A 72,089-nucleotide genomic window follows, 5' to 3' on the forward strand; every position below is an offset into this window, starting at 1 on the left:
TTCATAGAAGTAAAAATCTCCAAACGACGTCGGGTGCGGCGCCGATAGGCGCCGCCCCGACGTCGGAACCGAAGCAAAGGAGATATCGGGGACGGCGCCGCCAGAGGACGGCGCCGGAGGTGACACTACACGGACCGACGCCGGGGGGGTCGTAAGGTCCACCGGTGACGATCCAGAGCCCGAGGAAGGCCCAGCGGCGCCCTGCGGCGCCGGGCCCGAAGGCGCCGGCGGCGCCGGTGCCGCTGTTCCCTGCGGCGCCGGGGCCGAGGGCACTGGCGGTGTTGGGATCGTGGGGCCCTGCGGCGCCGGGCCCGAAGGCGCCCGCAGCGTCGAAGCACCCAACGGCGTTGGGGTCGAAGCCCCCGACCCACTAGGGCCCCCAGACGGGTCCGCTGGGCCCGGAGGCGCCGCGGAGCCCGTCGGAGGAGAAAGGGACCTCATGGCCATGAGGAAACGCTCAATCTCCTCCGGTGTCGCGTTCAGCCCAGGGACCGGAGGGTATGGGGCCAGACGTGGCGCCCGTGACTCCCGAGGAGCCACGTGGGCGGTGTCACCCGAACCCCCGGCCGCATTGCACGAGCGTCGGGGGGGAAGTCAGGAGAGTGATGATGCCTCTTCGACTTCTTGTGTTTCTTACCTGACGACTTGGACCCGGAGGAGTGGTGCCGACTCCCGGAGCTGTGACGGCTCGGTCCCCGCGACCTGTCCCTCGACCTCCCGTGGGACCGGGACCTCACGTGGGGCGGGGCCGACTGCCGGAGTTCGAGCCGCCTGCGGGACCGCTCCCGCCTGGCTTTCCTCGAAAGGGCCCCACAGTCGGGGCAGGCCTCGTCGTCGTGGTCGACGCCCAAACACGTCAGGCACAGGCGGTGAGGATCCGTGACCGACATGGTACGGTCGCACTCCTCGCAATGCTTGAAGCCGGGTATCCCTACAGCACCGTCGGAGTCGTACACGACTTCTAAATGGATCAAAAAGATCACCAAAAACGTAGTCAAAAATTGACTAGGGAACTGCTCTTTCCAGATCTGCGCTGGCTGGCGCGGAAAAAAGAAGAACTGACGTCAGCACGCGGAGGTGGCGTATAAGTACTCCGACGACGTCATCACGGCGCCCACGACGCCGACGACGGACGCGGAGCCGCAGACGACGCCTACCGACGCGCAAGGGTACTGCTACGCAAAAGTTTCCGGATCCAGTCTGACGCCTGGGGATATTCTAAGGTAAGGAATCTATCACTAACGTGTCTCTTTCAGATAAATTGTAAATTCCACATACCATGGCGCATCTTTTGCACCACCGTTGCCTCAGACAAGTGAGGCAACGGCGGTGTGATAGAGGTACAAGGGGGTCGTAAATCTGCTCCTAACACTTACAAATTCACTCAGGCAGTTTCACCAGCAGTGCAAAGGGAAGCATAGACTTGTAACATATTTATGCACATATAGTATACTGTAGTACTTCCGAAGCACTTGAATGTAACATAAGTAAACACCTTATAGATTTATGCTGTAGCACTTCCTTATAGTTCTGCACTTTCACTTTCACCATACACTACTAATGTATTCATTCATTCATTTATGCACTACACATTCATTCAAACAAAGTTTTACACAGTATCATAAAAATATAGCTCTTTTTTTTTTACCAGTGAAGGTAGTTGTGATAAGAACAGTTTTTTTTGTCTTTTTTGAAGTTTTTTGGGGGGGGGGGATTTTTGAAAACATTTTTTTGAACAGCAAAAAAAGGGAACTGGAGAAACAAAACAGTCAAAAACTGGAACAAATAAACAAAAAGAAATTATAGGTGGGAGCAATTGTGATTCTGTTTCCGTCTGCAAATTAAGTCTATTGATTGTTCACCATAACAAAGAGTTTCTTTGCAGAATTTACACAAAATAATAAGATCAGCAAAGTCAAGGCGAATATCTGGATGCAGACGTGTTTCTCCAGCAGATGATGTAGTTGCTTGAGATGTTGAAGTCTGCTCACGTAATGTACAATGTATGCCACTCCAGCGTAGGAGTATGAATAAATAGGCCAGGTCCTGGGCATAGTTTACTTGTGGGAAGACCAACTACTCTGCCAGAGTGGTGGCCCTCACCCCTGCACATGGCTGCCGCCATGACCGCTGGTCTCTTCGACACAGACCCCCTGCAAACCCAGCAGCAAAGCTCTGCAGACTTATGTCTGTACCAACTACTGCCTTCGATCTACACTGTGGACAGCAGGGCTCAAAATTCAGAAGCAGTGGCGATTGCAGATGAAGTACTCCAGTAGGCAAGACACGTTGCTCCTAGTGCGGGCTGCACAGACCACGCTTGTTCACAGGCTGCGCACACGCTGGGTGCTTCTGGTGCTACTAACTCACTGTGCCACAAGTACTTGCCACGTGGCCTTATTAAGGCAGAATTCATTAGACAAAAGACATTGCTCCTCGTGTGACCTGTCTGGACCACGTACCATCGCAGGCTGCACGCACGCTGTGTGATTCATGTACTAACTCACTACGCCACAAGTCTCCGCCATGTGTCCTTATTAAGGCAGAATTTATTTGGCAAAATATATTGTTCCAAGTGCGGCCCGCCGGGACCACGTATCAGCACAGGGTGTGCACATGCTGAGTGCTCCAGGTACCACTAACTGTGCAGCTCAACGTGGCTGTGCGCTCATCGTGACCGCTGCCTCCGGCCTACACTGGAGTTACCATGGTTCATAATTCAAGATTAGTAGCAATGCAAATTGTGGCTGAGACTATAATGGGTTAAGAAGACCAAGTGCTCCCAATATGTGCAGCTCAAGTCATCGTCATGTGCCTGTGGGCCTTTGCTGACCGCTGCTTCTGGCCTGCACTGTGGAAGGCCGGCGACACATGGTGCCAACTAACCCTGTTCAACACAAGCTGATCCCACATGTGTAACTGGTTCCTGAGTCCTGGATGGCAGTGATCCTAACTTCGTGGCAGCAACCATAGCACGAGACTCCCTTCAATCAGCGAGTGATATTTGCATATAGAAGGCAAGCAACACGTTGTGCCACTAACCCTGTACTACGCAGGCCGGTGGGGCCACCAACTTATGCACGTGGCTGTGGGCCCTTGCTCACCTCTTCCTCTGGCCTACACTGTGGAAGACCGGTGACACATGGTGCCACTAACCGTTTTCAACATAAGTCAATTCCACATGTGTTACTGTGTCCTGAGTCCTGAATGGCAGTGACCCCAAATCCATGAGACAACCACAGCAGCAGACTCCTTTCAATCAGTGAGGCATTTTTCCATATGTAACAGCAGCTACACGTGGTGCCACTAACCCTCTTTAACACAAGCCAATCCCACATGTGTAACTGAGTCCTGAATAGCAGTGACCCCAAGTCCGTGGCAGCGACCACAGCACCAGACTCCCTTCGATCAGTGAGGCTTATTTCGATATGAAAGACCGGCGACACGTGGTGCTACTAACTCTGTTCAACTCAAGCCGATCCCACATGTGTAACTGTTGTATTGCTTGACTGTTGAGCACTTCCTGAGGCGGAAGTCGGGAGGCTGTTGTATGATTTTGCGCGGTGTTACTTTTTAATCCTGTTTTTTAAATTGTACCTGCAGCTAAAATCGGCGTTTTACCCATTGCACTGTAATTGTAGCAAAATAGCTTGACTGAATAAGCGTTAGCCGACTACCTTGCTCCCCCTCTTTACCGCAGCCCAGGACCACTCCCAGCCAAGTATTGATGCTGTGGAGCCGGTCCCGAGCATTAAATTAGCGGCGGCCATCTTGTGTGTGGGGTAGGATCGACTGCGCTCTAGTCGCGCATAAAAGGGGATGGTCATGCCTTTGCGCAGCGAACGCGCACAGCGGACGCGCCTGACTCGCGCCGGAGTCGAGCCAGAGTCAGGCCCGTCTACGCCCGTCCACGTCCGGCCGGGTCCAGGGGCCACAATCCCTGGCCCAGGTCCTCATTATTCCAGGGAAACCTTGCTCGCACTAAATAATAAAACCAGTCTTTTATGCCTGTGCATATTGGATACACTGAAGCAGGAAAGACTGCTGAAATATACAGCTAAGCCACCTACAAACAAGACTAACTTGAGGATGGAATTTGGAAAAGTAACATCACAGAGCATTGCTCTGCTTAATACACGTTCCCTCCAAAAACACAATCTGGAAGTGTTCTCCCTGCTCCAAGAAGATAACCTAGATGTCTTGGGGGGTTACGGAAACCTGGCTAGAAGACTCGCCCATGCCCGACTTGGTAGCAGCACTACCCCCCAACTTCAGTGCCACTATTCATATTTGGAAAGATGGTAGAAAGGGGGGGGGGGAGTTGCCCTTCTATATAAAAAATCATTCAAATCCGAGATCATCTGTGCAGAAAGTCTGGAAGGTGCGGATATTCTGGGAGTCAAGCTCAGCTCCACTACCAACTGCTTGGCGATACTCCTTGTTTACCGCCAACCAAGGACTTCCCCAGCTTTCATGGAGCCTTTTCTGGGACTGGTACATGACCTACGAACTAGGTATTAGGGTCTCATGGTCATGGGAGATTTTAACCTCCATTGGGAGGAATCCCCTAAAGACGCTTTGTCAAAACAGCTAGATGAGGCCTTGACTTCGTTAGACCTAATCCAGAGGGTGACTGGTCCGACTCATGAGAAAGGTCTCACACTGGACCTGATCTGGACGTCAGTCCCGATGCTAGGCCCAATTACTATATCGCCCTGCATATGGTCGGATCACCACCTGTTGTAGGGTAGAATAGTATTTCCAGGGCAAAGCGTACCGCACTCCGCTGAGTGGCAGGTCGTGAGAAGGTGGAACATAATAAACACTGATACACTTATCTCCACTCTAGAGAGACTACCACCTCACCTTAATAGACAACCAGAGGATGACACTGAGACAGCCAGTCTCAAACTATCACGACAACTAGAAAGCGTCATTGAGGTGGTGGCACCTGCACGAAGGGTCAAAATTGGAGATAAGGAGAAAAGTGCACCATGGTTCAATGAGGCACTAAGGCTCTTGAAACGCTCCCTGCGTCGGACAGAGAGAGCCTGGCGCAAGGGGTATGATTCCGACAGTCAAACCTTATATGCCAAAGAGCTAACTATATATAAACAAGCAATTAGGGCTAGGAAAGCTGAGTTTTATGAAGACAGAATTGCAACCTCTCCCAATCCCCAGAAAGAAATCTTTACGGTTCTGTTGGAATTGAGAAAAAAGAAGGAACAGCCCCCCTCCTTCTCACAAGAAGACTGCCAAAAATTTCAGTCTTTTTTTACCACTAAGATAGCTGATCTTCTGTCCGAAATTAGGACGACCCCCAGACTGGACTGTCCCGATACTCCGACCAAAACTACCCCAACAGTCACCCAGCCCCTTACCTCAATACCCTTACTCACTAAGGAAACTGTTATAACAGAGATGGGCCGAGTTAAATCAGGTTCACCGGCGGACCCGTGTCCTCCAAGGGTTTTTAAATAAGCATGGTTAGGGCTGGAGGACGACATACTATCACTCCTGAATAGTTCACTTACAACTGGACAGGTTCCATCCAACTTCAAGGAGGCCCGCCTGATCCCCCTTTTGAAAAAGGCAGGGGCTGATACCAAGATCTTAAAAAACTACAGGCCCATTTCACAACTACCGTTCCTAGCAAAAATCTTGGAACAACACGTACTGCCCACCCTCTCTCAACATTTAGAAAATAATTCTCTATTAGAGTCCAACCAGGCTGGTTTCAGGGCCCACCATAGCACGGAATTGGTCATGCTTTCCGTGCTGGACGACCTGAGACTTAGAGCGGATAGGAAAAACCCATGTGCCCTGGTGCTGTTAGACCTCTCCGCGGCATTCGATACGGTCAAGCATGACCTATTGTTGTCGCGGATGTGGGATCTCGGTATTCAGGGCACCGCCCATGCCTGGCTGACATCCTTCCTTGAGTCACGGGTCCAGAGAGTGCAATTGGCTAACCTGGTATTGGAGGCAGCAGGTATCACATGCGGAGCCCCTCAGGACTCGGCATTATCACCTTTACTGTTCAATGCCTACCTGCAACCCCTCATCTCAACATTAAATCAGATGGACTGCAGTATATACAACTATGCCGATGATACGCAGATTATTATTCAAATTGACAATTGTCCAATGGCATACCAGAGAATGCAGAATATCCTAAAATTCACCGTGAACTGGATGACAACCAACTCATTAAAAATAAATCCCGATAAGACCGAGGTGTTGGCGATCACAACGGCATCCAGCCCCTAGAACGATCTCCTCTGGCCTACCGAATTAGGGCCATCCACAATACCAGCTGAAGCAGTAAAAAGCTTGGGCCTGATCATTGATGCCAGCCTCACTATGTCTGCCCAGGTCTCAGCCGTAGTGGGCACATGTGTGGGGCTAATGAGACAACTGCGCAAACTATCCCCTATCCTGACGGTAGACACGCTCAGAAGAGCAGTATCAGCACTGATCCTGGCACGTCTGGATTACGGCAACGTCTTGTATGACAATATCCCTCAAAAATTGTTGAGCAGACTTCAGATAGTCATGAACGACGCCGCCAGACTGATCTTCAACAAACCTAGAAGGACTCAGCCTACCCCCCTCCTCCATAAACTCCATTGGCTACCGGTGAAACAGCGGGCCAAATTCAAGGGCCTATGCATTACGCATAAAGCCCTGTAAGGACAAGCTCCAAATTATATCAAGAAATGTTTAGTTCCATACGCCCCAAGCAGGAATTTACGATCAGCAGAGGCTCTGCTGATTTGTCCGCGTTTTAAACTACCAAAAAATACAAAATGAAGAGGGTCAAAAAGGCCTATGTTTACCGACCCCGAAATTCAAAGGCCTAAATTTCAACTGTATACAACAATGCGGAATATCTGGGTCATAGGATGAGAGTATATAAGTATGTCTCAAGACAGAGCGAATGGCAAACTAAGAACTCAGGAAGAAAGCTAACCTGAGAGAATAATCGGTGGGTGAGAGATTCTCATCAGACCACCCAAGATGGCGGAGTGTCCTCATGTGAGATGGGATATGGATCCGGGCAACATCCTGACCATCATATGACGGTATAGTTGCGGATACCAGTAGTTTTCTCCATCCAAAGCTTATTCTCAATAGGTTGCTGATGAAGTGCAGTGTTGGTGAAAAGATGTGAGTTAAAATTGATTACCAGGGCAAAAAATATGTTTAATAAGTATTGATCTGGTATCAACCATAAAAATTACGCCTAGTAGTCTGACAATATGACTACTGAGTAAGGCTGTGCAAGACGGTCGACATGTTTCAGCCAAAGGAATTTTATCCGGCTTTCTTCAGGACCATAAATAAGATGAAAATACTACTGCACAGGGAGTTACATGTGAAAAGTGATTATATGTAACAAGGAAAAAGAACATCCTACCCGGACCTTGGAGCCCCAATGTTTCCAGGGATGTTAGGATAATGCGATCCTTACCTATAAAGAAACATAGTAGAGAACCACATACAAATTATAGTAAATATAGATCTATATGTTTGCCAAACAACATGTGCCCAGAACACACAAGGAGTGATACTAACTCTTTAATAAACCCCACAGTGAATACTACATTTTGGGGTATATATAAACTCTTTGCTAGCCCATTTGCTTAAGTGTTGCTAGTGGTTTATAGAGTAAAAACATTTTTTTAGAATTTTTTTTAAAATAATACTTACCCAACTTTGTGTGGGTAGTAAACCTCACCTCGCCCGGCGTCCTGCTCGAGAAAATTGAGGCACCGCTCTATTGTGCAAATTAAAAATACAAAGAAGGGACGAATAGAAACCTCGTCCCTACTTGGTTTACCAGTTTTAAATCTTGCACAATATATGTAAAAAACCTGACTGTTAAGCAGTGGGAAATTGACTGTATGCCAAAACATGAGGCTGACAATGCAGAGAACTGACACTGAAAACGAGCTATGTGCTTTCCGTTTAGATGTCTAACAAAAGGTGTTAAAGTTGTCAAAATACACCATGAAGGGGTTTCAGAATAGAGTTTATCGAAACCTAGTCAAGAAAGGGAGCTGTGAAACCTGCGACCTACCTCTCCGTCGGTTACCCCTCTCTGGTGTCCGAGAGGAAGTGGAGGTAAGACGGAGGGCGGCCGCAGGTAATTTATACCCGTATTGATTGAATAATTGGATTGTTTGATGTTTAATTTAAGCGTGTTGCAATCGTGTGGAAGGAGGCACTGATCCTCTGCACATGCGCATCCATCTGACTGTTAATTGAGCGCGCATGTGCGGGTAAAAGCCACTGCTCGCGGCCGGCTAGCGTAAACTGAGCTGTGCATGCGCAATACAGAGAAGCGGCTGCATCGCGCTTTGATGTAAACATATGCGCGACGCGGTGTACTGATGATTTATTTCTAATTTTGGCCTGGTGTGTTGTATACTTATTTAGCGGACATACTAGCTGGGCTGTACATGCGCAATACATAGCAGCGGCTGCATCGCACTTTGGTGTAAACATACGCGCGAAGCTGTGTACTAATGATTTTTTGATTTTAGCCTGATGTTATGTATACTTATTTAGCTCACATAGAGGAAGCGTGTTAGTTATTAATTGAATATTTGGACACATTATCTAAGGGAGTATGTGAAACCCTGATATTTCTTATGTATTCCTTTACTGAGTCCTCAAATAAAGGTGCTCTAAGCCAAATAATTGGTGTGCCAAAAATAATAAACACAAATACAGTGTGTCGTGTAGTGTTCACTTTCTGTTGCTTATCAGTCGAATTAGCGTGGTATTGAGTCTATGCTATCTTGGTAGTCACAGGAGCTTCAGAGGGAAGACCATGGAATGTCATCGTTTAATCCCTGCACATCACTTTTGACTCTAAAAATCAATTTTTGCTCTTTAATGAAGAGAAATCTTGACACATCACTGATATGCGGGGTAATAAATGGATGTTCAAGTATCACCCATCTCAATTCATCAGCTTTGTGTTTAAGGTTCAAAAAGTGTGTGGCCAAGCGAGTTGATTGTTTCTGGCACCGAATCGTGCTTTTGTGTTCACTTATTCTTATTTTGATTTTTCGAGTGGTATGTCCAATGTAACGTAGTGAACATGGACAGGTTATCATGTAGATAACCTGCTCGGTGTTGCAGTTAGTATGCTTTCTCCAAGCCCATGGTTTGCCTGTGCCTATGTCAACGCTGTTGGTTTGTAGGTCTGAGGACAGACGCTACAGGTGCCACAGGGAAAGTGGCCCTGTACTGCTGGTAAGTCCCATAGAGTGTTGGTTGTGACTGTTGGTAGTGTTTTGGGTCTTGAATGTACGAGACTGTCCCTGATGGATGGTGCCCTCTTGAATGAAAATAGAGGGGTGGAACAGAGGTTTGTGCAATATTCAAAATCTTCCAGTGTCTACGCACTATTTTGTGAACTTGATTAGACAGCACACTAAATGTGCTTACAAACGTGAGTCTATCCAGTGGTGCCTTGTCTACTCGGGGTTCTAACAATGCCTCCCGATCGTTGTTGGAGGCACGTTTCCAGGCTTGCCTGACCAAATACCCTGGGTATTGTCGTTTCTTTAACTGGGTAGCCAAAATCCTGGCATGTTTGTCAAACATGGGTTTAGATGAGCAATTCCTTCGAACTTGGAGGAATTGTCCCACTGGGAGGTTATTGCGTAGAGATCGTGGGTGATGGCTGTTGTAGACCAACAGAGAGTTTCTTGACATAGGCTTCTTGTATAATTCACATTCAAGTTTGCCATCCTTGGGGTAAATAGAGATGTCAAGGAATGAAAGTCGTTCTTTACTTGTTTCCATAGTAAATTTGAGAAACTGATTTTGTAGATTGAGCCATTCATGAAATGTTTCTACCTCTGATGGAGTACCTCGCCAGACCATGAGGATGTCATCTATGTACCGTTTCCATAGCAACACCTTTCCAAGAAAAGGGTTGCCATGGTCGAGTACACAGATCTGTTCAAAAAGGTGAACATAGAGGTTCGCGAGGCTGGGGGCAAAGACACTCCCCATCGATGTTCCGGAGGTCTGGAGATATATCTGATCCTCAAATTTAAAGAAATTCTGCATCATGGCAAGTCTGGCACATTCCATGATGAAATTCACAGGAGTGCAGCTGTTTAATTCTCTACTGGAAAGGAGTAGTCTTATCGCCTCAAGGGTCTCCTCCTGAGGGATGCAAGTGTAAAGGGACTCTATATCAAAGCTCACCAGAAGATCGGTAGAGACATTGAATTCTATTGTAGGTAGCAGTCTTAGTACATCTGCAGTATCTTTCAAAAATGTGGGCATTTCTTTCACCATTGGGCGTAAGAAGAAATCCACAAAAGTGGATAAAGGTTCGAGTAGTAAAGCTATACCCGAAATGATGGGCGTCCTGGGGGTATACAAAATCCGGGCATCACAGGATTAGTGATGACTAGAAATTTTGCCTCCTCTGTAGTAACCCATCCTTCGGCTAGGCCTTCGTCAACCATTGTTTTTATTTCGATGACTAGACGATTAGTCGGGTCACCAGAAAGTGGCTGGTATGCATTTCTATTGTTTATCTGTCTCAGGCATTCTACTCGGTAACTTGATGTATCAAGAATGACTGTGGCTCCCCCTTTATCCGCTGGTTTGATGGTTATGGATTGATCTTTAGAGAGAGTGATCAGTGCTTGTTTTTCTTCTTTACGAAGATTTTGAAAACTGCGGTGTTTTGTATCATGTAGAGACATAATGTCGTATGTCACTGCCTTTTCGAAAGTCGCTACCTGAGTTGGAACCTGGTTAGAGAAGGGGGTGAATGTGGATTTAACCCGTAGACCGGTGTTGTCCAAACGATCTTTTTCAAGGTTGGGTTCTTCTGATTTATCCTTAAAAAAAGAAGTGCAACCTGACCTTTCTGAAAAACTTTTCAAGCTCACATCTAGTTTCGAAAGGGTTCCCTTCGTTGGTAGGGACAAAACCCAATCCTTTTTCAAGGACGTTTTCTTCGATAACTGTAAGATGGCGGGAGCTTAAGTTAACTGTTAGTTGTTGGTCGTCCCTGAGCTCGTTGATGGCTGAGCTGCTTTCCTGCTCCGAGTATTGGGGAAAGTAGGGTCTGATTCCCAATGCACTGACTGTTGTCCTCTTCTCCTGGCGTTGCCACGGCCTCGACCTCTTCCTAAAAAAGACAGGTCTGAGAAAAAGTGCGGTTGGGGAGGGAACATGGGTTGTCCATATGGTAGTTGATGGTATCCCCATGGACCAGGAGGCCACCACTGGCCTTGATTTTGGTATTGTCCTTGTGTACCTTTTCTTCTATTAAATCTGCGTGGAGGCTCAGTTCCCCTTTGTGGAGTCGGAGGACCCCTGGCATCGCTGGAGTGTGATCCTGAGCTTGAAAAATTGGATCCATACCGTCTCCCTTTGGAGTTGAATTCAGGTGCTACCCAGTTATCAGCAGTGTACAGGTAGATTTTGACCAGGGAAAATTTCTCCAAGTCTTTCCTAAATTTGTCTATTTTAGTCATTTAGATGTTTTCTCTATAATCTTTATTAGTTTTGTTACTTTCTTCTAGCTGTTTTTTATAGACTGTGTTGGCGATGGTAGTTTTAATCTGGCCTTTAAACTATCCTCTTTTGGAGGGCGCACTTTCTCCCATACAATTCCCAGTGCATGGAACAAACTGCCAGAGAGCCTGCGCAAAGAAACAAATCTTTTATCTTTCAGAAAAAACCTAAAAACTGTGCTGTTTCAGGAGGCCTGGGGTAATGTCTAACTTCTCCTCTTGTAGCATTGTGCTCAATCTCTGCCAAGCGCTTAGAGACCCCTGGGTGATAAGGCGCTATACAAATCCAATATACAATACAATACAATACTGTGTCCTGAGTCATGAATGACAGTCACCTCAAGTCCGTAGCACCGACCACAGCACCATACTCCCTTTGATTAGTGAGGCATATTTTGATATGCAAGACGGCGACACATAGTCCCACTAACCCTCTTTAACAAAAGCCTATCCCACATGTGTAACTGTGTCGGAGTCCTGAATGGCAGTGACCCCAAGTCTGTGGCACCGACCGCATTACCACACTACCTTCGATCAGTGAGCCATATTTCAATTGAAAAGCCGGCGACACGTAGTCCCACTAACCCTCTTTAACACAAGTTGATCCCACAAGTGTACCTGTGCCTGAGTGCTGAATGGCATTGACCCCAACTTCTTGACAGCTACCACAGCACCTGATCCCTTTGATTAGTGAGGAGTATTTGCATATTGGAGGCTGGCAACAAGTGGTGCCACTGAACCTGCACTACGCAGGCCGGTAGGGCCACCAACGTATGCACATGGCTGTGGGCCATTCTGCATCGCTATCTCTGGCCTTCACTATGGTCCGCAGGCTTCACAATTCAGATAGGGTCCCGATTCCACATTACGCAGTCCAGTAGGCAACACACATTACTCCCAGTAAGGCCGTCCACTCCAAGCACTGCCACAGGCTCATACAGTCTCAATGCTTCTGGTGCCACTAACCCTATTGAACACAAACCAATCTCACATGTGTAACTGTGTCCTGAGCCCTGAATGGTAGTGACCCCAACTTCGTGGCAGCGACCACAGCACCAGACTCCCTTCAATCTCATTTGTTGTTCTTTTCTTTAAATATATTTTTTTATATGTAAATCTATACATGACTAAGATTGTTCTTTGTCCAACCGCACAGGGACACTTCCAGGCCCAAGAAGGTTGTTGGGGGTATGTTGGTAATGTGGGAATAGGGTGCGTTACTTCCTAATGTGGGGAGAGGGAGCGCAAAAGGGGAAACAACCTTTACAACGCAACCTTTACACCGCACTACCATTACAACTAATTTTTACAACGCAACATCCCTTACAACGCATGCATTTACAACGCAACCATTAAACGCATGACACTACAACATACAACAGTACAACTAATGCCATTACAACGCAGTCATTACAACGCATACCATTACAACACATAGTACCCTTACACTATCCAACACTTACCCTACTGTTGCACCCCCTGGAGTTGGATAGTGTAGGGGTAAAAATTACTTTTCTAACTCCAGGGGGTGCAACAGTAGGGTATTTGTTGGATAGTGTAGGGGTAAAAATTACTTTTCTAACAAATACCCTACTGTTGCAGCCCCTGGAGTTAGATAGTGTAGGGGTAAAAATTACTATTCTAACACTTACCCTACTGTTGCAGCCCCTGGAGTTAGAATAGTAATTTTAACCCCTACACTACCCAACACTTACCTTACATGCAATGTAATGTTATGCGTTGTAATGGTATATGTTGTAAAGGTAGTATGCGTTGTAGTGGAATGTGTTGTAAAGGTAGTTTCAAAGAATTTGTTGTAATGGCATGCATTGTAATGGTATACGTTGTAATGGATGTTGCGGTGTAAAAATTGCGTTGTAAAGGTAGGCGTTGTAAAAGTATGCATTGTAACGTCATACATCCCCATCCACCAGTGGAGGGCAATGGGCTATCCGGGGAGAGAATCAATCCTCCTCCAAGCTGCTATATCAGCAGCTAGCACTGCACAAGAAGATGAGGATAAGGGGGGAGAATGCATGTAGATTTGTATGACCATCTTTGCAACCAGGTATCCTGGTAAAAGCATTTCTAAACACTCACCAATGTTGACTTACATACCTTGAATCCAGCAAATATAATGAACAACACAAGACAAAGATGACCTTCAAAAATAACATTGGTATATTAGGAAAACAATTAAGCAAATAACTTGTTTGGAAATGGGAAAAGTAAATCAAATACATTTCTTCAGGCAAAACGGTCAAGGGAACTTAGAGGGGGTTGTGGAAAATAAATAAATAAAACAAGGTAGGAAGTGTCAAGCGAAGCAGTCTATGTACATGGGTAAAACAAAAAGTTCACAGTCCAAACAAAGTCCAGTCAATGGCCATCCTCTCTGTCCCCCTTCTCCACAATTTGGAGATTCTCTGCTCCTGTGGGCTATTCCTGGCTGGTGCAGGAAAAGAAACCCTACAGCTCTGAGCAACACAAGGGGTAGCAGGGGTAACATATAGGGAAGACGAACTGGGATACACAAGTACATTGGTCTGGGTGAATCATTAGGCCAATGCAGATAATATGACTGTACCTAAGGAAATGATGGAGACATTGATGTAGGCAATTTTTTCGCAAGTACTTCTCAGAACTTTCAGAATTTATCCCAGAGATCCTGGACAGCTAGAGGGGTCACATTATGCTAAATCTCAAATGCTGCTATCACTTCCTGGGATGCAGCCACCGGAGTAACCACACATCAAAGTACTTGGGTAGAACATGAGGGTTGTGGGGTATCGGGGCAGATGCCTCCCTCAAATATTCTAGGCAGGTAAAATAAAGGGGGCTAGTCGCAGGGGGTGCAGCTGGAGGCCCAGATGAAATGTGGTTCTCAAGAATTGGGGAGTGGTCAGTGTCAGGCCCAGATAGTGATGGTACCTGCCCTGGGGCACCACATCCAAGTCAAGTTCTTGTGGGTAAGGGGGTGAGACACTTCCTTCCATCTCTGGCTGGGGGTGTCTTAATCAATGTTCTCCCCTTCAGTATCTTCAGCCTCCACCCTGGCTGTTGCGGTGGATGTCAAATGCTTCATCTGCCTGATGTTTCGGGTCCCGCCTACACCTTCCTGATGGTATCAAGAGAGCGTGCCTGTTGAGGAACTCCCGCTCTGGTCCTGGTCTGTTGCTTCTTGGCCAGCCTGATTCACTGAAATAGACGGCAAACCACTGTGTAGTTGTTGTACAAATCATAACAAAACCTGTGACTACATAAAGCAAGTGAATACCTTATACTTCTTTGATCACTATAACCAATTATATGTATCTTGGACCTAAAAGTATGTGTACTATCATTGCACTGTATAGAGTTCTCTCACCCATTATATCCGTCTCAATTTAGGTCAGTATTATTTTCAGTATACACTAAACGTCACCTTCAGCATTAGAGCAATGTGTATTTCCTGACACAGACTTACATTGGTAGCTGACTATGTTTCAAAAGGTGGAGATGGGACACAGTCTGGATGGATATATACACACCTAAAAGTGGATCCAGAATTATCCTGTAATGTGCAGTCTCAAAAGTCTTACACTTACTATCAATCATTTTTTGTTGTTTAGCATATTAATAGACAACATACTCGCAATACTTGTTTGTATAGGTACACCCAATTTAGTATCATTTTGAGTGGTACAAGTATCCCAAAAACAGCCTTTACTCCATGATTCATAGATATAATATTTTACCTGGAAAATAATAGACACAAAATACACACATTATACAGCATCCAATACACAAACCCTTCTAATACCAACACTAGACATTGTTCAAGCCATACCCTCAGCATTGCATGCAACGGTTATAAGGCCCTAAATTCACTAATCATGATGATGTAAGTGCATTTTCTGTTTAAACCGCTACTATAAGGGTGATCTACCCAGTTGTGTTTAAAACACTACAATTCTGGAATGTCCACAGTAAACAGCATACCGTGTGTTGCAATGATGCATATACCTCATAAGTACTACAACACGTACACAGATAAAGTGCAAGGTTAAAAAAGTCACATGATGGTATATCTTTCACCACTCACATCATACTATCAAACATATAATCCACTTTATGTGCTTACCAGGTCCCTGCTGTTCAAACTCCTCAAGCTGAGCATAGAGGGCCAGCCAGGCTGTTTTCAGGACCCTCTTCTACAGTGGGCTGAGGTAGAGCCTTTGAAAGTGTAGCTTGGTTGACAAGCCCAATAATTACTGGGTCTTTATTCCGGCCCACCGTCACAGCTCCTCCCAGTGCTTGCAAACGTCTTGGCCTGCCGATGGTATACGCCCTCTGTAATGCAGCGCAGTTTGATATCTCCACAGATTCTCCACAGATTCTGGAGCACGCTGCATTACCCAGCTGTTCCTCTGGGCTTCCAAGAGCTGAGGGTCCTTATTAAGCACCCCCTCAGCTAATATGTTCAATTCAGTTTCACTACAATGGGGTGCCTTGTCCTCAAGTCCCTTAAACATGTTGGGCGCAGGTGGGTGAAACAGCAGCAGGATAGCAGATGATCCTTGGTGGTGAAGAAGACTCAGAATGAACATAAAATAGCTGCCAGCAACTTCCTCCATGGCATTTCCTGCTTTTTATTTTGGGGTTTGCAATTTCCTGTATGAAACTTTGAGCTTTGGCCCAACTACAAAGTCTGCTCTCCGATGGCATAAACTCTGCACTAAGGTGGAGACTCCGCACCTGGGGCAGAGATTCTGCCACAAGGGCAGAAAAAAAGATTTTCTTCAAATATTACAACCATGGTAAAAAAAAAACAGCAGGAAGTTCTATTCAGGAAGTTTCAGGCAGCCATTTTATGGTCCTTTTGAGCCATCCTCACCTCTAAGCAAGATCGTCTGCCATCCTGCTGCTGTTTAACTCCTCTGTCCCCAACATGGCCGAGTGACTAGATTACAAAGTAACCCCCATTCTGTGTAACTGATTAGGAAAATACTAAACAAGGGGGGTGCTTAGTAAGTACCCTCTAATTTATGGGGACCCAGAAGAAATGGTATATAATGCAGCACACACCCAAATCTTGGGGCGTCTTGCTGCAGTGCAGTATGTGTGTACCTGTGATACGTCCCAAGATGTGCCATAAGCACTGGGAGGATTTTAGTATGACATTAACAGCTCAGGGGGTGTGGCTTGCAGGCTGATGGAGGCAGACGCGTGAGCTCAGAGTGCCGCGCCGGCCCTGTGATTTAGCCGATCTACTGACCCTCCTGTCCCTGGGAGGTTGCAGTGGAGAGTTCCCGCAGCAGTATGGGGCTGTGAGGGGCAGATCAATGCCCTTTTTTGGCTGAATTGTGGTGTAGAACTGTGGCGGCGGCCGTGAAGAACGGCGAGCCAAGGACGACAAGATGGCGCCGCCCTGCCTGAGGAGCGCAACGGACTGGCTCGAGACCCCAGCTTGGGACGTCTGGTGTGCAGCGACTGGGTGGTGAGCGCTGGTGCCTACCATGATGGCGGCAGACAGAGCCGATTTACTGCCGGATTCTGCTGCTCCCTGCGATGAGCCTCTGACAACATCGACCGTAGGTGGCGGCAGTGACTGGGCCGAGGGGAGGCGGTTGTGGTCGAAATACAGAGAGGTCTTCCTGCCTTGCGATTGTCGCTCTTCTTGCTGCACAGGGGCCCCGCTGTGGATCCAGAGGTGCAGAGCATTGCGGCCCGCTCTGCCCGTGCTACGGAGTTCAACTGACTTGAGGTGCGTGACTACGGAGGCCGCCCTGCCCAGTTGGGGCCCATGGAGGGGGAGCTGCTGCGGGGTGTGAGGAAGAGACTGCCTGCAATGAGATGAGGGCCTTCCTGCTGATAGAGAGCTGAATATGTGTGGGGCCCACAACTGACAACCAAATGCCTGACCGAGCCTATGCAGCGGAGGTGCAGGAACTGATGTCAGCCTGGGGGCCTGATCCGCTGCTCCCCGAGGTGAACTTGCTGTGTGATTGATTACGAGGGGCACCAATGCTTGCATTGCTGGCTGTCTATCTGGGAGTACATTGGGGTGGACCCCTGTTGCCCGAGAAGCTACCCAGCTAAGTACTACTCACGGTATAGATGCTCATGGGTGAATGTTTCCCATCGTACCCAGACTTTTCTTGTTCACTAGAACTGGTGGGTGCCTGCCATACTGGGGCTTCCTCGCTGTAACTATGAGCTAGGGGGCTCTGCAAATTCGTGCTGGTTCATTGCGTGGGAGCTCTGGCCTACCAGACTGGCAGTCTCCCAGAGACATCTTGATTTCGTACTAGCTCGCTGTCTAGTTGACTGATTGGTTTGCGAAGCGAGCTGGGATTCCTGCTGCCCTTCTGGTGGGGTAGGGGGCCTGGTGACCCTGACGGCTTGCTGGATATGGGTCCAGTAGCGCCTTGTTCGATATCGATAGGAAACTGCTGGGTGTTTGAGGCGGTGCGCACTACCAGTGAATATTGCCCGTCCTGAACTAGAGTCTCTGTTTCACAGCTGCACTATGAGGAAACCTAGAGGGAAGCTCCAGGCAGCCCCGCCAGACCAGGAAGACACGGAACATGAGGAGAAGTGGCAGACTTCTCCTGAAGGTCCTGGGGATGTAGGGGTGCAACAGCAATTGACCTGCACACTTCAGGCTATCACTGATACAAGAGAGGCCCTGCAGCAGGACATTGCAACAGTGCCAGTGGGACTGGGGCTGCTGCAGGCCAAACACGCCAAGTTGGCAGACAGAGTGGACCAAACTGAAACCTCCCCAGCGACTCTGGTGCCATTGCTGACCACGTATGAGACGTCACCCACAGGCTGTCAGCGCTGGAGAAAAGGACGGAGGTGGCTGAAGGGAGAAACAGGAGGAACAACATCTGTGTTTTGGGCATTCCGAAAGGGATTGAGGGGCTCAACATGGTCCAGAATTTGGAGGACTGGCTCCGCGAAATGGTGGCGCCGAAGGGGCTGACGCAGTTTTACACATTGGAGCGGGCTCATCGTGTTCCGGTCCGCCCTCTGGCATCGGGCCGCCCTCCGCGTTCAGTGGTGGCCATGCTCCTTCACTACAGGGATAGAGAGCACCTTTTGCAAGTAGTGCGCACAGCTGGGCCTTATCGGTGGATACAACAGCAATGTTTCCATCTTTCCGGATTACACACTGGAGGTACAGTGCAGCCGGGCATCCTTCCTGGCTGTCAAAAGGGCTCTCCGCGATGAGGGGCATCAGTATTCCCTGATGTTTCAGGTTCGCTTGCGGATTATCCTCGATTGTACAACACACTATTGTGAGGATCCGTTGGGGGCATGGGACTGGCTGGAAACATGTAAGCCAGCCTAGAGGCCAGCTGGGGACACTGGAACTAGTATTCCCCCAGGGCGCTTTGTGCAGCGCCGGCGTGGGCCGTGGCGGAGGCCTGGCGGCAGCTCACGGTCGCCCAGCGCTTCCCAGACAGAGAACGGAAAGAAGCACTACGCACAGTGTTGGATCTGCTCCGGGACCCTACCAAGGGTCCGGGAACTGACACAGAAATAAATGGTTCCGTGGCAGGCACTGATACGGACGAGACCCAGACCAGTGAACTGCAGTTGCCACATGTCACACCCAGATCGGCTGATGATATTGGTTAATGCTGTTACTCAGGTTTCATTATTCTGAACTCCTTGCAGGATATTGGTTGAGCTCTGTATCCTTTGTTTGACATATGTGTTTGGGCTCTATAGTGACACAGCTTGTGGGCTCAGGTCAGTTGGGGGCTGAGTGTTATTATAGAGGTGGCGCATTCCGGGGACGGGAGCGAATTGCACTTCATGGGGCATAGGTGTGGTCTCAATTTTATTGTTGTCGGACTGCAGCCACTATTCCCCATCGTTGCTCTGTAGTTACTGATAGGGAAGTCTGTTTAAAGTACTTAGGATGGTGACTAGTTTGTTAGTGCCTGTCCTGGGGTGTTGTTGATGGGTTTTTGTTTTACGGTAAGGGAATGTTACAGGGTTTATGGCGTAACCTTTTTATATTGGCTGTGTGGAGTCAGGGCGGAACACCACAATGTGCTCGCTATCTGATTTGAAATGTTTAATTTAGAACGTTAGGGATATGCACACAATGACAGAGAGGCATAAAATACACGCATACTTAGTCCGAAGGGGAGACCAACTGGCTTTTCTCCAGGAAACACATAGCTCCGAAAGTATTTTATTTTAGAAGTTTTCTATAGCACTGTCAAGACCCAAAGTATCACAGCGCTTTACAGATGAAGCCTAGTGTATATTCAAAAGAAACATGACAAGTGAGCGATGTACAATAAAAGAATTACATAGTATAGAGCAACATAATTGTCATGTAGAGCTTCTTTGGTTTCAAGGTTCTTAGGGATCATATAGCTCTATGCTTGCTGTCTCTCCCGTATTGTCCACATCCAAGGGAACGGGTAAGGAATAAGGATTTGAGTTGACTTTTGAATTCCAAAAAGGAGGGTATGGTTCTGATGTGCGGAGGGATGGAATTCCAAATTTTTGGGGTGTTTCCAGTGAACGAGCAATCCGCTGTTCTTTTCTTTCTAGCTTTATGTGGGATGAGTAAGAGGGAGTTAGAGCTTCTCAGATTTCTGGCTTGACCTGCCTTTTGGAGTTTTTTTGCCAGGTATTCGGGTTTACCTGTATGTAGAGCTTTGTGGGAGTAAGGCAACCCATTCTGAAGTTACTTCGCATTTCTACTGGAAGCCATTTGAGTTCTCTAAGTGTGGGGGAGATGTGATCCGATTTTTTGATGCCAGTGATCATTCTTGCTGCCGCATGTAATGTTGTTTTGATCAGTGCCAGATGGGCTTTAGGAATTCCTGTTAGGCCTGCGTTCCCATAGTCCAGTCTTGACAGTACCAGAGATTGTGTGGCCAGTTTGAGATCCTTTGTTGGAATATAGGGTTTAGCAATATAGTTCAGCAATAGTAAAGTTGAGACTCTTATGCTCAAACGTACTTTCATACAAATTCAGAAGTCTCAAAAAATGACCCAATTTCTTTCATCTTAACACCTTAGTTTGCAGTAGGGCATCCTGTCTACCCTACTACTCATTTAATTACCAAGAAGAATGTATCCTACTGTTTAATAGGCAACAGAGTGGCCCTCATGTCAGACAACATCTTGTTTTTGCTTTATGATGTCAGCTTGCTAGGCAACAGAGTGGCCCTCAGGTCAGACAACATTCTTGCTTTAGCTTTATGATGTCAGAGCACCAGTGGACCAATTGTCCTTGTTGGAGCTGACCACACAGGAGGATGAGATTTCAGAAGTTATGCAGTAGGTTACTATCTGTGTTTGTAAGGCAAGTAGGAGGGGGAATGGTAAAGGACAGTGAACCACTCAAAGCATAGGGGCCTTTTTGAAAGTGGGCTGGGGATACAAAAATAGAGATTATCCCTGACACCAATCCATCTAGAGTGTCAGAGCCCAACATGCAAAGTGCAGGGGAAGTGGTTAAATGAGCTTTCTTCCGTGAGAAGGAAACACTATCGTTCTAAAGTGAGATAGTGCATTTCAACCTCAAAGGCAGCAAATTCCTCAAATGGAACATTGCTAGCGCCAGGATCTAAAGCAGGCTTTCGTAGTGTTGAAGGTAGTCAGTTTTTGTTAAATATCATGACCAACACAATGTGATCCATATTACTGCCATATTGACAGAAAATATATTCAGGCACAGGCTCCCACTAGACGGTAATGAGGACATTCAAATGCTGTGAACGTCTTTTTAATGCCTAAAGGAATGATTGCGAGTTTTACTTACCATATAAATTGTTCAAATGATGCCGTATGCCGGAAGACTTGCTTTTTTTTTTTTCTTCAGTCTCGGCAATGCAGAGAAATTCTGTGGTGAAACACTGCCCCTGCTGGCCATTCAGTATAATCTGCAGATGGAAAAGTCGACTGTTAGAACAATTTTTATAAAGGGTAAACAGATCAATACTATGAAGTCTATATTATTGTGAAAATCAACAGCTCATTAGAAAATCAAATCCCAATTAGTGTTTTTAACCTCCCATACTTCTTTGAATCCCACGCCTCACTTGCTAAAACTCTCTAAACAACTGTAGCACATACATTGGGACACAGATATATTGATCTTTTTGCCAGCCAAGTGGCAGTGAACCCTTCTGAATTCATTTGTTTTAGGATATGGTACACTGGTAGAAATTAAGCCAGCTGATAAGTTGAGAGAGGAAGGGTTATGCTACAGTTAATGGGAATAATAAAATCAATGAATAGCATATTTACCATCCTCATTTTAGCCAATTTCTACCAGTTCAGCAATAGTAAAGTTGAGACTCTTCTGCTAAAACGTATGTTCATACAAATTCAGAAGTCTCAAAAAAAATGCCCCAATTTCTTTCATCTTAACATCTTAGTTTGCAGTAGGGCATCCTGTCTACCCTACTACTCATTTAATTACCAAGAAGAATGTATCCTACTGTTTAATAGGCAACAGAGTGGCCCTCATGTCAGACAACATCTTGTTTTTGCTTTATGATGTCAGCTTGCTAGGCAACAGAGTGGCCCTCAGGTCAGACAACATTCTTGCTTTAGCTTTATGATGTCAGAGCACCAGTGGACCAATTGTCCTTGTGGGAGCTGACCACACAGGAGGATGAGATTTCAGAAGTTATGCAGTAGGTTACTATCTGTGTTTGTAAGGCAAGTAGGAGGGGGAATGGTAAAGGACAGTGAACCACTCAAAGCATAGGGGCCTTTTTGAAAGTGGGCTGGGGATACAAAAATAGAGATTATCCCTGACACCAATCCATCTTGAGTGTCAGAGCCCAACATGCAAAGTGCAGGGGAAGTGGTTAAATGAGCTTTCTTCCGTGAGAAGGAAACACTATCGTTCTAAAGTGAGATAGTGCATTTCAACCTCAAAGGCAGCTAATTCCTCAAATGGAACATTGCTAGCACCAGGATCTAAAGCAGGCTTTCACTGTGTTGAAGGTAGTCAGTTTTTGTTAAATATCATGACCAACACAATGTGATCCATATTACTTCCATATTGACAGAAAATATATTCAGGCACAGGCTCCCACTAGAAGGTAATGAGGACATTCAAATGCGGTGAACATCTTTTTAATGCCTAAAGGAATGATTGTGAGTTTTACTTACCATATAAATTGGTCAAATGATGCCGTATGCCAGAAGACTTGCTTTTTTTTTTTTCTTCAGTCTCGGCAATGCAGAGAAATTCTGTGGTGAAACACTGCCCCTGCTGGCCATTCAGTATAATCTGCAGATGGAAAAGTCGACTGTTAGAACAATTTTTATAAAGGGTAAACAGATCAATACTATGGAGTCTATATTATTGTGAAAATCAACAGCTCATTAGAAAATCAAACCCCAATTAGTGTTTTTAACCTCCCATACTTCTTTGAATCCCACACCTCACTTGCTAACACTCTCTAAACAACTGTAGCACATACATTGGGACACAGATATATTGATCTTTTTGCCAGCCAAGTGGCAGTGAACCCTTCTGAATTCATTTGTTTTAGGATATGGTACACTGGTAGAAATTAAGCCAGCTGATAAGTTGAGACAGGAAGGGTTATGCTACAGTTAATGGGAATAATAAAATCAATGAATAGCATATTTACCATCCTCATTTTAGCCAATTTCTACCAGTTCAGCAATAGTAAAGTTGAGACTCTTCTGCTCAAACGTACGTTCATATAAATTCAGAAGTCTCAAAAAATGCCCCAATTTCTTTAATCTTAACATCTTAGTTTGCAGTAGGGCATCCTGCCTACCCTACTACTCATTTAATTACCAAGATGAATGTATCCTACTGTTTAATAGGCAACAGAGTGGCCCTCATGTCAGACAACATCTTGTTTTTGCTTTATGATGTTAGCTTGCTAGGCAACAGAGTGGCCCTCAGGTCAGACAACATTCTTGCTTTAGCTTTATGATGTCAGAGCACCAGTGGACCAATTGTCCTTGTGGGAGCTGACCACACAGGAGGATGAGATTTCAGAAGTTATGCAGTAGGTTACTATCTGTGTTTGTAAGGCAAGTAGGAGTGGGAATGGTAAAGGACGCTGAACCACTCAAAGCATAGGGGCCTTTTTGAAAGTGGGCTGGGGATACAAAAATAGAGATTATCCCTGATACCTATCCATCTTGAGTGTCAGAGCCCAACATGCAAAGTGCAGGGGAAGTGGTTAAATGAGCTTTCTTCCGTGAGAAGGAAACACTATCGTTCTAAAGTGAGATAGTGCATTTCAACCTCAAAGGCAGCTAATTCCTCAAATGGAACATTGCTAGCACCAGGATCTAAAGCAGGCTTTCACTGTGTTGAAGGTAGTCAGTTTTTGTTAAATATCATGACCAAAACAATGTGATCCATATTACTTCCATATTGACAGAAAATATATTCAGGCACAGGCTCCCACTAGAAGGTAATGAGGACATTCAAATGCGGTGAACGTCTTTTTAATGCCTAAAGGAATGATTGTGAGTTTTACTTACCATATAAATTGTTCAAATGATGCCGTATGCCGGAAGACTTGCTTTTTTTTTTTTCTTCAGTCTCGGCAATGCAGAGAAATTCTGTGGTGAAACACTGCCCCTGCTGGCCATTCAGTATATTCTGCAGATGGAAAAGTCCACTGTTAGAACAATTTTTATAAAGGGTAAACAGATCAATACTATGGAGTCTATATTATTGTGAAAATCAACAGCTCATTAGAAAATCAAATCCCAATTAGTGTTTTCAACCTCCCATACTTCTTTGAATCCCACGCCTCACTTGCTAACACTCTCTAAACAACTGTAGCACATACATTGGGACACAGATATATTGATCTTTTTGCCAGCCAAGTGGCAGTGAACCCTTCTGAATTCATTTGTTTTAGGATATGGTACACTGGTAGAAATTAAGCCAGCTGATAAGTTGAGAGAGGAAGGGTTATGCTACAGTTAATGGGAATAATAAAATCAATGAATAGCATATTTACCATCCTCATTTTAGCCAATTTCTACCAGTTCAGCAATAGTAAAGTTGAGACTCTTCTGCTCAAACGTACGTTCATATAAAATCAGAAGTCTCAAAAAATGCCCCAATTTCTTTAATCTTAACATCTTAGTTTGCAGTAGGGCATCCTGCCTACCCTACTACTCATTTAATTACCAAGATGAATGTATCCTACTGTTTAATAGGCAACAGAGTGGCCCTCATGTCAGACAACATCTTGTTTTTGCTTTATGATGTTAGCTTGCTAGGCAACAGAGTGGCCCTCAGGTCAGACAACATTCTTGCTTTAGCTTTATGATGTCAGAGCACCAGTGGACCAATTGTCCTTGTGGGAGCTGACCACACAGGAGGATGAGATTTCAGAAGTTATGCAGTAGGTTACTATCTGTGTTTGTAAGGCAAGTAGGAGGGGGAATGGTAAAGGACGCTGAACCACTCAAAGCATAGGGGCCTTTTTGAAAGTGGGCTGGGGATACAAAAATAGAGATTATCCCTGATACCAATCCATCTTGAGTGTCAGAGCCCAACATGCAAAGTGCAGGGGAAGTGGTTAAATGAGCTTTCTTCCGTGAGAAGGAAACACTATCGTTCTAAAGTGAGATAGTGCATTTCAACCTCAAAGGCAGCAAATTCCTCAAATGGAACATTGCTAGCGCCAGGATCTAAAGCAGGCTTTCGTAGTGTTGAAGGTAGTCAGTTTTTGTTAAATATCATGACCAACACAATGTGATCCATATTACTTCCATATTGACAGAAAATATATTCAGGCACAGGCTCCCACTAGAAGGTAATGAGGACATTCAAATGCTGTGAACGTCTTTTTAATGCCTAAAGGAATGATTGTGAGTTTTACTTACCATATAAATTGTTCAAATGATTCCGTATGCCGGAAGACTTGCTTTTTTTTTTTCTTCAGTCTCGGCAATGCAGAGGAATTTTGTGGTGAAACACTGCCTCTGCTGGCCATTCAGTATAATCTGCAGATGGAAAAGTCGACTGTTAGAACAATTTTTATAAAGGGTAAACAGATCAATACTATGGAGTCTATATTATTGTGAAAATCAACAGCTCATTAGAAAATCAAACCCCAATTAGTGTTTTTAACCTCCCATACTTCTTTGAATCCCACACCTCACTTGCTAACACTCTCTAAACAACTGTAGCACATACATTGGGACACAGATATATTGATCTTTTTGCCAGCCAAGTGGCAGTGAACCCTTCTGAATTCATTTGTTTTAGGATATGGTACACTGGTAGAAATTAAGCCAGCTGATAAGTTGAGACAGGAAGGGTTATGCTACAGTTAATGGGAATAATAAAATCAATGAATAGCATATTTACCATCCTCATTTTAGCCAATTTCTACCAGTTCAGCAATAGTAAAGTTGAGACTCTTCTGCTCAAACGTACGTTCATATAAATTCAGAAGTCTCAAAAAATGCCCCAATTTCTTTAATCTTAACATCTTAGTTTGCAGTAGGGCATCCTGTCTACCCTACTACTCATTTAATTACCAAGATGAATGTATCCCTACTGTTTAATAGGCAACAGAGTGGCCCTCATGTCAGACAACATCTTGTTTTTGCTTTATGATGTCAGCTTGCTAGGCAACAGAGTGGCCCTCAGGTCAGACAACATTCTTGCTTTAGCTTTATGATGTCAGAGCACCAGTGGACCAATTGTCCTTGTGGGAGCTGACCACACAGGAGGATGAGATTTCAGAAGTTATGCAGTAGGTTACTATCTGTGTTTGTAAGGCAAGTAGGAGGGGGAATGGTAAAGGACGCTGAACCACTCAAAGCATAGGGGCCTTTTTGAAAGTGGGCTGGGGATACAAAAATAGAGATTATCCCTGATACCAATCCATCTTGAGTGTCAGAGCCCAACATGCAAAGTGCAGGGGAAGTGGTTAAATGAGCTTTCTTCCGTGAGAAGGAAACACTATCGTTCTAAAGTGAGATAGTGCATTTCAACCTCAAAGGCAGCTAATTCCTCAAATGGAACATTGCTAGCACCAGGATCGAAAGCAGGCTTTCACTGTGTTGAAGGTAGTCAGTTTTTGTTAAATATCATGACCAACACAATGTGATCCATATTACTTCCATATTGACAGAAAATATATTCAGGCACAGGCTCCCACTAGAAGGTAATGAGGACATTCAAATGCGGTGAACGTCTTTTTAATGCCTAAAGGAATGATTGTGAGTTTTACTTACCATATAAATTGTTCAAATGATGCCGTATGCCGGAAGACTTGCTTTTTTTTTTTCTTCAGTCTCGGCAATGCAGAGAAATTCTGTGGTGAAACACTGCCCCTGCTGGCCATTCAGTATAATCTGCAGATGGAAAAGTCCACTGTTAGAACAATTTTTACAAAGGGTAAACAGATCAATACTATGGAGTCTATATTATTGTGAAAATCAACAGCTCATTAGAAAATCAAATCCCAATCAGTGTTTTTAACCTCCCATACTTCTTTGAATCCCACGCCTCACTTGCTAACACTCTCTAAACAACTGTAGCACATACATTGGGACACAGATATATTGATCTTTTTGCCAGCCAAGTGGCAGTGAACCCTTCTGAATTCATTTGTTTTAGGATATGGTACACTGGTAGAAATTAAGCCAGCTGATAAGTTGAGAGAGGAAGGGTTATGCTACAGTTAATGGGAATAATAAAATCAATGAATAGCATATTTACCATCCTCATTTTAGCCAATTTCTACCAGTTCAGCAATAGTAAAGTTGAGACTCTTCTGCTCAAACGTACGTTCATATAAATTCAGAAGTCTCAAAAAATGCCCCAATTTCTTTAATCTTAACATCTTAGTTTGCAGTAGGGCATCCTGTCTACCCTACTACTCATTTAATTACCAAGATGAATGTATCCTACTGTTTAATAGGCAACAGAGTGGCCCTCATGTCAGACAACATCTTGTTTTTGCTTTATGATGTCAGCTTGCTAGGCAACAGAGTGGCCCTCAGGTCAGACAACATTCTTGCTTTAGCTTTATGATGTCAGAGCACCAGTGGACCAATTGTCCTTGTGGGAGCTGACCACACAGGAGGATGAGATTTCAGAAGTTATGCAGTAGGTTACTATCTGTGTTTGTAACGCAAGTAGGAGGGGGAATGGTAAAGGACGCTGAACCACTCAAAGCATAGGGGCCTTTTTGAAAGTGGGCTGGGGATACAAAAATAGAGATTATCCCTGATACCAATCCATCTTGAGTGTCAGAGCCCAACATGCAAAGTGCAGGGGAAGTGGTTAAATGAGCTTTCTTCCGTGAGAAGGAAACACTATCGTTCTAAAGTGAGATAGTGCATTTCAACCTCAAAGGCAGCTAATTCCTCAAATGGAACATTGCTAGCACCAGGATCGAAAGCAGGCTTTCACTGTGTTGAAGGTAGTCAGTTTTTGTTAAATATCATGACCAACACAATGTGATCCATATTACTTCCATATTGACAGAAAATATATTCAGGCACAGGCTCCCACTAGAAGGTAATGAGGACATTCAAATGCGGTGAACGTCTTTTTAATGCCTAAAGGAATGATTGTGAGTTTTACTTACCATATAAATTGTTCAAATGATGCCGTATGCCGGAAGACTTGCTTTTTTTTTTTCTTCAGTCTCGGCAATGCAGAGAAATTCTGTGGTGAAACACTGCCCCTGCTGGCCATTCAGTATAATCTGCAGATGGAAAAGTCCACTGTTAGAACAATTTTTACAAAGGGTAAACAGATCAATACTATGGAGTCTATATTATTGTGAAAATCAACAGCTCATTAGAAAATCAAATCCCAATCAGTGTTTTCAACCTCCCATACTTCTTTGAATCCCACGCCTCACTTGCTAACACTCTCTAAACAACTGTAGCACATACATTGGGACACAGATATATTGATCTTTTTGCCAGCCAAGTGGCAGTGAACCCTTCTGAATTCATTTGTTTTAGGATATGGTACACTGGTAGAAATTAAGCCAGCTGGTAAGTTGAGAGAGGAAGGGTTATGCTATAGTTAATGGGAATAATAAAATCAATGAATAGCATATTTACCATCCTCATTTTAGCCAATTTCTACCAGTTCAGCAATAGTAAAGTTGAGACTCTTCTGCTCAAACGTACGTTCATATAAATTCAGAAGTCTCAAAAAATGCCCCAATTTCTTTAATCTTAACATCTTAGTTTGCAGTAGGGCATCCTGTCTACCCTACTACTCATTTAATTACCAAGATGAATGTATCCTACTGTTTAATAGGCAACAGAGTGGCCCTCATGTCAGACAACATCTTGTTTTTGCTTTATGATGTCAGCTTGCTAGGCAACAGAGTGGCCCTCAGGTCAGACACCATTCTTGCTTTAGCTTTATGATGTCAGAGCACCAGTGGACCAATTGTCCTTGTGGGAGCTGACCACACAGGAGGATGAGATTTCAGAAGTTATGCAGTAGGTTACTATCTGTGTTTGTAAGGCAAGTAGGAGGGGGAATGGTAAAGGACGCTGAACCACTCAAAGCATAGGGGCCTTTTTGAAAGTGGGCTGGGGATACAAAAATAGAGATTATCCCTGATACCAATCCATCTTGAGTGTCAGAGCCCAACATGCAAAGTGCAGGGGAAGTGGTTAAATGAGCTTTCTTCCGTGAGAAGGAAACACTATCGTTCTAAAGTGAGATAGTGCATTTCAACCTCAAAGGCAGCTAATTCCTCAAATGGAACATTGCTAGCACCAGGATCGAAAGCAGGCTTTCACTGTGTTGAAGGTAGTCAGTTTTTGTTAAATATCATGACCAACACAATGTGATCCATATTACTTCCATATTGACAGAAAATATATTCAGGCACAGGCTCCCACTAGAAGGTAATGAGGACATTCAAATGCGGTGAACGTCTTTTTAATGCCTAAAGGAATGATTGTGAGTTTTACTTACCATATAAATTGGTCAAATGATGCCGTATGCCTGAAGACTTGCTTTTTTTTTTTCTTCAGTCTCGGCAATGCAGAGAAATTCTGTGGTGAAACACTGCCCCTGCTGGCCACTCAGTATAATCTGCAGATGGAAAAGTCCACTGTTAGAACAATTTTTATAAAGGGTAAACAGATCAATACTATGGAGTCTATATTATTGTGAAAATCAACAGCTCATTAGAAAATCAAATCCCAATTAGTGTTTTCAACCTCCCATACTTCTTTGAATCCCACGCCTCACTTGCTAACACTCTCTAAACAACTGTAGCACATACATTGGGACACAGATATATTGATCTTTTTGCCAGCCAAGTGGCAGTGAACCCTTCTGAATTCATTTGTTTTAGGATATGGTACACTGGTAGATATTAAGCCAGCTGATAAGTTGAGAGAGGAAGGGTTATGCTACAGTTAATGGGAATAATAAAATCAATGAATAGCATATTTACCATCCTCATTTTAGCCAATTTCTACCAGTTCAGCAATAGTAAAGTTGAGACTCTTCTGCTCAAACGTACGTTCATATAAATTCAGAAGTCTCAAAAAATGCCCCAATTTCTTTAATCTTAACATCTTAGTTTGCAGTAGGGCATCCTGTCTACCCTACTACTCATTTAATTACCAAGATGAATGTATCCTACTGTTTAATAGGCAACAGAGTGGCCCTCATGTCAGACAACATCTTGTTTTTGCTTTATGATGTCAGCTTGCTAGGCAACAGAGTGGCCCTCAGGTCAGACAACATTCTTGCTTTAGCTTTATGATGTCAGAGCACCAGTGGACCAATTGTCCTTGTGGGAGCTGACCACACAGGAGGATGAGATTTCAGAAGTTATGCAGTAGGTTACTATCTGTGTTTGTAAGGCAAGTAGGAGGGGGAATGGTAAAGGACGCTGAACCACTCAAAGCATAGGGGCCTTTTTGAAAGTGGGCTGGGGATACAAAAATAGAGATTATCCCTGATACCAATCCATCTTGAGTGTCAGAGCCCAACATGCAAAGTGCAGGGGAAGTGGTTAAATGAGCTTTCTTCCGTGAGAAGGAAACACTATCGTTCTAAAGTGAGATAGTGCATTTCAACCTCAAAGGCAGCTAATTCCTCAAATGGAACATTGCTAGCACCAGGATCGAAAGCAGGCTTTCACTGTGTTGAAGGTAGTCAGTTTTTGTTAAATATCATGACCAACACAATGTGATCCATATTACTTCCATATTGACAGAAAATATATTCAGGCACAGGCTCCCACTAGAAGGTAATGAGGACATTCAAATGCGGTGAACGTCTTTTTAATGCCTAAAGGAATGATTGTGAGTTTTACTTACCATATAAATTGGTCAAATGATGCCGTATGCCTGAAGACTTGCTTTTTTTTTTTCTTCAGTCTCGGCAATGCAGAGAAATTCTGTGGTGAAACACTGCCCCTGCTGGCCACTCAGTATAATCTGCAGATGGAAAAGTCCACTGTTAGAACAATTTTTATAAAGGGTAAACAGATCAATACTATGGAGTCTATATTATTGTGAAAATCAACAGCTCATTAGAAAATCAAATCCCAATTAGTGTTTTTAACCTCCCATACTTCTTTGAATCCCACGCCTCACTTGCTAACACTCTCTAAACAACTGTAGCACATACATTGGGACACAGATATATTGATCTTTTTGCCAGCCAAGTGGCAGTGAACCCTTCTGAATTCATTTGTTTTAGGATATGGTACACTGGTAGAAATTAAGCCAGCTGATAAGTTGAGAGAGGAAGGGTTATGCTACAGTTAATGGGAATAATAAAATCAATGAATAGCATATTTACCATCCTCATTTTAGCCAATTTCTACCAGTTCAGCAATAGTAAAGTTGAGACTCTTCTGCTAAAACGTATGTTCATACAAATTCAGAAGTCTCAAAAAAAATGCCCCAATTTCTTTCATCTTAACATCTTAGTTTGCAGTAGGGCATCCTGTCTACCCTACTACTCATTTAATTACCAAGAAGAATGTATCCAACTGTTTAATAGGCAACAGAGTGGCCCTCATGTCAGACAACATCTTGTTTTTGCTTTATGATGTCAGCTTGCTAGGCAACAGAGTGGCCCTCAGGTCAGACACCATTCTTGCTTTAGCTTTATGATGTCAGAGCACCAGTGGACCAATTGTCCTTGTGGGAGCTGACCACACAGGAGGATGAGATTTCAGAAGTTATGCAGTAGGTTACTATCTGTGTTTGTAAGGCAAGTAGGAGGGGGAATGGTAAAGGACAGTGAACCACTCAAAGCATAGGGGCCTTTTTGAAAGTGGGCTGGGGATACAAAAATAGAGATTATCCCTGACACCAATCCATCTTGAGTGTCAGAGCCCAACATGCAAAGTGCAGGGGAAGTGGTTAAATGAGCTTTCTTCCGTGAGAAGGAAACACTATCGTTCTAAAGTGAGATAGTGCATTTCAACCTCAAAGGCAGCTAATTCCTCAAATGGAACATTGCTAGCACCAGGATCTAAAGCAGGCTTTCACTGTGTTGAAGGTAGTCAGTTTTTGTTAAATATCATGACCAACACAATGTGATCCATATTACTTCCATATTGACAGAAAATATATTCAGGCACAGGCTCCCACTAGAAGGTAATGAGGACATTCAAATGCGGTGAACATCTTTTTAATGCCTAAAGGAATGATTGTGAGTTTTACTTACCATATAAATTGGTCAAATGATGCCGTATGCCAGAAGACTTGCTTTTTTTTTTTTCTTCAGTCTCGGCAATGCAGAGAAATTCTGTGGTGAAACACTGCCCCTGCTGGCCATTCAGTATAATCTGCAGATGGAAAAGTCGACTGTTAGAACAATTTTTATAAAGGGTAAACAGATCAATACTATGGAGTCTATATTATTGTGAAAATCAACAGCTCATTAGAAAATCAAACCCCAATTAGTGTTTTTAACCTCCCATACTTCTTTGAATCCCACACCTCACTTGCTAACACTCTCTAAACAACTGTAGCACATACATTGGGACACAGATATATTGATCTTTTTGCCAGCCAAGTGGCAGTGAACCCTTCTGAATTCATTTGTTTTAGGATATGGTACACTGGTAGAAATTAAGCCAGCTGATAAGTTGAGACAGGAAGGGTTATGCTACAGTTAATGGGAATAATAAAATCAATGAATAGCATATTTACCATCCTCATTTTAGCCAATTTCTACCAGTTCAGCAATAGTAAAGTTGAGACTCTTCTGCTCAAACGTACGTTCATATAAATTCAGAAGTCTCAAAAAATGCCCCAATTTCTTTAATCTTAACATCTTAGTTTGCAGTAGGGCATCCTGCCTACCCTACTACTCATTTAATTACCAAGATGAATGTATCCTACTGTTTAATAGGCAACAGAGTGGCCCTCATGTCAGACAACATCTTGTTTTTGCTTTATGATGTTAGCTTGCTAGGCAACAGAGTGGCCCTCAGGTCAGACAACATTCTTGCTTTAGCTTTATGATGTCAGAGCACCAGTGGACCAATTGTCCTTGTGGGAGCTGACCACACAGGAGGATGAGATTTCAGAAGTTATGCAGTAGGTTACTATCTGTGTTTGTAAGGCAAGTAGGAGTGGGAATGGTAAAGGACGCTGAACCACTCAAAGCATAGGGGCCTTTTTGAAAGTGGGCTGGGGATACAAAAATAGAGATTATCCCTGACACCAATCCATCTTGAGTGTCAGAGCCCAACATGCAAAGTGCAGGGGAAGTGGTTAAATGAGCTTTCTTCCGTGAGAAGGAAACACTATCGTTCTAAAGTGAGATAGTGCATTTCAACCTCAAAGGCAGCTAATTCCTCAAATGGAACATTGCTAGCACCAGGATCTAAAGCAGGCTTTCACTGTGTTGAAGGTAGTCAGTTTTTGTTAAATATCATGACCAAAACAATGTGATCCATATTACTTCCATATTGACAGAAAATATATTCAGGCACAGGCTCCCACTAGAAGGTAATGAGGACATTCAAATGCGGTGAACGTCTTTTTAATGCCTAAAGGAATGATTGTGAGTTTTACTTACCATATAAATTGTTCAAATGATGCCGTATGCCGGAAGACTTGCTTTTTTTTTTTTCTTCAGTCTCGGCAATGCAGAGAAATTCTGTGGTGAAACACTGCCCCTGCTGGCCATTCAGTATATTCTGCAGATGGAAAAGTCCACTGTTAGAACTATTTTTATAAAGGGTAAACAGATCAATACTATGGAGTCTATATTATTGTGAAAATCAACAGCTCATTAGAAAATCAAATCCCAATTAGTGTTTTCAACCTCCCATACTTCTTTGAATCCCACGCCTCACTTGCTAACACTCTCTAAACAACTGTAGCACATACATTGGGACACAGATATATTGATCTTTTTGCCAGCCAAGTGGCAGTGAACCCTTCTGAATTCATTTGTTTTAGGATATGGTACACTGGTAGAAATTAAGCCAGCTGATAAGTTGGGAGAGGAAGGGTTATGCTACAGTTAATGGGAATAATAAAATCAATGAATAGCATATTTACCATCCTCATTTTAGCCAATTTCTACCAGTTCAGCAATAGTAAAGTTGAGACTCTTCTGCTCAAACGTACGTTCATATAAATTCAGAAGTCTCAAAAAATGCCCCAATTTCTTTAATCTTAACATCTTAGTTTGCAGTAGGGCATCCTGTCTACCCTACTACTCATTTAATTACCAAGATGAATGTATCCTACTGTTTAATAGGCAACAGAGTGGCCCTCATGTCAGACAACATCTTGTTTTTGCTTTATGATGTCAGCTTGCTAGGCAACAGAGTGGCCCTCAGGTCAGACACCATTCTTGCTTTAGCTTTATGATGTCAGAGCACCAGTGGACCAATTGTCCTTGTGGGAGCTGACCACACAGGAGGATGAGATTTCAGAAGTTATGCAGTAGGTTACTATCTGTGTTTGTAAGGCAAGTAGGAGGGGGAATGGTAAAGGACGCTGAACCACTCAAAGCATAGGGGCCTTTTTGAAAGTGGGCTGGGGATACAAAAATAGAGATTATCCCTGATACCAATCCATCTTGAGTGTCAGAGCCCAACATGCAAAGTGCAGGGGAAGTGGTTAAATGAGCTTTCTTCCGTGAGAAGGAAACACTATCGTTCTAAAGTGAGATAGTGCATTTCAACCTCAAAGGCAGCTAATTCCTCAAATGGAACATTGCTAGCACCAGGATCGAAAGCAGGCTTTCACTGTGTTGAAGGTAGTCAGTTTTTGTTAAATATCATGACCAACACAATGTGATCCATATTACTTCCATATTGACAGAAAATATATTCAGGCACAGGCTCCCACTAGAAGGTAATGAGGACATTCAAATGCGGTGAACGTCTTTTTAATGCCTACAGGAATGATTGTGAGTTTTACTTACCATATAAATTGGTCAAATGATGCCGTATGCCGGAAGACTTGCTTTTTTTTTTTTCTTCAGTCTCGGCAATGCAGAGAAATTCTGTGGTGAAACACTGCCCCTGCTGGCCATTCAGTATAATCTGCAGATGGAAAAGTCCACTGTTAGAACAATTTTTATAAAGGGTAAACAGATCAATACTATGGAGTCTATATTATTGTGAAAATCAACAGCTCATCAGAAAATCAAATCCCAATTAGTGTTTTCAACCTCCCATACTTCTTTGAATCCCACGCCTCACTTGCTAACACTCTCTAAACAACTGTAGCACATACATTGGGACACAGATATATTGATCTTTTTGCCAGCCAAGTGGCAGTGAACCCTTCTGAATTCATTTGTTTTAGGATATGGTACACTGGTAGAAATTAAGCCAGCTGATAAGTTGAGAGAGGAAGGGTTATGCTATAGTTAATGGGAATAATAAAATCAATGAATAGCATATTTACCATCCTCATTTTAGCCAATTTCTACCAGTTCAGCAATAGTAAAGTTGAGACTCTTCTGCTCAAACGTACGTTCATATAAATTCAGAAGTCTCAAAAAATGCCCCAATTTCTTTAATCTTAACATCTTAGTTTGCAGTAGGGCATCCTGTCTACCCTACTACTCATTTAATTACCAAGATGAATGTATCCTACTGTTTAATAGGCAACAGAGTGGCCCTCATGTCAGACAACATCTTGTTTTTGCTTTATGATGTCAGCTTGCTAGGCAACAGAGTGGCCCTCAGGTCAGACACCATTCTTGCTTTAGCTTTATGATGTCAGAGCACCAGTGGACCAATTGTCCTTGTGGGAGCTGACCACACAGGAGGATGAGATTTCAGAAGTTATGCAGTAGGTTACTATCTGTGTTTGTAAGGCAAGTAGGAGGGGGAATGGTAAAGGACGCTGAACCACTCAAAGCATAGGGGCCTTTTTGAAAGTGGGCTGGGGATACAAAAATAGAGATTATCCCTGATACCAATCCATCTTGAGTGTCAGAGCCCAACATGCAAAGTGCAGGGGAAGTGGTTAAATGAGCTTTCTTCCGTGAGAAGGAAACACTATCGTTCTAAAGTGAGATAGTGCATTTCAACCTCAAAGGCAGCTAATTCCTCAAATGGAACATTGCTAGCACCAGGATCGAAAGCAGGCTTTCACTGTGTTGAAGGTAGTCAGTTTTTGTTAAATATCATGACCAACACAATGTGATCCATATTACTTCCATATTGACAGAAAATATATTCAGGCACAGGCTCCCACTAGAAGGTAATGAGGACATTCAAATGCGGTGAACGTCTTTTTAATGCCTAAAGGAATGATTGTGAGTTTTACTTACCATATAAATTGGTCAAATGATGCCGTATGCCTGAAGACTTGCTTTTTTTTTTTCTTCAGTCTCGGCAATGCAGAGAAATTCTGTGGTGAAACACTGCCCCTGCTGGCCACTCAGTATAATCTGCAGATGGAAAAGTCCACTGTTAGAACAATTTTTATAAAGGGTAAACAGATCAATACTATGGAGTCTATATTATTGTGAAAATCAACAGCTCATTAGAAAATCAAATCCCAATTAGTGTTTTCAACCTCCCATACTTCTTTGAATCCCACGCCTCACTTGCTAACACTCTCTAAACAACTGTAGCACATACATTGGGACACAGATATATTGATCTTTTTGCCAGCCAAGTGGCAGTGAACCCTTCTGAATTCATTTGTTTTAGGATATGGTACACTGGTAGAAATTAAGCCAGCTGATAAGTTGAGAGAGGAAGGGTTATGCTACAGTTAATGGGAATAATAAAATCAATGAATAGCATATTTACCATCCTCATTTTAGCCAATTTCTACCAGTTCAGCAATAGTAAAGTTGAGACTCTTCTGCTCAAACGTACGTTCATATAAATTCAGAAGTCTCAAAAAATGCCCCAATTTCTTTAATCTTAACATCTTAGTTTGCAGTAGGGCATCCTGTCTACCCTACTACTCATTTAATTACCAAGATGAATGTATCCTACTGTTTAATAGGCAACAGAGTGGCCCTCATGTCAGACAACATCTTGTTTTTGCTTTATGATGTCAGCTTGCTGGGCAACAGAGTGGCCCTCAGGTCAGACAACATTCTTGCTTTAGCTTTATGATGTCAGAGCACCAGTGGACCAATTGTCCTTGTGGGAGCTGACCACACAGGAGGATGAGATTTCAGAAGTTATGCAGTAGGTTACTATCTGTGTTTGTAAGGCAAGTAGGAGGGGGAATGGTAAAGGACGCTGAACCACTCAAAGCATAGGGGCCTTTTTGAAAGTGGGCTGGGGATACAAAAATAGAGATTATCCCTGATACCAATCCATCTTGAGTGTCAGAGCCCAACATGCAAAGTGCAGGGGAAGTGGTTAAATGAGCTTTCTTCCGTGAGAAGGAAACACTATCGTTCTAAAGTGAGATAGTGCATTTCAACCTCAAAGGCAGCTAATTCCTCAAATGGAACATTGCTAGCACCAGGATCGAAAGCAGGCTTTCACTGTGTTGAAGGTAGTCAGTTTTTGTTAAATATCATGACCAACACAATGTGATCCATATTACTTCCATATTGACAGAAAATATATTCAGGCACAGGCTCCCACTAGAAGGTAATGAGGACATTCAAATGCGGTGAACGTCTTTTTAATGCCTAAAGGAATGATTGTGAGTTTTACTTACCATATAAATTGGTCAAATGATGCCGTATGCCTGAAGACTTGCTTTTTTTTTTTCTTCAGTCTCGGCAATGCAGAGAAATTCTGTGGTGAAACACTGCCCCTGCTGGCCACTCAGTATAATCTGCAGATGGAAAAGTCCACTGTTAGAACAATTTTTATAAAGGGTAAACAGATCAATACTATGGAGTCTATATTATTGTGAAAATCAACAGCTCATTAGAAAATCAAATCCCAATTAGTGTTTTTAACCTCCCATACTTCTTTGAATCCCACGCCTCACTTGCTAACACTCTCTAAACAACTGTAGCACATACATTGGGACACAGATATATTGATCTTTTTGCCAGCCAAGTGGCAGTGAACCCTTCTGAATTCATTTGTTTTAGGATATGGTACACTGGTAGAAATTAAGCCAGCTGATAAGTTGAGAGAGGAAGGGTTATGCTACAGTTAATGGGAATAATAAAATCAATGAATAGCATATTTACCATCCTCATTTTAGCCAATTTCTACCAGTTCAGCAATAGTAAAGTTGAGACTCTTCTGCTAAAACGTATGTTCATACAAATTCAGAAGTCTCAAAAAAAATGCCCCAATTTCTTTCATCTTAACATCTTAGTTTGCAGTAGGGCATCCTGTCTACCCTACTACTCATTTAATTACCAAGAAGAATGTATCCAACTGTTTAATAGGCAACAGAGTGGCCCTCATGTCAGACAACATCTTGTTTTTGCTTTATGATGTCAGCTTGCTAGGCAACAGAGTGGCCCTCAGGTCAGACACCATTCTTGCTTTAGCTTTATGATGTCAGAGCACCAGTGGACCAATTGTCCTTGTGGGAGCTGACCACACAGGAGGATGAGATTTCAGAAGTTATGCAGTAGGTTACTATCTGTGTTTGTAAGGCAAGTAGGAGGGGGAATGGTAAAGGACAGTGAACCACTCAAAGCATAGGGGCCTTTTTGAAAGTGGGCTGGGGATACAAAAATAGAGATTATCCCTGACACCAATCCATCTTGAGTGTCAGAGCCCAACATGCAAAGTGCAGGGGAAGTGGTTAAATGAGCTTTCTTCCGTGAGAAGGAAACACTATCGTTCTAAAGTGAGATAGTGCATTTCAACCTCAAAGGCAGCTAATTCCTCAAATGGAACATTGCTAGCACCAGGATCTAAAGCAGGCTTTCACTGTGTTGAAGGTAGTCAGTTTTTGTTAAATATCATGACCAACACAATGTGATCCATATTACTTCCATATTGACAGAAAATATATTCAGGCACAGGCTCCCACTAGAAGGTAATGAGGACATTCAAATGCGGTGAACATCTTTTTAATGCCTAAAGGAATGATTGTGAGTTTTACTTACCATATAAATTGGTCAAATGATGCCGTATGCCAGAAGACTTGCTTTTTTTTTTTTCTTCAGTCTCGGCAATGCAGAGAAATTCTGTGGTGAAACACTGCCCCTGCTGGCCATTCAGTATAATCTGCAGATGGAAAAGTCGACTGTTAGAACAATTTTTATAAAGGGTAAACAGATCAATACTATGGAGTCTATATTATTGTGAAAATCAACAGCTCATTAGAAAATCAAACCCCAATTAGTGTTTGTAACCTCCCATACTTCTTTGAATCCCACACCTCACTTGCTAACACTCTCTAAACAACTGTAGCACATACATTGGGACACAGATATATTGATCTTTTTGCCAGCCAAGTGGCAGTGAACCCTTCTGAATTCATTTGTTTTAGGATATGGTACACTGGTAGAAATTAAGCCAGCTGATAAGTTGAGACAGGAAGGGTTATGCTACAGTTAATGGGAATAATAAAATCAATGAATAGCATATTTACCATCCTCATTTTAGCCAATTTCTACCAGTTCAGCAATAGTAAAGTTGAGACTCTTCTGCTCAAACGTACGTTCATATAAATTCAGAAGTCTCAAAAAATGCCCCAATTTCTTTAATCTTAACATCTTAGTTTGCAGTAGGGCATCCTGCCTACCCTACTACTCATTTAATTACCAAGATGAATGTATCCTACTGTTTAATAGGCAACAGAGTGGCCCTCATGTCAGACAACATCTTGTTTTTGCTTTATGATGTTAGCTTGCTAGGCAACAGAGTGGCCCTCAGGTCAGACAACATTCTTGCTTTAGCTTTATGATGTCAGAGCACCAGTGGACCAATTGTCCTTGTGGGAGCTGACCACACAGGAGGATGAGATTTCAGAAGTTATGCAGTAGGTTACTATCTGTGTTTGTAAGGCAAGTAGGAGTGGGAATGGTAAAGGACGCTGAACCACTCAAAGCATAGGGGCCTTTTTGAAAGTGGGCTGGGGATACAAAAATAGAGATTATCCCTGACACCAATCCATCTTGAGTGTCAGAGCCCAACATGCAAAGTGCAGGGGAAGTGGTTAAATGAGCTTTCTTCCGTGAGAAGGAAACACTATCGTTCTAAAGTGAGATAGTGCATTTCAACCTCAAAGGCAGCTAATTCCTCAAATGGAACATTGCTAGCACCAGGATCTAAAGCAGGCTTTCACTGTGTTGAAGGTAGTCAGTTTTTGTTAAATATCATGACCAAAACAATGTGATCCATATTACTTCCATATTGACAGAAAATATATTCAGGCACAGGCTCCCACTAGAAGGTAATGAGGACATTCAAATGCGGTGAACGTCTTTTTAATGCCTAAAGGAATGATTGTGAGTTTTACTTACCATATAAATTGTTCAAATGATGCCGTATGCCGGAAGACTTGCTTTTTTTTTTTTCTTCAGTCTCGGCAATGCAGAGAAATTCTGTGGTGAAACACTGCCCCTGCTGGCCATTCAGTATATTCTGCAGATGGAAAAGTCCACTGTTAGAACTATTTTTATAAAGGGTAAACAGATCAATACTATGGAGTCTATATTATTGTGAAAATCAACAGCTCATTAGAAAATCAAATCCCAATTAGTGTTTTCAACCTCCCATACTTCTTTGAATCCCACGCCTCACTTGCTAACACTCTCTAAACAACTGTAGCACATACATTGGGACACAGATATATTGATCTTTTTGCCAGCCAAGTGGCAGTGAACCCTTCTGAATTCATTTGTTTTAGGATATGGTACACTGGTAGAAATTAAGCCAGCTGATAAGTTGAGAGAGGAAGGGTTATGCTACAGTTAATGGGAATAATAAAATCAATGAATAGCATATTTACCATCCTCATTTTAGCCAATTTCTACCAGTTCAGCAATAGTAAAGTTGAGACTCTTCTGCTCAAACGTACGTTCATATAAATTCAGAAGTCTCAAAAAATGCCCCAATTTCTTTAATCTTAACATCTTAGTTTGCAGTAGGGCATCCTGCCTACCCTACTACTCATTTAATTACCAAGATGAATGTATCCTACTGTTTAATAGGCAACAGAGTGGCCCTCATGTCAGACAACATCTTGTTTTTGCTTTATGATGTCAGCTTGCTAGGCAACAGAGTGGCCCTCAGGTCAGACAACATTCTTGCTTTAGCTTTATGATGTCAGAGCACCAGTGGACCAATTGTCCTTGTGGGAGCTGACCACACAGGAGGATGAGATTTCAGAAGTTATGCAGTAGATTACTATCTGTGTTTGTAAGGCAAGTAGGAGGGGGAATGGTAAAGGACGCTGAACCACTCAAAGCATAGGGGCCTTTTTGAAAGTGGGCTGGGGATACAAAAATAGAGATTATCCCTGATACCAATCCATCTTGAGTGTCAGAGCCCAACATGCAAAGTGCAGGGGAAGTGGTTAAATGAGCTTTCTTCCGTGAGAAGGAAACACTATCGTTCTAAAGTGAGATAGTGCATTTCAACCTCAAAGGCAGCTAATTCCTCAAATGGAACATTGCTAGCACCAGGATCGAAAGCAGGCTTTCACTGTGTTGAAGGTAGTCAGTTTTTGTTAAATATCATGACCAACACAATGTGATCCATATTACTTCCATATTGACAGAAAATATATTCAGGCACAGGCTCCCACTAGAAGGTAATGAGGACATTCAAATGCGGTGAACGTCTTTTTAATGCCTAAAGGAATGATTGTGAGTTTTACTTACCATATAAATTGTTCAAATGATGCCGTATGCCGGAAGACTTGCTTTTTTTTTTCTTCAGTCTCGGCAATGCAGAGAAATTCTGTGGTGAAACACTGCCCCTGCTGGCCATTCAGTATAATCTGCAGATGGAAAAGTCCACTGTTAGAACAATTTTTACAAAGGGTAAACAGATCAATACTATGGAGTCTATATTATTGTGAAAATCAACAGCTCATTAGAAAATCAAATCCCAATCAGTGTTTTTAACCTCCCATGCTTCTTTGAATCCCACGCCTCACTTGCTAACACTCTCTAAACAACTGTAGCACATACATTGGGACACAGATATATTGATCTTTTTGCCAGCCAAGTGGCAGTGAACCCTTCTGAATTCATTTGTTTTAGGATATGGTACACTGGTAGAAATTAAGCCAGCTGATAAGTTGGGAGAGGAAGGGTTATGCTACAGTTAATGGGAATAATAAAATCAATGAATAGCATATTTACCATCCTCATTTTAGCCAATTTCTACCAGTTCAGCAATAGTAAAGTTGAGACTCTTCTGCTCAAACGTACGTTCATATAAATTCAGAAGTCTCAAAAAATGCCCCAATTTCTTTAATCTTAACATCTTAGTTTGCAGTAGGGCATCCTGCCTACCCTACTACTCATTTAATTACCAAGATGAATGTATCCTACTGTTTAATAGGCAACAGAGTGGCCCTCATGTCAGACAACATCTTGTTTTTGCTTTATGATGTTAGCTTGCTAGGCAACAGAGTGGCCCTCAGGTCAGACAACATTCTTGCTTTAGCTTTATGATGTCAGAGCACCAGTGGACCAATTGTCCTTGTGGGAGCTGACCACACAGGAGGATGAGATTTCAGAAGTTATGCAGTAGGTTACTATCTGTGTTTGTAAGGCAAGTAGGAGTGGGAATGGTAAAGGACGCTGAACCACTCAAAGCATAGGGGCCTTTTTGAAAGTGGGCTGGGGATACAAAAATAGAGATTATCCCTGATACCAATCCATCTTGAGTGTCAGAGCCCAACATGCAAAGTGCAGGGGAAGTGGTTAAATGAGCTTTCTTCCGTGAGAAGGAAACACTATCGTTCTAAAGTGAGATAGTGCATTTCAACCTCAAAGGCAGCTAATTCCTCAAATGGAACATTGCTAGCACCAGGATCTAAAGCAGGCTTTCACTGTGTTGAAGGTAGTCAGTTTTTGTTAAATATCATGACCAAAACAATGTGATCCATATTACTTCCATATTGACAGAAAATATATTCAGGCACAGGCTCCCACTAGAAGGTAATGAGGACATTCAAATGCGGTGAACGTCTTTTTAATGCCTAAAGGAATGATTGTGAGTTTTACTTACCATATAAATTGTTCAAATGATGCCGTATGCCGGAAGACTTGCTTTTTTTTTTTTCTTCAGTCTCGGCAATGCAGAGAAATTCTGTGGTGAAACACTGCCCCTGCTGGCCATTCAGTATATTCTGCAGATGGAAAAGTCCACTGTTAGAACAATTTTTATAAAGGGTAAACAGATCAATACTATGGAGTCTATATTATTGTGAAAATCAACAGCTCATTAGAAAATCAAATCCCAATTAGTGTTTTCAACCTCCCATACTTCTTTGAATCCCACGCCTCACTTGCTAACACTCTCTAAACAACTGTAGCACATACATTGGGACACAGATATATTGATCTTTTTGCCAGCCAAGTGGCAGTGAACCCTTCTGAATTCATTTGTTTTAGGATATGGTACACTGGTAGAAATTAAGCCAGCTGATAAGTTGAGAGAGGAAGGGTTATGCTACAGTTAATGGGAATAATAAAATCAATGAATAGCATATTTACCATCCTCATTTTAGCCAATTTCTACCAGTTCAGCAATAGTAAAGTTGAGACTCTTCTGCTCAAACGTACGTTCATATAAATTCAGAAGTCTCAAAAAATGCCCCAATTTCTTTAATCTTAACATCTTAGTTTGCAGTAGGGCATCCTGCCTACCCTACTACTCATTTAATTACCAAGATGAATGTATCCTACTGTTTAATAGGCAACAGAGTGGCCCTCATGTCAGACAACATCTTGTTTTTGCTTTATGATGTTAGCTTGCTAGGCAACAGAGTGGCCCTCAGGTCAGACAACATTCTTGCTTTAGCTTTATGATGTCAGAGCACCAGTGGACCAATTGTCCTTGTGGGAGCTGACCACACAGGAGGATGAGATTTCAGAAGTTATGCAGTAGGTTACTATCTGTGTTTGTAAGGCAAGTAGGAGGGGGAATGGTAAAGGACGCTGAACCACTCAAAGCATAGGGGCCTTTTTGAAAGTGGGCTGGGGATACAAAAATAGAGATTATCCCTGATACCAATCCATCTTGAGTGTCAGAGCCCAACATGCAAAGTGCAGGGGAAGTGGTTAAATGAGCTTTCTTCCGTGAGAAGGAAACACTATCGTTCTAAAGTGAGATAGTGCATTTCAACCTCAAAGGCAGCAAATTCCTCAAATGGAACATTGCTAGCGCCAGGATCTAAAGCAGGCTTTCGTAGTGTTGAAGGTAGTCAGTTTTTGTTAAATATCATGACCAACACAATGTGATCCATATTACTTCCATATTGACAGAAAATATATTCAGGCACAGGCTCCCACTAGAAGGTAATGAGGACATTCAAATGCTGTGAACGTCTTTTTAATGCCTAAAGGAATGATTGTGAGTTTTACTTACCATATAAATTGTTCAAATGATTCCGTATGCCGGAAGACTTGCTTTTTTTTTTTCTTCAGTCTCGGCAATGCAGAGGAATTCTGTGGTGAAACACTGCCTCTGCTGGCCATTCAGTATAATCTGCAGATGGAAAAGTCGACTGTTAGAACAATTTTTATAAAGGGTAAACAGATCAATACTATGGAGTCTATATTATTGTGAAAATCAACAGCTCATTAGAAAATCAAACCCCAATTAGTGTTTTTAACCTCCCATACTTCTTTGAATCCCACACCTCACTTGCTAACACTCTCTAAACAACTGTAGCACATACATTGGGACACAGATATATTGATCTTTTTGCCAGCCAAGTGGCAGTGAACCCTTCTGAATTCATTTGTTTTAGGATATGGTACACTGGTAGAAATTAAGCCAGCTGATAAGTTGAGACAGGAAGGGTTATGCTACAGTTAATGGGAATAATAAAATCAATGAATAGCATATTTACCATCCTCATTTTAGCCAATTTCTACCAGTTCAGCAATAGTAAAGTTGAGACTCTTCTGCTCAAACGTACGTTCATATAAATTCAGAAGTCTCAAAAAATGCCCCAATTTCTTTAATCTTAACATCTTAGTTTGCAGTAGGGCATCCTGTCTACCCTACTACTCATTTAATTACCAAGATGAATGTATCCTACTGTTTAATAGGCAACAGAGTGGCCCTCATGTCAGACAACATCTTGTTTTTGCTTTATGATGTCAGCTTGCTAGGCAACAGAGTGGCCCTCAGGTCAGACAACATTCTTGCTTTAGCTTTATGATGTCAGAGCACCAGTGGACCAATTGTCCTTGTGGGAGCTGACCACACAGGAGGATGAGATTTCAGAAGTTATGCAGTAGGTTACTATATGTGTTTGTAAGGCAAGTAGGAGGGGGAATGGTAAAGGACGCTGAACCACTCAAAGCATAGGGGCCTTTTTGAAAGGGGCTGGGGATACAAAAATAGAGATTATCCCTGATACCAATCCATCTTGAGTGTCAGAGCCCAACATGCAAAGTGCAGGGGAAGTGGTTAAATGAGCTTTCTTCCGTGAGAAGGAAACACTATCGTTCTAAAGTGAGATAGTGCATTTCAACCTCAAAGGCAGCTAATTCCTCAAATGGAACATTGCTAGCACCAGGATCTAAAGCAGGCTTTCACTGTGTTGAAGGTAGTCAGTTTTTGTTAAATATCATGACCAACACAATGTGATCCATATTACTTCCATATTGACAGAAAATATATTCAGGCACAGGCTCCCACTAGAAGGTAATGAGGACATTCAAATGCGGTGAACGTCTTTTTAATGCCTAAAGGAATGATTGTGAGTTTTACTTACCATATAAATTGTTCAAATGATGCCGTATGCCGGAAGACTTGCTTTTTTTTTTTTCTTCAGTCTCGGCAATGCAGAGAAATTCTGTGGTGAAACACTGCCCCTGCTGGCCATTCAGTATATTCTGCAGATGGAAAAGCCCACTGTTAGAACAATTTTTATAAAGGGTAAACAGATCAATACTATGGAGTCTATATTATTGTGAAAATCAACAGCTCATTAGAAAATCAAATCCCAATTAGTGTTTTTAACCTCCCATACTTCTTTGAATCCCACGCCTCACTTGCTAACACTCTCTAAACAACTGTAGCACATACATTGGGACACAGATATATTGATCTTTTTGCCAGCCAAGTGGCAGTGAACCCTTCTGAATTCATTTGTTTTAGGATATGGTACACTGGTAGAAATTAAGCCAGCTGATAAGTTGAGAGAGGAAGGGTTATGCTACAGTTAATGGGAATAATAAAATCAATGAATAGCATATTTACCATCCTCATTTTAGCCAATTTCTACCAGTTCAGCAATAGTAAAGTTGAGACTCTTCTGCTCAAACGTACGTTCATATAAATTCAGAAGTCTCAAAAAATGCCCCAATTTCTTTAATCTTAACATCTTAGTTTGCAGTAGGGCATCCTGTCTACCCTACTACTCATTTACTTACCAAGATGAATGTATCCTACTGTTTAATAGGCAACAGAGTGGCCCTCATGTCAGACATCATCTTGTTTTTGCTTTATGATGTCAGCTTGCTAGGCAACAGAGTGGCCCTCAGGTCAGACAACATTCTTGCTTTAGCTTTATGATGTCAGAGCACCAGTGGACCAATTGTCCTTGTGGGAGCTGACCACACAGGAGGATGAGATTTCAGAAGTTATGCAGTAGGTTACTATCTGTGTTTGTAAGGCAAGTAGGAGGGGGAATGGTAAAGGACGCTGAACCACTCAAAGCATAGGGGCCTTTTTGAAAGTGGGCTGGGGATACAAAAATAGAGATTATCCCTGATACCAATCCATCTTGAGTGTCAGAGCCCAACATGCAAAGTGCAGGGGAAGTGGTTAAATGAGCTTTCTTCTGTGAGAAGGAAACACTATCGTTCTAAAGTGAGATAGTGCATTTCAACCTCAAAGGCAGCTAATTCCTCAAATGGAACATTGCTAGCACCAGGATCGAAAGCAGGCTTTCACTGTGTTGAAGGTAGTCAGTTTTTGTTAAATATCATGACCAACACAATGTGATCCATATTACTTCCATATTGACAGAAAATATATTCAGGCACAGGCTCCCACTAGAAGGTAATGAGGACATTCAAATGCGGTGAACGTCTTTTTAATGCCTAAAGGAATGATTGTGAGTTTTACTTACCATATAAATTGTTCAAATGATGCCGTATGCCGGAAGACTTGCTTTTTTTTTTTCTTCAGTCTCGGCAATGCAGAGAAATTCTGTGGTGAAACACTGCCCCTGCTGGCCATTCAGTATAATCTGCAGATGGAAAAGTCCACTGTTAGAACAATTTTTACAAAGGGTAAACAGATCAATACTATGGAGTCTATATTATTGTGAAAATCAACAGCTCATTAGAAAATCAAATCCCAATCAGTGTTTTTAACCTCCCATACTTCTTTGAATCCCACGCCTCACTTGCTAACACTCTCTAAACAACTGTAGCACATACATTGGGACACAGATATATTGATCTTTTTGCCAGCCAAGTGGCAGTGAACCCTTCTGAATTCATTTGTTTTAGGATATGGTACACTGGTAGAAATTAAGCCAGCTGATAAGTTGAGAGAGGAAGGGTTATGCTACAGTTAATGGGAATAATAAAATCAATGAATAGCATATTTACCATCCTCATTTTAGCCAATTTCTACCAGTTCAGCAATAGTAAAGTTGAGACTCTTCTGCTCAAACGTACGTTCATATAAATTCAGAAGTCTCAAAAAATGCCCCAATTTCTTTAATCTTAACATCTTAGTTTGCAGTAGGGCATCCTGTCTACCCTACTACTCATTTAATTACCAAGATGAATGTATCCTACTGTTTAATAGGCAACAGAGTGGCCCTCATGTCAGACAACATCTTGTTTTTGCTTTATGATGTCAGCTTGCTAGGCAACAGAGTGGCCCTCAGGTCAGACACCATTCTTGCTTTAGCTTTATGATGTCAGAGCACCAGTGGACCAATTGTCCTTGTGGGAGCTGACCACACAGGAGGATGAGATTTCAGTAGTGATGCAGTAGGTTACTATCTGTGTTTGTAAGGCAAGTAGGAGGGGGAATGGTAAAGGACGCTGAACCACTCAAAGCATAGGGGCCTTTCTGAAAGTGGGCTGGGGATACAAAAATAGAGATTATCCCTGATACCAATCCATCTTGAGTGTCAGAGCCCAACATGCAAAGTGCAGGGGAAGTGGTTAAATGAGCTTTCTTCCGTGAGAAGGAAACACTATCGTTCTAAAGTGAGATAGTGCATTTCAACCTCAAAGGCAGCTAATTCCTCAAATGGAACATTGCTAGCACCAGGATCGAAAGCAGGCTTTCACTGTGTTGAAGGTAGTCAGTTTTTGTTAAATATCATGACCAACACAATGTGATCCATATTACTTCCATATTGACAGAAAATATATTCAGGCACAGGCTCCCACTAGAAGGTAATGAGGACATTCAAATGCGGTGAACGTCTTTTTAATGCCTACAGGAATGATTGTGAGTTTTACTTACCATATAAATTGGTCAAATGATGCCGTATGCCGGAAGACTTGCTTTTTTTTTTTTTCTTCAGTCTCGGCAATGCAGAGAAATTCTGTGGTGAAACACTGCCCCTGCTGGCCATTCAGTATAATCTGCAGATGGAAAAGTCCACTGTTAGAACAATTTTTATAAAGGGTAAACAGATCAATACTATGGAGTCTATATTATTGTGAAAATCAACAGCTCATTAGAAAATCAAATCCCAATTAGTGTTTTCAACCTCCCATACTTCTTTGAATCCCACGCCTCACTTGCTAACACTCTCTAAACAACTGTAGCACATACATTGGGACACAGATATATTGATCTTTTTGCCAGCCAAGTGGCAGTGAACCCTTCTGAATTCATTTGTTTTAGGATATGGTACACTGGTAGAAATTAAGCCAGCTGATAAGTTGAGAGAGGAAGGGTTATGCTACAGTTAATGGGAATAATAAAATCAATGAATAGCATATTTACCATCCTCATTTTAGCCAATTTCTACCAGTTCAGCAATAGTAAAGTTGAGACTCTTCTGCTCAAACGTACGTTCATATAAATTCAGAAGTCTCAAAAAATGCCCCAATTTCTTTAATCTTAACATCTTAGTTTGCAGTAGGGCATCCTGTCTACCCTACTACTCATTTAATTACCAAGATGAATGTATCCTACTGTTTAATAGGCAACAGAGTGGCCCTCATGTCAGACAACATCTTGTTTTTGCTTTATGATGTCAGCTTGCTAGGCAACAGAGTGGCCCTCAGGTCAGACACCATTCTTGCTTTAGCTTTATGATGTCAGAGCACCAGTGGACCAATTGTCCTTGTGGGAGCTGACCACACAGGAGGATGAGATTTCAGAAGTTATGCAGTAGGTTACTATCTGTGTTTGTAAGGCAAGTAGGAGGGGGAATGGTAAAGGACGCTGAACCACTCAAAGCATAGGGGCCTTTTTGAAAGTGGGCTGGGGATACAAAAATAGAGATTATCCCTGATACCAATCCATCTTGAGTGTCAGAGCCCAACATGCAAAGTGCAGGGGAAGTGGTTAAATGAGCTTTCTTCCGTGAGAAGGAAACACTATCGTTCTAAAGTGAGATAGTGCATTTCAACCTCAAAGGCAGCTAATTCCTCAAATGGAACATTGCTAGCACCAGGATCGAAAGCAGGCTTTCACTGTGTTGAAGGTAGTCAGTTTTTGTTAAATATCATGACCAACACAATGTGATCCATATTACTTCCATATTGACAGAAAATATATTCAGGCACAGGCTCCCACTAGAAGGTAATGAGGACATTCAAATGCGGTGAACGTCTTTTTAATGCCTACAGGAATGATTGTGAGTTTTACTTACCATATAAATTGGTCAAATGATGCCGTATGCCGGAAGACTTGCTTTTTTTTTTTTCTTCAGTCTCGGCAATGCAGAGAAATTCTGTGGTGAAACACTGCCCCTGCTGGCCATTCAGTATAATCTGCAGATGGAAAAGTCCACTGTTAGAACAATTTTTACAAAGGGTAAACAGATCAATACTATGGAGTCTATATTATTGTGAAAATCAACAGCTCATTAGAAAATCAAATCCCAATTAGTGTTTTCAACCTCCCATACTTCTTTGAATCCCACGCCTCACTTGCTAACACTCTCTAAACAACTGTAGCACATACATTGGGACACAGATATATTGATCTTTTTGCCAGCCAAGTGGCAGTGAACCCTTCTGAATTCATTTGTTTTAGGATATGGTACACTGGTAGAAATTAAGCCAGCTGATAAGTTGAGAGAGGAAGGGTTATGCTACAGTTAATGGGAATAATAAAATCAATGAATAGCATATTTACCATCCTCATTTTAGCCAATTTCTACCAGTTCAGCAATAGTAAAGTTGAGACTCTTCTGCTCAAACGTACGTTCATATAAATTCAGAAGTCTCAAAAAATGCCCCAATTTCTTTAATCTTAACATCTTAGTTTGCAGTAGGGCATCCTGTCTACCCTACTACTCATTTAATTACCAAGATGAATGTATCCTACTGTTTAATAGGCAACAGAGTGGCCCTCATGTCAGACAACATCTTGTTTTTGCTTTATGATGTCAGCTTGCTAGGCAACAGAGTGGCCCTCAGGTCAGACACCATTCTTGCTTTAGCTTTATGATGTCAGAGCACCAGTGGACCAATTGTCCTTGTGGGAGCTGACCACACAGGAGGATGAGATTTCAGAAGTTATGCAGTAGGTTACTATATGTGTTTGTAAGGCAAGTAGGAGGGGGAATGGTAAAGGACGCTGAACCACTCAAAGCATAGGGGCCTTTTTGAAAGTGGGCTGGGGATACAAAAATAGAGATTATCCCTGATACCAATCCATCTTGAGTGTCAGAGCCCAACATGCAAAGTGCAGGGGAAGTGGTTAAATGAGCTTTCTTCCGTGAGAAGGAAACACTATCGTTCTAAAGTGAGATAGTGCATTTCAACCTCAAAGGCAGCTAATTCCTCAAATGGAACATTGCTAGCACCAGGATCGAAAGCAGGCTTTCACTGTGTTGAAGGTAGTCAGTTTTTGTTAAATATCATGACCAACACAATGTGATCCACATTACTTCCATATTGACAGAAAATATATTCAGGCACAGGCTCCCACTAGAAGGTAATGAGGACATTCAAATGCGGTGAACGTCTTTTTAATGCCTACAGGAATGATTGTGAGTTTTACTTACCATATAAATTGGTCAAATGATGCCGTATGCCGGAAGACTTGCTTTTTTTTTTTTCTTCAGTCTTGGCAATGCAGAGAAATTCTGTCGTGAAACACTGCCCCTGCTGGCCATTCAGTATAATCTGCAGATGGAAAAGTCCACTGTTAGAACAATTTTTATAAAGGGTAAACGTATCAATACTATGGAGTCTATATTATTGTGAAAATCAACAGCTCATTAGAAAATCAAATCCCAATTAGTGTTTTCAACCTCCCATACTTCTTTGAATCCCACGCCTCACTTGCTAACACTCTCTAAACAACTGTAGCACATACATTGGGACACAGATATATTGATCTTTTTGCCAGCCAAGTGGCAGTGAACCCTTCTGAATTCATTTGTTTTAGGATATGGTACACTGGTAGAAATTAAGCCAGCTGATAAGTTGAGAGAGGAAGGGTTATGCTACAGTTAATGGGAATAATAAAATCAATGAATAGCATATTTACCATCCTCATTTTAGCCAATTTCTACCAGTTCAGCAATAGTAAAGTTGAGACTCTTCTGCTCAAACGTACGTTCATATAAATTCAGAAGTCTCAAAAAATGCCCCAATTTCTTTAATCTTAACATCTTAGTTTGCAGTAGGGCATCCTGTCTACCCTACTACTCATTTAATTACCAAGATGAATGTATCCTACTGTTTAATAGGCAACAGAGTGGCCCTCATGTCAGACAACATCTTGTTTTTGCTTTATGATGTCAGCTTGCTAGGCAACAGAGTGGCCCTCAGGTCAGACAACATTCTTGCTTTAGCTTTATGATGTCAGAGCACCAGTGGACCAATTGTCCTTGTGGGAGCTGACCACACAGGAGGATGAGATTTCAGAAGTTATGCAGTAGGTTACTATATGTGTTTGTAAGGCAAGTAGGAGGGGGAATGGTAAAGGACGCTGAACCACTCAAAGCATAGGGGCCTTTTTGAAAGTGGGCTGGGGATACAAAAATAGAGATTATCCCTGATACCAATCCATCTTGAGTGTCAGAGCCCAACATGCAAAGTGCAGGGGAAGTGGTTAAATGAGCTTTCTTCCGTGAGAAGGAAACACTATCGTTCTAAAGTGAGATAGTGCATTTCAACCTCAAAGGCAGCTAATTCCTCAAATGGAACATTGCTAGCACCAGGATCGAAAGCAGGCTTTCACTGTGTTGAAGGTAGTCAGTTTTTGTTAAATATCATGACCAACACAATGTGATCCACATTACTTCCATATTGACAGAAAATATATTCAGGCACAGGCTCCCACTAGAAGGTAATGAGGACATTCAAATGCGGTGAACGTCTTTTTAATGCCTACAGGAATGATTGTGAGTTTTACTTACCATATAAATTGGTCAAATGATGCCGTATGCCGGAAGACTTGCTTTTTTTTTTTTCTTCAGTCTCGGCAATGCAGAGAAATTCTGTCGTGAAACACTGCCCCTGCTGGCCATTCAGTATAATCTGCAGATGGAAAAGTCCACTGTTAGAACAATTTTTATAAAGGGTAAACAGATCAATACTATGGAGTCTATATTATTGTGAAAATCAACAGCTCATTAGAAAATCAAATCCCAATTAGTGTTTTCAACCTCCCATACTTCTTTGAATCCCACGCCTCACTTGCTAACACTCTCTAAACAACTGTAGCACATACATTGGGACACAGATATATTGATCTTTTTGCCAGCCAAGTGGCAGTGAACCCTTCTGAATTCATTTGTTTTAGGATATGGTACACTGGTAGAAATTAAGCCAGCTGATAAGTTGAGAGAGGAAGGGTTATGCTACAGTTAATGGGAATAATAAAATCAATGAATAGCATATTTACCATCCTCATTTTAGCCAATTTCTACCAGTTCAGCAATAGTAAAGTTGAGACTCTTCTGCTCAAACGTACGTTCATATAAATTCAGAAGTCTCAAAAAATGCCCCAATTTCTTTAATCTTAACATCTTAGTTTGCAGTAGGGCATCCTGTCTACCCTACTACTCATTTAATTACCAAGATGAATGTATCCTACTGTTTAATAGGCAACAGAGTGGCCCTCATGTCAGACAACATCTTGTTTTTGCTTTATGATGTCAGCTTGCTAGGCAACAGAGTGGCCCTCAGGTCAGACAACATTCTTGCTTTAGCTTTATGATGTCAGAGCACCAGTGGACCAATTGTCCTTGTGGGAGCTGACCACACAGGAGGATGAGATTTCAGAAGTTATGCAGTAGGTTACTATCTGTGTTTGTAAGGCAAGTAGGAGGGGGAATGGTAAAGGACTCTGAACCACTCAAAGAATAGGGGCCTTTTTGAAAGTGGGCTGGGGATACAAAAATAGAGATTATCCCTGATACCAATCCATCTTGAGTGTCAGAGCCCAACATGCAAAGTGAGGGGAAGTGGTTAAATGAGCTTTCTTCCGTGAGAAGGAAACACTATCGTTCTAAAGTGAGATAGTGCATTTCAAGCTCAAAGGCAGCTAATTCCTCAAATGGAACATTGCTAGCACCAGGATCGAAAGCAGGCTTTCACTGTGTTGAAGGTAGTCAGTTTTTGTTAAATATCATGACCAACACAATGTGATCCATATTACTTCCATATTGACAGAAAATATATTCAGGCACAGGCTCCCACTAGAAGGTAATGAGGACATTCAAATGCGGTGAACGTCTTTTTAATGCCTAAAGGAATGATTGTGAGTTTTACTTACCATATAAATTGTTCAAATGATGCCGTATGCCGGAAGACTTGCTTTTTTTTTTTCTTCAGTCTCGGCAATGCAGAGAAATTCTGTGGTGAAACACTGCCCCTGCTGGCCATTCAGTATAATCTGCAGATGGAAAAGTCCACTGTTAGAACAATTTTTACAAAGGGTAAACAGATCAATACTATGGAGTCTATATTATTGTGAAAATCAACAGCTCATTAGAAAATCAAATCCCAATTAGTGTTTTTAACCTCCCATACTTCTTTGAATCCCACGCCTCACTTGCTAACACTCTCTAAACAACTGTAGCACATACATTGGGACACAGATATATTGATCTTTTTGCCAGCCAAGTGGCAGTGAACCCTTCTGAATTCATTTGTTTTAGGATATGGTACACTGGTAGAAATTAAGCCAGCTGATAAGTTGAGAGAGGAAGGGTTATGCTACAGTTAATGGGAATAATAAAATCAATGAATAGCATATTTACCATCCTCATTTTAGCCAATTTCTACCAGTTCAGCAATAGTAAAGTTGAGACTCTTCTGCTCAAACGTACGTTCATATAAATTCAGAAGTCTCAAAAAATGCCCCAATTTCTTTAATCTTAACATCTTAGTTTGCAGTAGGGCATCCTGTCTACCCTACTACTCATTTAATTACCAAGATGAATGTATCCTACTGTTTAATAGGCAACAGAGTGGCCCTCATGTCAGACAACATCTTGTTTTTGCTTTATGATGTCAGCTTGCTAGGCAACAGAGTGGCCCTCAGGTCAGACAACATTCTTGCTTTAGCTTTATGATGTCAGAGCACCAGTGGACCAATTGTCCTTGTGGGAGCTGACCACACAGGAGGATGAGATTTCAGAAGTTATGCAGTAGGTTACTATCTGTGTTTGTAAGGCAAGTAGGAGGGGGAATGGTAAAGGACGCTGAACCACTCAAAGCATAGGGGCCTTTTTGAAAGTGGGCTGGGGATACAAAAATAGAGATTATCCCTGATACCAATCCATCTTGAGTGTCAGAGCCCAACATGCAAAGTGCAGGGGAAGTGGTTAAATGAGCTTTCTTCTGTGAGAAGGAAACACTATCGTTCTAAAGTGAGATAGTGCATTTCAACCTCAAAGGCAGCTAATTCCTCAAATGGAACATTGCTAGCACCAGGATCGAAAGCAGGCTTTCACTGTGTTGAAGGTAGTCAGTTTTTGTTAAATATCATGACCAACACAATGTGATCCATATTACTTCCATATTGACAGAAAATATATTCAGGCACAGGCTCCCACTAGAAGGTAATGAGGACATTCAAATGCGGTGAACGTCTTTTTAATGCCTAAAGGAATGATTGTGAGTTTTACTTACCATATAAATTGTTCAAATGATGCCGTATGCCGGAAGACTTGCTTTTTTTTTTTCTTCAGTCTCGGCAATGCAGAGAAATTCTGTGGTGAAACACTGCCCCTGCTGGCCATTCAGTATAATCTGCAGATGGAAAAGTCCACTGTTAGAACAATTTTTACAAAGGGTAAACAGATCAATACTATGGAGTCTATATTATTGTGAAAATCAACAGCTCATTAGAAAATCAAATCCCAATCAGTGTTTTTAACCTCCCATACTTCTTTGAATCCCACGCCTCACTTGCTAACACTCTCTAAACAACTGTAGCACATACATTGGGACACAGATATCTTGATCTTTTTGCCAGCCAAGTGGCAGTGAACCCTTCTGAATTCATTTGTTTTAGGATATGGTACACTGGTAGAAATTAAGCCAGCTGATAAGTTGAGAGAGGAAGGGTTATGCTACAGTTAATGGGAATAATAAAATCAATGAATAGCATATTTACCATCCTCATTTTAGCCAATTTCTACCAGTTCAGCAATAGTAAAGTTGAGACTCTTCTGCTCAAACGTACGTTCATATAAATTCAGAAGTCTCAAAAAATGCCCCAATTTCTTTAATCTTAACATCTTAGTTTGCAGTAGGGCATCCTGTCTACCCTACTACTCATTTAATTACCAAGATGAATGTATCCTACTGTTTAATAGGCAACAGAGTGGCCCTCATGTCAGACAACATCTTGTTTTTGCTTTATGATGTCAGCTTGCTAGGCAACAGAGTGGCCCTCAGGTCAGACACCATTCTTGCTTTAGCTTTATGATGTCAGAGCACCAGTGGACCAATTGTCCTTGTGGGAGCTGACCACACAGGAGGATGAGATTTCAGAAGTTATGCAGTAGGTTACTATCTGTGTTTGTAAGGCAAGTAGGAGGGGGAATGGTAAAGGACGCTGAACCACTCAAAGCATAGGGGCCTTTCTGAAAGTGGGCTGGGGATACAAAAATAGAGATTATCCCTGATACCAATCCATCTTGAGTGTCAGAGCCCAACATGCAAAGTGCAGGGGAAGTGGTTAAATGAGCTTTCTTCCGTGAGAAGGAAACACTATCGTTCTAAAGTGAGATAGTGCATTTCAACCTCAAAGGCAGCTAATTCCTCAAATGGAACATTGCTAGCACCAGGATCGAAAGCAGGCTTTCACTGTGTTGAAGGTAGTCAGTTTTTGTTAAATATCATGACCAACACAATGTGATCCATATTACTTCCATATTGACAGAAAATATATTCAGGCACAGGCTCCCACTAGAAGGTAATGAGGACATTCAAATGCGGTGAACGTCTTTTTAATGCCTACAGGAATGATTGTGAGTTTTACTTACCATATAAATTGGTCAAATGATGCCGTATGCCGGAAGACTTGCTTTTTTTTTTTTTCTTCAGTCTCGGCAATGCAGAGAAATTCTGTGGTGAAACACTGCCCCTGCTGGCCATTCAGTATAATCTGCAGATGGAAAAGTCCACTGTTAGAACAATTTTTATAAAGGGTAAACAGATCAATACTATGGAGTCTATATTATTGTGAAAATCAACAGCTCATTAGAAAATCAAATCCCAATTAGTGTTTTCAACCTCCCATACTTCTTTGAATCCCACGCCTCACTTGCTAACACTCTCTAAACAACTGTAGCACATACATTGGGACACAGATATATTGATCTTTTTGCCAGCCAAGTGGCAGTGAACCCTTCTGAATTCATTTGTTTTAGGATATGGTACACTGGTAGAAATTAAGCCAGCTGATAAGTTGAGAGAGGAAGGGTTATGCTACAGTTAATGGGAATAATAAAATCAATGAATAGCATATTTACCATCCTCATTTTAGCCAATTTCTACCAGTTCAGCAATAGTAAAGTTGAGACTCTTCTGCTCAAACGTACGTTCATATAAATTCAGAAGTCTCAAAAAATGCCCCAATTTCTTTAATCTTAACATCTTAGTTTGCAGTAGGGCATCCTGTCTACCCTACTACTCATTTAATTACCAAGATGAATGTATCCTACTGTTTAATAGGCAACAGAGTGGCCCTCATGTCAGACAACATCTTGTTTTTGCTTTATGATGTCAGCTTGCTAGGCAACAGAGTGGCCCTCAGGTCAGACACCATTCTTGCTTTAGCTTTATGATGTCAGAGCACCAGTGGACCAATTGTCCTTGTGGGAGCTGACCACACAGGAGGATGAGATTTCAGAAGTTATGCAGCAGGTTACTATCTGTGTTTGTAAGGCAAGTAGGAGGGGGAATGGTAAAGGACGCTGAACCACTCAAAGCATAGGGGCCTTTTTGAAAGTGGGCTGGGGATACAAAAATAGAGATTATCCCTGATACCAATCCATCTTGAGTGTCAGAGCCCAACATGCAAAGTGCAGGGGAAGTGGTTAAATGAGCTTTCTTCCGTGAGAAGGAAACACTATCGTTCTAAAGTGAGATAGTGCATTTCAACCTCAAAGGCAGCTAATTCCTCAAATGGAACATTGCTAGCACCAGGATCGAAAGCAGGCTTTCACTGTGTTGAAGGTAGTCAGTTTTTGTTAAATATCATGACCAACACAATGTGATCCATATTACTTCCATATTGACAGAAAATATATTCAGGCACAGGCTCCCACTAGAAGGTAATGAGGACATTCAAATGCGGTGAACGTCTTTTTAATGCCTACAGGAATGATTGTGAGTTTTACTTACCATATAAATTGGTCAAATGATGCCGTATGCCGGAAGACTTGCTTTTTTTTTTTTCTTCAGTCTCGGCAATGCAGAGAAATTCTGTGGTGAAACACTGCCCCTGCTGGCCATTCAGTATAATCTGCAGATGGAAAAGTCCACTGTTAGAACAATTTTTACAAAGGGTAAACAGATCAATACTATGGAGTCTATATTATTGTGAAAATCAACAGCTCATTAGAAAATCAAATCCCAATTAGTGTTTTCAACCTCCCATACTTCTTTGAATCCCACGCCTCACTTGCTAACACTCTCTAAACAACTGTAGCACATACATTGGGACACAGATATATTGATCTTTTTGCCAGCCAAGTGGCAGTGAACCCTTCTGAATTCATTTGTTTTAGGATATGGTACACTGGTAGAAATTAAGCCAGCTGATAAGTTGAGAGAGGAAGGGTTATGCTACAGTTAATGGGAATAATAAAATCAATGAATAGCATATTTACCATCCTCATTTTAGCCAATTTCTACCAGTTCAGCAATAGTAAAGTTGAGACTCTTCTGCTCAAACGTACGTTCATATAAATTCAGAAGTCTCAAAAAATGCCCCAATTTCTTTAATCTTAACATCTTAGTTTGCAGTAGGGCATCCTGTCTACCCTACTACTCATTTAATTACCAAGATGAATGTATCCTACTGTTTAATAGGCAACAGAGTGGCCCTCATGTCAGACAGCATCTTGTTTTTGCTTTATGATGTCAGCTTGCTAGGCAACAGAGTGGCCCTCAGGTCAGACACCATTCTTGCTTTAGCTTTATGATGTCAGAGCACCAGTGGACCAATTGTCCTTGTGGGAGCTGACCACACAGGAGGATGAGATTTCAGAAGTTATGCAGTAGGTTACTATCTGTGTTTGTAAGGCAAGTAGGAGGGGGAATGGTAAAGGACGCTGAACCACTCAAAGCATAGGGGCCTTTTTGAAAGTGGGCTGGGGATACAAAAATAGAGATTATCCCTGATACCAATCCATCTTGAGTGTCAGAGCCCAACATGCAAAGTGCAGGGGAAGTGGTTAAATGAGCTTTCTTCCGTGAGAAGGAAACACTATCGTTCTAAAGTGAGATAGTGCATTTCAACCTCAAAGGCAGCTAATTCCTCAAATGGAACATTGCTAGCACCAGGATCGAAAGCAGGCTTTCACTGTGTTGAAGGTAGTCAGTTTTTGTTAAATATCATGACCAACACAATGTGATCCACATTACTTCCATATTGACAGAAAATATATTCAGGCACAGGCTCCCACTAGAAGGTAATGAGGACATTCAAATGCGGTGAACGTCTTTTTAATGCCTACAGGAATGATTGTGAGTTTTACTTACCATATAAATTGGTGAAATGATGCCGTATGCCGGAAGACTTGCTTTTTTTTTTTTCTTCAGTCTCGGCAATGCAGAGAAATTCTGTCGTGAAACACTGCCCCTGCTGGCCATTCAGTATAATCTGCAGATGGAAAAGTCCACTGTTAGAACAATTTTTATAAAGGGTAAACAGATCAATACTATGGAGTCTATATTATTGTGAAAATCAACAGCTCATTAGAAAATCAAATCCCAATTAGTGTTTTCAACCTCCCATACTTCTTTGAATCCCACGCCTCACTTGCTAACACTCTCTAAACAACTGTAGCACATACATTGGGACACAGATATATTGATCTTTTTGCCAGCCAAGTGGCAGTGAACCCTTCTGAATTCATTTGTTTTAGGATATGGTACACTGGTAGAAATTAAGCCAGCTGATAAGTTGAGAGAGGAAGGGTTATGCTACAGTTAATGGGAATAATAAAATCAATGAATAGCATATTTACCATCCTCATTTTAGCCAATTTCTACCAGTTCAGCAATAGTAAAGTTGAGACTCTTCTGCTCAAACGTACGTTCATATAAATTCAGAAGTCTCAAAAAATGCCCCAATTTCTTTAATCTTAACATCTTAGTTTGCAGTAGGGCATCCTGTCTACCCTACTACTCATTTAATTACCAAGATGAATGTATCCTACTGTTTAATAGGCAACAGAGTGGCCCTCATGTCAGACAACATCTTGTTTTTGCTTTATGATGTCAGCTTGCTAGGCAACAGAGTGGCCCTCAGGTCAGACAACATTCTTGCTTTAGCTTTATGATGTCAGAGCACCAGTGGACCAATTGTCCTTGTGGGAGCTGACCACACAGGAGGATGAGATTTCAGAAGTTATGCAGTAGGTTACTATCTGTGTTTGTAAGGCAAGTAGGAGGGGGAATGGTAAAGGACTCTGAACCACTCAAAGAATAGGGGCCTTTTTGAAAGTGGGCTGGGGATACAAAAATAGAGATTATCCCTGATACCAATCCATCTTGAGTGTCAGAGCCCAACATGCAAAGTGAGGGGAAGTGGTTAAATGAGCTTTCTTCCGTGAGAAGGAAACACTATCGTTCTAAAGTGAGATAGTGCATTTCAAGCTCAAAGGCAGCTAATTCCTCAAATGGAACATTGCTAGCACCAGGATCTAAAGCAGGCTTTCACTGTGTTGAAGGTAGTCAGTTTTTGTTAAATATCATGACCAACACAATGTGATCCATATTACTTCCATATTGACAGAAAATATATTCAGGCACAGGCTCCCACTAGAAGGTAATGAGGACATTCAAATGCGGTGAACGTCTTTTTAATGCCTAAAGGAATGATTGTGAGTTTTACTTACCATATAAATTGTTCAAATGATGCCGTATGCCGGAAGACTTGCTTTTTTTTTTTCTTCAGTCTCGGCAATACAGAGAAATTCTGTGGTGAAACACTGCCCCTGCTGGCCATTCAGTATAATCTGCAGATGGAAAAGTCCACTGTTAGAACAATTTTTACAAAGGGTAAACAGATCAATACTATGGAGTCTATATTATTGTGAAAATCAACAGCTCATTAGAAAATCAAATCCCAATTAGTGTTTTCAACCTCCCATACTTCTTTGAATCCCACGCCTCACTTGCTAACACTCTCTAAACAACTGTAGCACATACATTGGGACACAGATATATTGATCTTTTTGCCAGCCAAGTGGCAGTGAACCCTTCTGAATTCATTTGTTTTAGGATATGGTACACTGGTAGAAATTAAGCCAGCTGATAAGTTGAGAGAGGAAGGGTTATGCTACAGTTAATGGGAATAATAAAATCAATGAATAGCATATTTACCATCCTCATTTTAGCCAATTTCTACCAGTTCAGCAATAGTAAAGTTGAGACTCTTCTGCTCAAACGTACGTTCATATAAATTCAGAAGTCTCAAAAAATGCCCCAATTTCTTTAATCTTAACATCTTAGTTTGCAGTAGGGCATCCTGTCTACCCTACTACTCATTTAATTACCAAGATGAATGTATCCTACTGTTTAATAGGCAACAGAGTGGCCCTCATGTCAGACAGCATCTTGTTTTTGCTTTATGATGTCAGCTTGCTAGGCAACAGAGTGGCCCTCAGGTCAGACACCATTCTTGCTTTAGCTTTATGATGTCAGAGCACCAGTGGACCAATTGTCCTTGTGGGAGCTGACCACACAGGAGGATGAGATTTCAGAAGTTATGCAGTAGGTTACTATATGTGTTTGTAAGGCAAGTAGGAGGGGGAATGGTAAAGGACGCTGAACCACTCAAAGCATAGGGGCCTTTTTGAAAGTGGGCTGGGGATACAAAAATAGAGATTATCCCTGATACCAATCCATCTTGAGTGTCAGAGCCCAACATGCAAAGTGCAGGGGAAGTGGTTAAATGAGCTTTCTTCCGTGAGAAGGAAACACTATCGTTCTAAAGTGAGATAGTGCATTTCAACCTCAAAGGCAGCTAATTCCTCAAATGGAACATTGCTAGCACCAGGATCGAAAGCAGGCTTTCACTGTGTTGAAGGTAGTCAGTTTTTGTTAAATATCATGACCAACACAATGTGATCCACATTACTTCCATATTGACAGAAAATATATTCAGGCACAGGCTCCCACTAGAAGGTAATGAGGACATTCAAATGCGGTGAACGTCTTTTTAATGCCTACAGGAATGATTGTGAGTTTTACTTACCATATAAATTGGTGAAATGATGCCGTATGCCGGAAGACTTGCTTTTTTTTTTTTCTTCAGTCTCGGCAATGCAGAGAAATTCTGTCGTGAAACACTGCCCCTGCTGGCCATTCAGTATAATCTGCAGATGGAAAAGTCCACTGTTAGAACAATTTTTATAAAGGGTAAACAGATCAATACTATGGAGTCTATATTATTGTGAAAATCAACAGCTCATTAGAAAATCAAATCCCAATTAGTGTTTTCAACCTCCCATACTTCTTTGAATCCCACGCCTCACTTGCTAACACTCTCTAAACAACTGTAGCACATACATTGGGACACAGATATATTGATCTTTTTGCCAGCCAAGTGGCAGTGAACCCTTCTGAATTCATTTGTTTTAGGATATGGTACACTGGTAGAAATTAAGCCAGCTGATAAGTTGAGAGAGGAAGGGTTATGCTACAGTTAATGGGAATAATAAAATCAATGAATAGCATATTTACCATCCTCATTTTAGCCAATTTCTACCAGTTCAGCAATAGTAAAGTTGAGACTCTTCTGCTCAAACGTACGTTCATATAAATTCAGAAGTCTCAAAAAATGCCCCAATTTCTTTAATCTTAACATCTTAGTTTGCAGTAGGGCATCCTGTCTACCCTACTACTCATTTAATTACCAAGATGAATGTATCCTACTGTTTAATAGGCAACAGAGTGGCCCTCATGTCAGACAACATCTTGTTTTTGCTTTATGATGTCAGCTTGCTAGGCAACAGAGTGGCCCTCAGGTCAGACAACATTCTTGCTTTAGCTTTATGATGTCAGAGCACCAGTGGACCAATTGTCCTTGTGGGAGCTGACCACACAGGAGGATGAGATTTCAGAAGTTATGCAGTAGGTTACTATCTGTGTTTGTAAGGCAAGTAGGAGGGGGAATGGTAAAGGACTCTGAACCACTCAATGAATAGGGGCCTTTTTGAAAGTGGGCTGGGGATACAAAAATAGAGATTATCCCTGATACCAATCCATCTTGAGTGTCAGAGCCCAACATGCAAAGTGAGGGGAAGTGGTTAAATGAGCTTTCTTCCGTGAGAAGGAAACACTATCGTTCTAAAGTGAGATAGTGCATTTCAAGCTCAAAGGCAGCTAATTCCTCAAATGGAACATTGCTAGCACCAGGATCTAAAGCAGGCTTTCACTGTGTTGAAGGTAGTCAGTTTTTGTTAAATATCATGACCAACACAATGTGATCCATATTACTTCCATATTGACAGAAAATATATTCAGGCACAGGCTCCCACTAGAAGGTAATGAGGACATTCAAATGCGGTGAACGTCTTTTTAATGCCTAAAGGAATGATTGTGAGTTTTACTTACCATATAAATTGTTCAAATGATGCCGTATGCCGGAAGACTTGCTTTTTTTTTTTCTTCAGTCTCGGCAATACAGAGAAATTCTGTGGTGAAACACTGCCCCTGCTGGCCATTCAGTATAATCTGCAGATGGAAAAGTCCACTGTTAGAACAATTTTTACAAAGGGTAAACAGATCAATACTATGGAGTCTATATTATTGTGAAAATCAACAGCTCATTAGAAAATCAAATCCCAATTAGTGTTTTCAACCTCCCATACTTCTTTGAATCCCACGCCTCACTTGCTAACACTCTCTAAACAACTGTAGCACATACATTGGGACACAGATATATTGATCTTTTTGCCAGCCAAGTGGCAGTGAACCCTTCTGAATTCATTTGTTTTAGGATATGGTACACTGGTAGAAATTAAGCCAGCTGATAAGTTGAGAGAGGAAGGGTTATGCTACAGTTAATGGGAATAATAAAATCAATGAATAGCATATTTACCATCCTCATTTTAGCCAATTTCTACCAGTTCAGCAATAGTAAAGTTGAGACTCTTCTGCTCAAACGTACGTTCATATAAATTCAGAAGTCTCAAAAAATGCCCCAATTTCTTTAATCTTAACATCTTAGTTTGCAGTAGGGCATCCTGTCTACCCTACTACTCATTTAATTACCAAGATGAATGTATCCTACTGTTTAATAGGCAACAGAGTGGCCCTCATGTCAGACAGCATCTTGTTTTTGCTTTATGATGTCAGCTTGCTAGGCAACAGAGTGGCCCTCAGGTCAGACACCATTCTTGCTTTAGCTTTATGATGTCAGAGCACCAGTGGACCAATTGTCCTTGTGGGAGCTGACCACACAGGAGGATGAGATTTCAGAAGTTATGCAGTAGGTTACTATATGTGTTTGTAAGGCAAGTAGGAGGGGGAATGGTAAAGGACGCTGAACCACTCAAAGCATAGGGGCCTTTTTGAAAGTGGGCTGGGGATACAAAAATAGAGATTATCCCTGATACCAATCCATCTTGAGTGTCAGAGCCCAACATGCAAAGTGCAGGGGAAGTGGTTAAATGAGCTTTCTTCCGTGAGAAGGAAACACTATCGTTCTAAAGTGAGATAGTGCATTTCAACCTCAAAGGCAGCTAATTCCTCAAATGGAACATTGCTAGCACCAGGATCGAAAGCAGGCTTTCACTGTGTTGAAGGTAGTCAGTTTTTGTTAAATATCATGACCAACACAATGTGATCCACATTACTTCCATATTGACAGAAAATATATTCAGGCACAGGCTCCCACTAGAAGGTAATGAGGACATTCAAATGCGGTGAACGTCTTTTTAATGCCTACAGGAATGATTGTGAGTTTTACTTACCATATAAATTGGTGAAATGATGCCGTATGCCGGAAGACTTGCTTTTTTTTTTTTCTTCAGTCTCGGCAATGCAGAGAAATTCTGTCGTGAAACACTGCCCCTGCTGGCCATTCAGTATAATCTGCAGATGGAAAAGTCCACTGTTAGAACAATTTTTATAAAGGGTAAACAGATCAATACTATGGAGTCTATATTATTGTGAAAATCAACAGCTCATTAGAAAATCAAATCCCAATTAGTGTTTTCAACCTCCCATACTTCTTTGAATCCCACGCCTCACTTGCTAACACTCTCTAAACAACTGTAGCACATACATTGGGACACAGATATATTGATCTTTTTGCCAGCCAAGTGGCAGTGAACCCTTCTGAATTCATTTGTTTTAGGATATGGTACACTGGTAGAAATTAAGCCAGCTGATAAGTTGAGAGAGGAAGGGTTATGCTACAGTTAATGGGAATAATAAAATCAATGAATAGCATATTTACCATCCTCATTTTAGCCAATTTCTACCAGTTCAGCAATAGTAAAGTTGAGACTCTTCTGCTCAAACGTACGTTCATATAAATTCAGAAGTCTCAAAAAATGCCCCAATTTCTTTAATCTTAACATCTTAGTTTGCAGTAGGGCATCCTGTCTACCCTACTACTCATTTAATTACCAAGATGAATGTATCCTACTGTTTAATAGGCAACAGAGTGGCCCTCATGTCAGACAACATCTTGTTTTTGCTTTATGATGTCAGCTTGCTAGGCAACAGAGTGGCCCTCAGGTCAGACAACATTCTTGCTTTAGCTTTATGATGTCAGAGCACCAGTGGACCAATTGTCCTTGTGGGAGCTGACCACACAGGAGGATGAGATTTCAGAAGTTATGCAGTAGGTTACTATCTGTGTTTGTAAGGCAAGTAGGAGGGGGAATGGTAAAGGACTCTGAACCACTCAAAGAATAGGGGCCTTTTTGAAAGTGGGCTGGGGATACAAAAATAGAGATTATCCCTGATACCAATCCATCTTGAGTGTCAGAGCCCAACATGCAAAGTGAGGGGAAGTGGTTAAATGAGCTTTCTTCCGTGAGAAGGAAACACTATCGTTCTAAAGTGAGATAGTGCATTTCAAGCTCAAAGGCAGCTAATTCCTCAAATGGAACATTGCTAGCACCAGGATCTAAAGCAGGCTTTCACTGTGTTGAAGGTAGTCAGTTTTTGTTAAATATCATGACCAACACAATGTGATCCATATTACTTCCATATTGACAGAAAATATATTCAGGCACAGGCTCCCACTAGAAGGTAATGAGGACATTCAAATGCGGTGAACGTCTTTTTAATGCCTAAAGGAATGATTGTGAGTTTTACTTACCATATAAATTGTTCAAATGATGCCGTATGCCGGAAGACTTGCTTTTTTTTTTTCTTCAGTCTCGGCAATACAGAGAAATTCTGTGGTGAAACACTGCCCCTGCTGGCCATTCAGTATAATCTGCAGATGGAAAAGTCCACTGTTAGAACAATTTTTACAAAGGGTAAACAGATCAATACTATGGAGTCTATATTATTGTGAAAATCAACAGCTCATTAGAAAATCAAATCCCAATCAGTGTTTTTAACCTCCCATACTTCTTTGAATCCCATGCCTCACTTGCTAACACTCTCTAAACAACTGTAGCACATACATTGGGACACAGATATATTGATCCTTTTGCCAGCCAAGTGGCAGTGAACCCTTCTGAATTCATTTGTTTTAGGATATGGTACACTGGTAGAAATTAAGCCAGCTGATAAGTTGAGAGTGGAAGGGTTATGCTACAGTTAATGGGAATAATAAAATCAATGAATAGCATATTTACCATCCTCATTTTAGCCAATTTCTACCAGTTCAGCAATAGTAAAGTTGACTCTTCTGCTCAAACGTACGTTCATATAAATTCAGAAGTCTCAAAAAATGCCCCAATTTCTTTAATCTTAACATCTTAGTTTGCAGTAGGGCATCCTGCCTACCCTACTACTCATTTAATAACCAAGATGAATGTATCCTACTGTTTAATAGGCAACAGAGTGGCCCTCATGTCAGACAACATCTTGTTTTTGCTTTATGATGTTAGCTTGCTAGGCAACAGAGTGGCCCTCAGGTCAGACAACATTCTTGCTTTAGCTTTATGATGTCAGAGCACCAGTGGACCAATTGTCCTTGTGGGAGCTGACCACACAGGAGGATGAGATTTCAGAAGTTATGCAGTAGGTTACTATCTGTGTTTGTAAGGCAAGTAGGAGGGGGAATGGTAAAGGACGCTGAACCACTCAAAGCATAGGGGCCTTTTTGAAAGTCGGCTGGGGATACAAAAATAGAGATTATCCCGGATACCAATCCATCTTGAGTGTCAGAGCCCAACATGCAAAGTGCAGGGGAAGTGGTTAAATGAGCTTTCTTCCGTGAGAAGGAAACACTATCGTTCTAAAGTGAGATAGTGCATTTCAACCTCAAAGGCAGCTAATTCCTCAAATGGAACATTGCTAGCACCAGGATCGAAAGCAGGCTTTCACTGTGTTGAAGGTAGTCAGTTTTTGTTAAATATCATGACCAACACAATGTGATCCATATTACTTCCATATTGACAGAAAATATATTCAGGCACAGGCTCCCACTAGAAGGTAATGAGGACATTCAAATGCGGTGAACGTCTTTTTAATGCCTAAAGGAATGATTGTGAGTTTTACTTACCATATAAATTGGTCAAATGATGCCGTATGCCTGAAGACTTGCTTTTTTTTTTTCTTCAGTCTCGGCAATGCAGAGAAATTCTGTGGTGAAACACTGCCCCTGCTGGCCATTCAGTATAATCTGCAGATGGAAAAGTCCACTGTTAGAACAATTTTTATAAAGGGTAAACAGATCAATACTATGGAGTCTATATTATTGTGAAAATCAACAGCTCATTAGAAAATCAAATCCCAATTAGTGTTTTCAACCTCCCATACTTCTTTGAATCCCACGCCTCACTTGCTAACACTCTCTAAACAACTGTAGCACATACATTGGGACACAGATATATTGATCTTTTTGCCAGCCAAGTGGCAGTGAACCCTTCTGAATTCATTTGTTTTAGGATATGGTACACTGGTAGAAATTAAGCCAGCTGATAAGTTGAGAGAGGAAGGGTTATGCTACAGTTAATGGGAATAATAAAATCAATGAATAGCATATTTACCATCCTCATTTTAGCCAATTTCTACCAGTTCAGCAATAGTAAAGTTGAGACTCTTCTGCTCAAACGTACGTTCATATAAATTCAGAAGTCTCAAAAAATGCCCCAATTTCTTTAATCTTAACATCTTAGTTTGCAGTAGGGCATCCTGTCTACCCTACTACTCATTTAATTACCAAGATGAATGTATCCTACTGTTTAATAGGCAACAGAGTGGCCCTCATGTCAGACAACATCTTGTTTTTGCTTTATGATGTCAGCTTGCTAGGCAACAGAGTGGCCCTCAGGTCAGACAACATTCTTGCTTTAGCTTTATGATGTCAGAGCACCAGTGGACCAATTGTCCTTGTGGGAGCTGACCACACAGGAGGATGAGATTTCAGAAGTTATGCAGTAGGTTACTATCTGTGTTTGTAAGGCAAGTAGGAGGGGGAATGGTAAAGGACTCTGAACCACTCAAAGCATAGGGGCCTTTTTGAAAGTGGGCTGGGGATACAAAAATAGAGAGTATCCCTGATACCAATCCATCTGAGTGTCAGAGCCCAACATGCAAAGTGAGGGGAAGTGGTTAAATGAGCTTTCTTCCGTGAGAAGGAAACACTATCGTTCTAAAGTGAGATAGTGCATTTCAACCTCAAAGGCAGCTAATTCCTCAAATGGAACATTGCTAGCACCAGGATCTAAAGCAGGCTTTCACTGTGTTGAAGGTAGTCAGTTTTTGTTAAATATCATGACCAACACAATGTGATCCATATTACTTCCATATTGACAGAAAATATATTCAGGCACAGGCTCCCACTAGAAGGTAATGAGGACATTCAAATGTGGTGAACGTCTTTTTAATGCCTAAAGGAATGATTGTGAGTTTTACTTACCATATAAATTGTTCAAATGATGCCGTATGCCGGAAGACTTGCTTTTTTTTTTTTCTTCAGTCTCGGCAATGCAGAGAAATTCTGTGGTGAAACACTGCCCCTGCTGGCCATTCAGTATAATCTGCAGATGGAAAAGTCCACTGTTAGAACAATTTTTATAAAGGGTAAACAGATCAATACTATGGAGTCTATATTATTGTGAAAATCAACAGCTCATTAGAAAATCAAATCCCAATTAGTGTTTTTAACCTCCCATACTTCTTTGAATCCCACGCCTCACTTGCTAACACTCTCTAAACAACTGTAGCACATACATTGGGACACAGATATATTGATCTTTTTGCCAGCCAAGTGGCAGTGAACCCTTCTGAATTCATTTGTTTTAGGATATGGTACACTGGTAGAAATTAAGCCAGCTGATAAGTTGAGAGAGGAAGGGTTATGCTACAGTTAATGGGAATAATAAAATCAATGAATAGCATATTTACCATCCTCATTTTAGCCAATTTCTACCAGTTCAGCAATAGTAAAGTTGAGACTCTTCTACTCAAACGTACGTTCATATAAATTCAGAAGTCTCAAAAAATGCCCCAATTTCTTTAATCTTAACATCTTAGTTTGCAGTAGGGCATCCTGTCTACCCTACTACTCATTTAATTACCAAGATGAATGTATCCTACTGTTTAATAGGCAACAGAGTGGCCCTCATGTCAGACAACATCTTGTTTTTGCTTTATGATGTCAGCTTGCTAGGCAACAGAGTGGCCCTCAGGTCAGACAACATTCTTGCTTTAGCTTTATGATGTCAGAGCACCAGTGGACCAATTGTCCTTGTGGGAGCTGACCACACAGGAGGATGAGATTTCAGAAGTTATGCAGTAGGTTACTATCTGTGTTTGTAAGGCAAGTAGGAGGGGGAATGGTAAAGGACTCTGAACCACTCAAAGCATAGGGGCCTTTTTGAAAGTGGGCTGGGGATACAAAAATAGAGATTATCCCTGATACCAATCCATCTTGAGTGTCAGAGCCCAACATGCAAAGTGAGGGGAAGTGGTTAAATGAGCTTTCTTCCGTGAGAAGGAAACACTATCGTTCTAAAGTGAGATAGTGCATTTCAAGCTCAAAGGCAGCTAATTCCTCAAATGGAACATTGCTAGCATCAGGATCTAAAGCAGGCTTTCACTGTGTTGAAGGTAGTCAGTTTTTGTTAAATATCATGACCAACACAATGTGATCCATATTACTTCCATATTGACAGAAAATATATTCAGGCACAGGCTCCCACTAGAAGGTAATGAGGACATTCAAATGCGGTGAACGTCTTTTTAATGCCTAAAGGAATGATTGTGAGTTTTACTTACCATATAAATTGTTCAAATGATGCCGTATGCCGGAAGACTTGCTTTTTTTTTTCTTCAGTCTCGGCAATGCAGAGAAATTCTGTGGTGAAACACTGCCCCTGCTGGCCATTCAGTATAATCTGCAGATGGAAAAGTCCACTGTTAGAACAATTTTTACAAAGGGTAAACAGATCAATACTATGGAGTCTATATTATTGTGAAAATCAACAGCTCATTAGAAAATCAAATCCCAATCAGTGTTTTTAACCTCCCATACTTCTTTGAATCCCACGCCTCACTTGCTAACACTCTCTAAACAACTGTAGCACATACATTGGGACACAGATATATTGATCTTTTTGCCAGCCAAGTGGCAGTGAACCCTTCTGAATTCATTTGTTTTAGGATATGGTACACTGGTAGAAATTAAGCCAGCTGATAAGTTGAGAGTGGAAGGGTTATGCTACAGTTAATGGGAATAATAAAATCAATGAATAGCATATTTACCATCCTCATTTTAGCCAATTTCTACCAGTTCAGCAATAGTAAAGTTGAGACTCTTCTGCTCAAACGTACGTTCATATAAATTCAGAAGTCTCAAAAAATGCCCCAATTTCTTTAATCTTAACATCTTAGTTTGCAGTAGGGCATCCTGCCTACCCTACTACTCATTTAATTACCAAGATGAATGTATCCTACTGTTTAATAGGCAACAGAGTGGCCCTCATGTCAGACAACATCTTCTTTTTGCTTTATGATGTTAGCTTGCTAGGCAACAGAGTGGCCCTCAGGTCAGACAACATTCTTGCTTTAGCTTTATGATGTCAGAGCACCAGTGGACCAATTGTCCTTGTGGGAGCTGACCACACAGGAGGATGAGATTTCAGAAGTTATGCAGTAGGTTACTATCTGTGTTTGTAAGGCAAGTAGGAGGGGGAATGGTAAAGGACGCTGAACCACTCAAAGCATAGCGGCCTTTTTGAAAGTGGGCTGGGGATACAAAAATAGAGATTATCCCTGATACCAATCCATCTTGAGTGTCAGAGCCCAACATGCAAAGTGCAGGGGAAGTGGTTAAATGAGCTTTCTTCCGTGAGAAGGAAACACTATCGTTCTAAAGTGAGATAGTGCATTTCAACCTCAAAGGCAGCTAATTCCTCAAATGGAACATTGCTAGCACCAGGATCGAAAGCAGGCTTTCACTGTGTTGAAGGTAGTCAGTTTTTGTTAAATATCATGACCAACACAATGTGATCCATATTACTTCCATATTGACAGAAAATATATTCAGGCACAGGCTCCCACTAGAAGGTAATGAGGACATTCAAATGCGGTGAACGTCTTTTTAATGCCTAAAGGAATGATTGTGAGTTTTACTTACCATATAAATTGGTCAAATGATGCCGTATGCCTGAAGACTTGCTTTTTTTTTTTCTTCAGTCTCGGCAATGCAGAGAAATTCTGTGGTGAAACACTGCCCCTGCTGGCCATTCAGTATAATCTGCAGATGGAAAAGTCCACTGTTAGAACAATTTTTATAAAGGGTAAACAGATCAATACTATGGAGTCTATATTATTGTGAAAATCAACAGCTCATTAGAAAATCAAATCCCAATTAGTGTTTTCAACCTCCCATACTTCTTTGAATCCCACGCCTCACTTGCTAACACTCTCTAAACAACTGTAGCACATACATTGGGACACAGATATATTGATCTTTTTGCCAGCCAAGTGGCAGTGAACCCTTCTGAATT

The sequence above is a fragment of the Lissotriton vulgaris genome, chromosome 5, assembly GCF_964263255.1.
Source record: "Lissotriton vulgaris chromosome 5, aLisVul1.2, whole genome shotgun sequence".
NCBI classification, from domain to species: Eukaryota; Metazoa; Chordata; class Amphibia; order Caudata; family Salamandridae; genus Lissotriton; species Lissotriton vulgaris.